The sequence below is a fragment of the Anomalospiza imberbis genome, chromosome 1 (genome assembly GCF_031753505.1).
Source record: "Anomalospiza imberbis isolate Cuckoo-Finch-1a 21T00152 chromosome 1, ASM3175350v1, whole genome shotgun sequence".
In the NCBI taxonomy this organism is placed as follows: Eukaryota; Metazoa; Chordata; class Aves; order Passeriformes; family Viduidae; genus Anomalospiza; species Anomalospiza imberbis.
Window position 1 is genome coordinate 146,115,841 of NC_089681.1, and position 60,298 is coordinate 146,176,138.

At 44.6% G+C, this 60,298-nt stretch overlaps 2 protein-coding genes across 2 annotated transcripts; both read left to right on the plus strand.

Moving 5' to 3' along the window:
- The first annotated feature begins 512 nt into the window (after positions 1–512).
- Positions 513–38,840, plus strand: RHEB (Ras homolog, mTORC1 binding). Its single transcript, XM_068175128.1, has 8 exons — positions 513–765; positions 18,691–18,762; positions 24,993–25,060; positions 28,126–28,208; positions 32,345–32,401; positions 32,502–32,549; positions 33,075–33,156; positions 38,315–38,840. The coding sequence occupies exons 1-8, from the start codon at positions 714–716 to the stop codon at positions 38,405–38,407; spliced, it is 555 nt and encodes a 184-aa protein (XP_068031229.1). The 5' UTR covers positions 513–713; the 3' UTR covers positions 38,408–38,840.
- Positions 38,841–46,508: 7,668 nt separating this feature from the next.
- Positions 46,509–54,312, plus strand: CRYGN (crystallin gamma N; the record flags this gene model as incomplete). Its single annotated transcript, XM_068175064.1, has 3 exons — positions 46,509–46,838; positions 48,606–48,751; positions 54,025–54,312. Coding segments are annotated over 3 exons (612 nt in total), but the record flags the coding sequence as incomplete, so codon positions are not given.
- Between the last annotated feature and the right edge of the window lie 5,986 nt (positions 54,313–60,298).

Genomic DNA, 60,298 nt, shown 5'->3' on the forward strand with positions numbered 1-60,298 from the left:
ACAGGGACAGGGACCGGGACCGGGACAGGGACCGGGACAGGATGACCAAGGTGAGGGAGCCCGGGACAGGGACAGGGACCGGGACAGGATGACCAAGGTGAGGGAGCCCGGGACAGGGACAGGGACAGGGACCGGGACAGGATGACCAAGGTGAGGGAGCCCGGGACAGGGACAGGGACAGGGACCGGGACAGGATGACCAAGGTGAGGGAGCCCGGGGCCGGGGCCGGGCCGCGCGCGCGGGACGCACCAACCGCCGCACGCTGCGCGCGCACGCGCGCGGGGCCTTGGCGCGCGCCTGCCCCCCCCGCTCCCCCCCGTCGTCCCCGCTCGCCCTTGCCCGCCCGGCCCCGCCCCCTCCCCTTCGAACGCGGCCGTTGCCGCCGCCCGGCCAATCCCCGCCCGCCGCCGCCGCCGCGCCGGCCAATCGGCGGGCGGCAGCGGGGGGGCGCGCGCCGGGCGCGGGTGACGCAGGGAGTTTTTTCCTGTGACGCGCAGGTGCGTACGCGGGGCCGGCGCGCGGCGGCGGCGGTCACGTGGTGCGGCCCCGCCGCTGCCAGCGCCGCGCGTCCCGAGCGCGCTCCGGCCGCCGCCGCTCCCCCCGCGCCCCCCGCATGTCGCTGGCGCCGCGCCCCGCGCCCCCGCAGCCGCCCGCCGCCGCCCTCCGCCGCAGCCGCCGCCCTTGATGTGGTTCGGGGCCGGGCGGGGGAGAAGATGCCGCCGTCCAAGTCCCGCAAGATCGCGATCCTGGGCTACCGGAGCGTGGGTGAGCGCGGCGCGGGATTCGCGGCGGGGGTGCGGGCGGGGTGCCCCGGGTGCCGCCGCATCGCCCTCCCCCCCCCCCTCCGCGGCGGCGGCGGCGGCGGCGGCAGGTGCAGCGGAGGCAGCGGCGCTTCCCGCCGCCCCGAGCGCGCAGCCGCGGCCCGAGGGAGGGAGCGAGGGAGGCCCCGCCATGGCGGCGCCGCAGAGCTGCGGGCCGCGGCCGCCGTGCCCTTAATAGGAAGTTTCGCCCCCCTCACTCCCCGAGCGCAGCCCGGGAAAGCGGGAACGGGGGAGCTGCGGAGAAGGTTCCTTCCCCGCCGGCTTAGCTGTGCTGAGGTCCAGCTCCATCCAGCGCTCCGTATGGAGCGAGCCCGGAGAAGGGCAGGGAGCTGGGGAAGGGTCTGGAGCGCGTGTCCGGTGAGGAGCTCAGCCCCCCGGAGGAAAGGAGGCTCAGGAGAGGCCTCGTCGCTCTCCGCAAGTCCCTGACAGGAGGGTGCAGCCAGGTGCGAGTCGGGCTCTGCTCCCAGGCATCCAGCGATAGGACATGAGGCCGTGGTCTTCGGCTGTGCCGGGGGAGGTTTGGGCTGGACGCCAGGAAGGATTTATTCTCAGAAAGAGTGATCGGACACTGGAATGGGCAGCCCAGGGAGGTGGTGGAGCCGCCGTCCCTGGAGCCGTTGAAGCAAAGGCTGGACACGGCACTCAGTGCCGTGGTTGACACGGTGATGTTGGGTCCCTGCTCGACCTCAGAGCGCTTTTCGAGCCTCGGTGGTTTTGTGATTTAGAGCCAGTCTGAAGTGCTGGGGAGGCCAGGCGGGTCTGTCGCCCGTGCCTGGCCTGTTTCTGCCCCCGTGGAGCTGCGGGTGCGGCAGCAGCAGCGCAGCCGCCGTTCCCGAGGGGCCGCCTCGGCTCCGGGCTGTTCCCAGCACGGGCTCATCCGCTGGGACGAACTTCCTGGAAGCGTCCAGCACGAGTCTATAGCAGCTGATAGATGGAGGGGTTTGTTCATATAAAAAGGTGTGATCCTTTCTTCTGCATTCACGGGCTTTGATGGAGAAGGATGTCTGATTCGGATTCAGCATTCGGGTTCTTGAAGCGGAGGGGGGGGGAACAAGCTGTAGTACAGCCGGTGCTAATCGATCAAACTTAAAAGCATAGATCAATGTGGATGATAATGTGTGGTTGGGGAAAAAAAAGATGTTACCGAGAGATACTACTCTGATGTAAATGAGGTTTTTACACTGAAAGCAGTGGCTATATCAGTAATTTGTCTTACATGGCACACAGCATAAAAAACCCTTTAAAAAAGCTCTTTTAATATAAAAAAGGGCTAAATAAGGAGGGCTTTTTCTTGCATTTTGTGCATAGCTGCAGCCAGGTTGGTGTTAAAAGGATTGATGAATTTGTCCAGTCCATAAGCAGAGCAGTGAGGAGTAGATTGATCAGTTTGCACAGTCTGTATGACTTCTCTTGTTGCAGTGTGTTCATTGTCTTGTGTGTTTTCTTCTTTGAGCACTGGTGGGAGCAAAGCAATGGGCAGTGTAAGTGGGAAGGGGGAATGCTTGAAATTCTGTCCTTTGGAAGGCTGTGGTGGGGACTGGGGGTACTGTTGAGCTTTGGTCCTTCATCTGTTGACGTTGACAAGCAGCAGTCAGGAAATCAGGTATTAGTAGGGTGTAGGACCAGCTGAGGAGAAACAGAGAAGCAGTATAATGTCAGTTTGGTTGGTGATGTGAGCAATAGTACTCCTGGCAAGGATGGCCAAAATGTTATCTAATTGTTAAAGCCTACTGCTGAACTTCTTTAAATTTTCTGGGACTAGTGTGGAATTGGGCTTGACAGGACAAGACCAATTTTATTAGGAGAGCTACAAGTTGTGGGAACATAGAATTAAGAGTGGGGGGAAAAATCTGGTTTACTAGAATTTTCCTTTCATTGTCAATAATTTCATAGCAAATACTTAGGTAGAAGTTCAAGCAGTAGGAATGGGCCATTGAGGTCCTACTTCCATCTTGTAAAGCTGTTAGAAAAGGAGGAAGGTTAACCTGTGAGATTTAAACTGTCCTCTGCTTCCCCAAATATGCCTCCTAAAGTGTAGTAGGATGGGGACTGAGTTTGGCTTCAGGGAAACTTTTGATTAAGTCTTGCTTTGTATTATTATGGCAAGAATATAACTTGAACCCTGGGTAAGAAAGGATATAATCTCATTTTAGGAGAAGTGTTTGGGTGGTAGAAAAGGAAGCACGTTTCTTTTGGAGGAAATGCTGCATTGTATAGAGGTAATGCTCATTAAAGTGGGGAATAATTCCAGAATCTGAAGGACTGGAAGGAAATGCTTTCTACATTTCCTTTTGTAATTAGAGAATGGCATTGTTTTGCTATTAGCGTTAATCTTGACCCTGGAATTAGGGAGGTTAACTTTGTTGAGTTGTAAAATGCTTACAATTTCATAGGTTGGCCCTAAGTGCTTAGGTGACCTGCTCTGGGGAACTGGATGCTCCCCCTGTAACTACAGTGTTTGAGATGAAGGTGTTGTAAAATGAGGAGCTCTTTTTCCCATGTCTCTCTCAGTCAGGTGCTGAAATGACCAGGTTTTGATGATGTATGTCAGGCAGTGAGCTTTTCCCTGCAGCTGTTGATTCAACAGTGCTGTGGGTCTCTCAGGTTACAAGTGTGTATGTACAGTGAAGGGTGGGCACACCCTCCCTGGGGATTTGTGAAACAGAGTCTGAAAATACTACTGCATTCGTGCTAAGGTCTTGTTTATTTTACTTACATTAAATTTTAATCTTATCCCTGTGCTGTTGTCAGGTAAACTAGATGTTGGGAGTGGTATTCTGGTATAATAGTTCTCAGAACAGAAAATTCAGGAGCCTGCTTGTTTGAATACACTCCCTCTATCTTTCAACACCACCATCGAGCCTTTGCTATGAGAAACTCTTATTCTTTGCTGATGGGAGAGATCACAGTGGAAGCCTCATGAATTCCCAGGTAGTCATACTTTCTGAGATGCAGAGAGAGTATTTGCCAGGAGCTTCAGGAGTTGTTTTTTGGTGAAGAAGACTATCTGTGGATACAGCGTGCAGGTCATGGCACGACATGAGACAAAATCATGCAAGAATGTCTCTGTTGGGTTTTGTTCAGGCTTAAATTGGTCTAAGAAAGTTAAATTCCATTATGTAAGTGTGCTTGTCTCAGCAAGGTTCTGAGTCAAAATCAGATGGATTTCATCCCAAGATCTGAGTTTCACAGCAGAGGAACTTGACGTCCATTACTGTTAGTTGGGAAGTGACCAGAGTGGATCAGCTATTGGAGATTTGATTCTGGAAGAAATCTGTCTTGTGCATGATGAAGCATAAAATTTTATAAAGTTACTGCCTTTGCTAAAAAGAATCATCATAATTGTATTTTGGTCATAACTTAATATCCCAAATATAATTGGAAATAATGGATTTGCTTGGAAATAAATCAAGCAGGACTGAAGATTTTCTGAATATTTTTAGAGTAACAGTCTCTCTAAAAAGCAGGGTAGAGTTGCTAAAAATGCTTTGTGCTCAGTTTCATTCTCTTTCTGCTTATAGAACAGATGTGCAAATTCAGACCACAAATGCCTGTAGGAAAGAAGTAGTTTCTTAGATCATCTTGTAAAGTACCTTATTACTGGGATTCTCTGTATTATATTGAACGGATGGATTTAAGATAAGCAGGAAGGTATTGTTTGGATCAGCTGCTTCAGTTGTAGGTCTTTATCTCATCCTGATTGCTTTCCTGCCGTTTGTATAAGTTGTGCTGCTGGTTTTACAGAGGTACTTGCAGAAACAGGAATTCTCTTTCTGAATTTTACTTGTTTGGACTGGTCATCTGAAAATGCTGTCCTGGGCAGTTTATGGCTCTGAGGGGAAAATCCAGTTAATAACAGGGAACTTACCTCTTTTCTTCCCTGGACAAATAAATCAACTTATTTTGTGTGCGTAGGTGTAGAGCAGACCATGCTGCAGGCAGAAGTAGTTACGGTCTGACTGCGGCATGCAGGTATCAAAAAAAACCTGTGATGGAACAAAATGACCAGCCAGGGTTAGATTTGTATGGAAAGGCTTCCAGGTGATTGTATGCAGCTAAAAAAAAATGCCTCTGCCCCTTCCACTTTGCTTGAAAAGCAAGAAGGGCAGAAAAAGCAGTAACTTCAATATGGACATGGAAATAGTAAAGAGAATTGTTATGGCAGAACGTAGTCTGAAAACACGAGTTGTTTGACTGTTAGGAGGTTTGCACTGTAAAATGGAGCTGAGGCTTTGCTGTTCGTGTCTGAAAGATGGCATCTGCTCACACAGCAGCGTTCCGCCCCGAGCAGGGATCCCTCTGGGATTGGACGGGGGAAGTGGTAATTTTAGCAGGCGATAAATTGCCCGTGTAAATGTCAACAGAGGAGGAATGGAGAAATTACCGCTGTCGTGTGCTGTAATTTGGTTTACACAATCGGCTGTGTCCGCAACATGGGAAAGCCTGAGGTTTAACAGGAAAATTGAGCGGTTCTGGAGCCAGCTGATACGGAAGGTTAGCATTTTGCTGTCCCTTGTAAAGTGCCAAGATGACTTCCCCAGCCCCTCCCTCGCCAGGGCCGCAGTTGGCTGTGCCAGGGTGCGGCAATGCTGCGAGGAGGAAAGGTTGCAGCTCCCAGGGAAGCGGGATGAGGCTGGAAATGCCAGCTTTAATTGCATTTCGGTGTTGTAAGTGACTGCGATAGTGGCTACAGCAGGGAACGTTTGATAGCAGTAGCTGGAAGCACTAGAGGCAGCATGTTCAGCTGTAATATCAAGCCACCGTAGGGTTATTTGAGGACACTGCTCGAGGATTAACTCTTAAATTGCCTACTCGGATCTGCCAGTGGTAACACTTGCACGTTTTGCTTGTATGTATGGGGGCGTTTTGGTGTTTGATTACACAACTTGAAGTTAACGTCGACTGGAAAAGCCAAATGAAATGTAGGTCCTGTAATTTATAAGCTATATAAAGTTGGAGCTCTTCATTTAGATATACTACACTGCCTGAAGTGTAGGTTCTGGCTCAGGCAGCCACCTCTGCGGTACAGGCTGCTGCGGAAACTTGGCGTGACCACGCAGCTGGGATTAGAAGAGCAGGCTAAAAAGTGATAAATGCCATTATGATTAATTTCCTGTAGCTCTCCTGAAGGTGACATCCAAGGGTGTGCTTTAAAAACTGCTTAACTTAATTGTGTATTCCATCCAAAATCGAAACAGCTTCTCTGTGGGATGTTCATAATGCACTCAGGCTCTGCGAATCCTGCATGAGTCAATTGGCTGGTGTCATCTCCAATTTTCCTAAATCAGAAGCTGCAGACATGAAGCGTGGTGCGTAAAAACACGAAGTGGCCCTTGTCAGTCATTAGTTGATCTCCTTAAGGATTTGAGAGGTTCCCTTTTGTTTTCCAAGGTCTGTATTTGAAGTGAATGGTAGATTTGTTGTGAATTTGATAATGTGAGAAAACGAAATCTTCTTCCTGAGTTTGGGGGAGAGTTGTTCCTTAAAGTTTCTCTCTTCCAGCCCTGGTCAGGACATTGGCATTACACTATGGTTCCTGCGCGTTGAGGGCAGCTCTCCTGTAAATGAGGGTATAAGGGATGGGGGAAAAGGGAAGTGTGGACAAAATCCACATTTTATGTTGCCTAGCAGACCTTTTAACAAGATTTCAGATTATTAAGTTTACTAAAAACATATTAATATGGACCATTACAGGTTGCATTTCCTTTTGGAGAAATACAAAGTATGGTGGATGCTGAATTGGGTTTTTTGTGGGGTAAAGTTGCTTGTATTGAGCATGTCACAAGGAAGTAAACTGAGGCAATTTTTGAACAAAGTGCTGAAATGGGCTTTCAGGTGCAACTTTTCTCAAGAAACATCCAAGTCACTTTATTTTTTAATTGCCACATAAGGAAGGCAGATGCAAATGAACTCTGTAGGGTGGGGCACCTCTTGGCCCAAGCTGAGCTGGTCCTGCACTGTGGCTGGAAGTTGTACCTTGTTACCCCCACCCAGGTGCTGGCCCTGGTGTCATGGAAGGCTGTCCACCAGCTCAGGGGGTTGATTTATTTAAAAAGTAAAGCAACCAGAAAGGAAAGTTGTATCTTTCAGCTGGTCAGCTCAGTGATTGCAGCCCTGACTGGGAGAATGGGGTCAGGAGCACAGGCTTTTGGGGAGGGGTGGTGTAGGCTCTTTGTGGCTGTGCAGACTTTTCTTCAGTCAGATTTGTTATGGAACCACATCTCTTAGGTGTTTTCCTCCACCACCTGAGATAGGTGGTCAACGTTCAGCACTGGAACTTCTGAACTGGACCTGTTCTTTTGATGGAAAAAGATGGCCTTGTGCAGGTGGTGTGTGTGCTAGGGAACCATGGAGAAATTGAGTTCTTCAAGGTTTGTGTTTAAATAAACTTCTGTAGTCAAATCTAATCAATTCAAGCAGAATTGAGGAAAAAAATGTTTGACCTGGGGTAAACCTAAACCTTGTTCCAAAAGTCTTTAAATTCAGATGATGCCTCAAGTGATACAATCTGGAATTTTCTGGAAACACGTGCTAGTAAAGATGTTGCAATGGAGCAAAGCCAAAGCTTCAGGAAAAGACCTCTAAGAACATGGGATCCAACCCTTAACCCAGCACTGCCAGGTCTACCCCTAAACCATATCCACATACTTTTTAAATACCTCCAGGGCTGTTGACTCAACTGGGTCCCTGGACAGGCTGTTCCAATGCTTGACAACACTTTCTGTGAAGAAATGTTTCCTGTCATCTAATCTAAACCTCTCCTGGCACAACTGTTTTCTCTTGTCCTATTGATTGTTATTTGGGAGATGAGGCTGACTTCCCACTTGTCTACAACCTGTTCAAGGAAGTGAAAGGCATTCAAAGTCACTGATTTCCTTCCTAGGTGGAAAGCCAGTGGAAACGAATCTAAACTGTGTTGCTTTTCAGCATGGTGGTCTGTCTTTGGTAGGATACCTTTCAAAGTATCTGTTTCTTGCAAATGCTGGTTGACCTCTCAACCAGGCTGACTCCTCCTTTGGTTGTGTTTATCACACTTGGAGCCTAGGGATGAATCGCAGCTACTTCATTGTTGAAGTGCTCTGGTTCTTCCTCAGTTTACCATACACACATTGTTTGTTGGGCACATACATTTTAAGAATAGCTGTATGAAGGACGTATGGATGAGACAGTGGTGAATGAAGCATTGCTGCAAACAGGTGACACAGGTTCTGAAAATGCAGATTTTGGATTATGAAGCACAATATTCCACAAGATGATGTTAGGACAAGCAAAACACCAGCTTGAGCCTTGGGGCCTCCTGCAAAAGGGAAGTCCGCTAGAATTTCTTATGGGACTTCTTATGTGAATTAGAGAACTTGAGGCTAGAACAAAAGGAGGAAATGTACAGCAGCTTGATTCGGGTGGAATCATCAGGAGTTTGTGGGTGATGGCCAAAGGTTATGAGACGTAAGACTAAGTGCATGATTTCTGAAGGGCTTTTAAGGAATAAAAGATCCTGTGTGACACTTGGAGGATTAGTTCCGAAAAGTTGTGGTCTATGTTAAATAGGTATCAGCTGCAAAATCACAATTCCCTGATGGCTTGTACTTTAAACAGCAATTTTTTTCTTTCAACACTATTTTAAAATATGACACTAAAATCTCAAAGATTGAGGAGTCAGTATTTCTGGGATGGTTGCTGGGTGTTTTAGATTACAGGAACCAGAACGTGATGTGTGCCAAACCTAGTTATTTGTGTTTTGTGGGGTATAGAGTTAAATTAATTTTAATTTGGATAAAGATGGAATATATAAGTGGTCCTCAATGTGTGGATGTAAACATGTGCAAGTGTAATGCAAAATTAGGATATGAAAGTGTCTCTTGACAACGTTGTCTCCAGAGTTAGTGGGATACATCTGTCTAGCTTCAACAGCTTGTCAGATTGTATTGCCAAAACTTCATTCAATATGTATGACCTCCTTTAAAGGTACTCTTGCTGTATGCAAAAGAGCTGGGATGCATAATATGTAGGAAAACTCCATTAAATCTGCCCTACAAACTGTCAAAACAATCAAGCACTTGACATTAATGCAGTAAAGTGTATTTTGCTTCAAGGCTTGTTATTCCATCAATAACAAATTTTTGGTCTTCTGAAATCTGTCTCAAAATTAGCATTTTTTAATTAGAACTGGAAGTTTCTGCTTTGAGATGTGCATATAAACAAGCACCATGTTTTTTAGTGTGCTGAAGTACCTTGTTCTTCATTGCTTTTTTGGAAATGGTGTTTGCTTCTTTTGTATGGTTTGACCCTGGTGAATAAATTCTAAAGGAAGGTGTTGGTTGTGGTGTTTCAACCTTCATATTTTGAGAAAAAACATCAAAACTCTTCATAACCGTTTTGAGGTTGCTAAACTTAAGTATAAAAATGGTTCAGTTGGAAGGCAATGCAAGTTTTTCTGAGCAGTGAAGGTAGGAAGGATAAGTTGTCGGAATGTTTCAAAATCTTGTTCCTTATACAGAGTGTATAGGAGTCTTAGGGCACCTAAACCTTTTTTCTGCTTGTTGTTCTACAACTCCACATTTTTATCACTTTTATCCCCAGGTGTGGTAGTAGGACAGAGGAGGAGCTAACGTGAATCTTGCAGAGCTGATGGATTGATGTGCAGACAGACAAATAGAATGTTCTCCAGTGTCTCCTGAAGCCTGTCCTGACTTTAGGTTGTCTTAAGCTGTAGTTCAATACTCAGCTGCTTGTCCAAGCTGTGTGGTTGTGCTAGTGGAGCACTGGAAAGTGAAGTATCCAGCTTGTATTTGCAAGGGCTTCCTCAGGTGCTGGAGCAGGACTGGCTGGAAGATGCTTGACTTGTGAAAAAATGGAAAAATATTTGATTTTCAAGTTGCAGGTGTCATCCTCATTTATCCTCCTGGGATACTTTCAGGGGGGTTGAGGGAGGGTGGGAGTGAGGTGCCGGTGGTGAGGTTTTTTTGATTTGTTCTGTGTTTTTCTTCTTCCCTGCGAGGTCAGAATTTTGTATTGTGACCTTTTAGTACTACATAATATGAAAACTGAGAATGGGAAAGTATGATTCTTATCCAAAACCTCTTAATTTGAAGTACCCATTGAGCCAACAGATGGATATGTGCTGGTTAGGAAGGTAAGAAAGCCAGCTGGCTGTCATGGCAGGCAAGAACTTGATAGTAAGATACAGCAAACAAGGGTTACCTAGTCTATCTTCTCTGCCCTGTGGCAAAATCAGCTATGTCATGTCATATCTGCCAGATCTTTGGCTTAAATTCCTGTAGCATTTCCCAAGGTTGGGGGCTCCAATGATTCTTCTGGTATTCTGCATGGTGTTATTCTTACCCTGGAGTCTTCTTTTTGCCCTGCTGTTTTACCCATGGGTGTCAGGCAGAGATTTTGGTATATTATTACTTTAAACTTCCCTTACTGTTGATGGATTGTCCTCTGTATTCAGCAGCTACTCTTGGGTAGATGGGTGTGTAAATGCAGGAGGCTTGCAGCCAGTGTTGGTGGGGAGGGGTTGATGACTAACTCCAGCTGGGTAAAGTGCAAGGCTGTGAAGATGGCATTTAACAGATTGTGGCTTTCTTCAACCCTGATAAATAGTGGGGAAGAGCTTCCTGTGATTAGCAGAAGTAACATGGAAGGTGCCTATGCTGTTAATTCAGAGCAGATCTAGAGCTGAAATGGAGAAGAGACAACAGTGACAACAAAAAGCCATCAGAACCTGGTGGTGGGAGAGAGGTGTGTAGAGGAAGGAACAGTTCAGGCACACGCTGGTTTTTATGTTGGTGTGGTTATGTATAGAGCCACTGGGTTAGCACACAAGAAATAGTCAAGGCTCAACAATATGAGCATGAATCAAAACTCTGTGTCCACCAGTTGTGGACAGAGATGTGATGGAGTTGACCATGTCTTGCTCTGCTGGAGGAAGAAGGAGTCAACACAACTCTTCGTCAGTATCCCCAGAGACCACCTTCCCTGTTCTGTGCTAAGAGATTTTGGTATTGCAGGGTTGGTACTGCGGTGCCTGATGCTTCATGCAGCCTTGGGGACTTCCCCCGTGTAGGAATAGCAGATGAATGGTGCTGTCTGCTGATGCTGGGTGCTGATAGCAGCTGTCCATGAGTGTCAGGGTTTATTGGCCACGTGCACTGCTGGCATTGGGTTTGTCAGACCTTAGACCATCAGCAGTGACACAAAGAGCCTGAAACGTTGACTGACCACATAGCAGTTACACACTGCTGCAGAGTGGAGCTGTCTGTTGTTGCCGAGATCTTCTAGTGGTTATTACGCAGTTTGATTTTTGTATTATAATATGTTGTGCAAGTAGCCTGCCCTTGGGGGTACAAATCAGTTGAACCTTCCAGCTTCTGCTACAGTTGGTGGAGAGCTCTGTGACCATCCCTTCAGAGTAAGGCTGAAACTTCTTAGCAGTAGTTACAGAATGTGCATCACATGATTTGATTGGATAATGTTACCAAGAGAGGGAATATTGCCACTACTGTCTTGTCAGGATTTTGTCAGGTATTTGTCTTCTGCCATCTCATAACAAGGAAAAGAGAAATACATCTCTTACTATTGTTCTTGCAATTCCAGGAAGATCCTGAGGCCCTCTGGTCATATGCATTTCAGTAGTACTGCCAAGATGGTCTATTCCTCACCCATTTCAGCTGCTTTTGGTGCTACTTGGTGTTACAGTATGCTCAGGGTCATGTTCCTAGACTTGTGTTTTTAAATGATGTCAGGAAAGGTTTAGTGATGTTTTCAAAGACTTGGCCCTCTGCTTGGTGGTGGCTGTAAGCAGTGATTGATGTATCACTTGGTGGCCACAGTGTTGGCAGCTGTGAATCCTATGGCTCCAGTCCTCAAGGCTCTTTATAGGGAAGACCTGCATGTCAGTGGAACTGAGGTCTTTCATCTTGGTAAGGCTTCTCTTTCTCTCTTACTGGTTTGAAAATACAAGTGAGATTTGTGGAAGGAAGGGTTCATCCTGTTTCCTAATAGAACTTTGAAGTTTAACATGCAGTGTCTGTGCAGAGGATGGAGAGCTGGTGCTGTGACTGCAGCTGGAAGGATCCACTTGAAGAAAGAACAGCAGTTTAGGTTGTACATCCCAGAAATCTTTAGCCACAAGAAAGAAGTGACTGGAATTTGAGAGTTTGATCCCTTGTGTGGAAACTAAAACCTTGAACTTAGAAAAGGGGAATGCATGGAATGCATTAAAGCAAGAGAGATGTGTTATTTCTAATGACATAGCATTTAAAACTGATTTAATGATGAAACAATGGCAGTTCCTGAAAGGATCTTTCAAAGACATTTCATTTTATGTTGTATATACCTGAAGATCCAAGGAAAGGTCAAGTTTATTCAAACACCTAATGAGCTCCTTGAGGTGTGTGTATAGGGAGAAAGGACTTGGATTCTGCTCAGCAGTAGAAGTTGAATTTTGCCCCTTTGGAGAGGAAGTCAGTACAAATTTCAGGCTCTTTACATTTAGGCGTGTCATAAACTGGAATGTTAGGGTCTGATCTTTAAGCTTAATAAACTTCCCTTTAGACATTGTTAGGGCTTAACTCATTGGTCAGCCGAACACCACACAGCCATTCGTTCAACTCCCAGAGTGGGGCTGGGGACACAGTTGGGGGAAAAGATAAACTGTCTTTATCCCAATTCCATTTTAATAGGACAGAAAAGGAAAGGTAAATGATAGTAATGGTAAAAAAAAATATACAAGTGATGCACAACGCAGTTGCTCACCGCCCACCTACCAATGCCATTGAATTTCTGCTGCCACCTGAAATATTTTAAGCCTTGTGCTGTGGGTAGGTGCTGCAGAGATGCACAGTTTCTGCAGGAAGTCTGAAGGGAATACAGAGGATGGTATTTATCTGAGAAATACAGGTTGACTGTCTGGGGTGGGAAAGTCTGAATTTCCTTTGCAGTTAAAGAACACCAGGATGCAGTTCCCCTGACCTGTTTAAAGCATCTTCAATGCAGCCAGGTATGCATGCATTCCATGGCCTGGTGAGGTATCTGCCACAGAGGTGGTTGTTTTGGGGTTTTTTTGGAAGTTTTGTAACACCTTTTCCTGTCTTTGACAACTGACAGTAAACACATGGAATTAAAATTCTTTTAACTTATTAAAAGGGAAACAGGAGGAAAGCTGCAGCCTGCTGCTTTTCTGCCAGCAAGGGTAACAAGCAGAGGTAACTGGACTGTGTGCTAAAATAACTAAAAGATTTCTTTTGACAATCCTTTGCTGTGGTTACTGACTTTATTGGAGACAAAATGGACTGCCTGGAAGTAGAAGCCATTGCAGGAATGCAATGGAATTTTTCTCTACATACTTGCTTGGACATGTAATACATTGCAACACAGTTTAAGTGAGCATTGAGAGATGAGCACTGCTGTAGGATGGAACAAGCCTGCTGCTAAATATCAGGGAATAAAGCACGTGCTCTATTCTTGCTTTCTTTACAGGAAATATGATCTAGATAGCATTAGGACTCTTGGCTTGTGTTCAGAAGGCTCATTGCTGCCGACCTAGCAAGGGCCTGGAACTACTCCTGTGAGTGTGACCGATTGCTTTGAAATCTGAAGAAAATAAAGGAAGCCATGTGGCTTTGTTTCTAAATGACTGCTCTCAGATTTCCTCTGGCTTGCAGAGGAATACCTTTGATAAACCTCAAGAAGATTGTGCAATGCAGATGGAAGGGAAACCAGCTTCTACTATCAGGCTCATGCTCTTAGGTGTTACAGACCATCATGGGAAACTCCTCCTTTACAGCAGAAGTAGTACTTGCTACAAAACCTTGCCTTAAACTTCAAATGTATTTTCTTATATGCTAATTTAAAAAAATAGAGCAGGAGAAGGCAGGCAACAGTTGTAGAAATGAGACAGCGTGCCAAAGAAGTTAAAGAAGAACTTTTGTTGTCCTGAAAAGCTGATCTGCTCTTTGGTTTGCCATAAAGGGTTCTGCGGTGTTTGAAGCTCCTTGCCATGTTACAAGATATGTCATCGAGGTCCTCCAGCTTTCACTGCCTTTAGTCTGTCCTGCAGAAAGCTCTGAGCGTTTGAGAGAGGAGTGCCACCACTCTGTGTTGCAAATCAAGCACGAGTATCATGAGCAAATGCAGGAATTGAGGGAGAGTTCTGTCTCTAAGCATCAGAAAATATTTATTTTAATCCTGCTACTGTAGTGCTGACATTACAAGGAAATCACTACAAAAACATATAGAACTACAGCTCAATGTAGATATTTATAGAATTCCTCACAATTAAAAGTCTAGTAGTAGAATTAAGTTGCATCTGAGTAAAACAGAAACTACTCATTGTATTGCTGTGTCCAGAGATTTGGAAATAGAATTTTTTATTGACCCCGATGTATCATATTTATAGTCATTAGACTAATTCACCAAATACAAAGCAATGATCAGCAAAATGGGAACTACACAGCCGTAATTAGTAGCTGGGGGGGTATCTTAATTAACTATAGGAAGTTGCTAACAATGTGGCCTGAGATGAATGATGAGCTAGTGATGGGTTCTGAGATAGTCTGCAATTTTGTGAGACTATCTTTGTCAAAGAGGGATGCTGTAATCCTCTTTGCTACCCAGTCAACCTCCATTGGCTCCAGGAAGTCGTTCAGTCCCACTCTGCTCTGAGGATGGATAATCTGCACTATGGAAATGCCAGTGTCTCTATTTTTTGCCTATTGGTATTGTGAATTAAAGAATATAAAGATCCCAACATTCAAGTTAAATCAAGTGTATCTTTTGGTATGAAAACTTCATCTCTGGGCAGTGTAGTGAGTGGAGTGTGCAGCCAGACTTACCTAATTTGATGTGACTGACAACGTTTCATTATGAAACTTGTTGAGTGCTTTTTGTGACAAAGCCTAAAGTAGTTTGTTCTGTAGGCAAGACTGGGTAGACCTAAGGAGAGTCTAAGGAGACTAACTAGGTAAGTCTAGTTACTAAGTTGGTCTAGAGACTAGCTTAGGTAAGGTGCTAGGCTTGTGGTAGGAGTAGATGAGATGCTGCCTGCTGTTAAATATTTAAGGATTATGCAAACTACATAACTGTGCATTTTAATAGCAAAAGATGGGTTAAAGAAACTGCATCTACACTGCCAACAGAACTGCAGCTCTTCAGTAGCTGTTGTTCTTGAGCAGGACAAACTGTTTACTGATGACTTGTGTGGGCAGTTGTAGGATTGAGAAACCCTTCCTGTTGAGATAAGCTGCACTGTGCTGCCCGTGGCCGTGCCACGTCCGAGGGCAGCTGTGCAGCCCCGCTTGCACAATGCCCTGCTTGTGGAGCTGTTGTTTGACTTACTCGCTGCCTGGTTGCATCATTTTTGTCTCCTGGGTTTGGGGAGAAGTTGGCTGCTGATGAGAGTTTAATCTGGGCTTTCCCTGTGCCTGCTGCAAGGAGAACAGGGTGTGAGATGGGGACAGCAGGCAGGTGGTGGTGCACAGAAGAGGGGCATGACCTCTTTGGGGAGGCCAGCTGTCCCCAAGCCCACCCAGGCTGTTACTCATCTGCTTGGTAAACTGCCTAGTGTTGTGAAGCTTGAATTTTAAGGCTAGATTATAAATACCACAGCTCTTGTCCAAGTAGTAAAAGGATGAGTAAAACGCAATTTGGCAATTGTTTTGCCTTGACAATTGCAATGGCATTTGAAACTGATGTGCTATGATTGCACTAGTCAGAGTGTTTATGGGATTTTCTGCTTTATGGTGCAAGTGGTCTAGTGTATAAGCAGAAACACGACAGCTTTAGTTTTTGAACTGGCTTTCTGTCTGAAAGTCTGCTCCTTTTCTGTTTTGACAGTGGAAAACTCTTTTCTTTACCACTCTCAAGTAATACCTTAAATAATGAATTGTGTATGCAAATACATTTTGGGTACTTCTGGGCAACTTGAGCTAAGTTTTCAGTTACCTAGGACTTGTAATCTAAACACTCATGAAACCCATTTCTTGCAGCCCTTCCCTTCTGCCCCGTTCCTTCAGGGAGAGGGTGAGACAGTAAACTTAGAGGATTTTGCTTACAACTCTGCCATGGAGTATCTGGTGCCTTGAGTTACCGTAGCAAGGTTCTGCGCCCAGCTTCCAGCCTTGCTTCAACTCCTATCACTTCTCCTTTTGGTCTCAGTGGATGCTTATTTTCCTAAAACTCGAATACAGTGCATATGTTGAATTTACCAGCATGGAGGATGCTACAAGGAGAATCTTAGCAAACTGCAAAAATGCGTGGCTGCATTCCAAACGAGAGTACATTAGAGCTGAGCCTCTTTGAGGTGTGCACCCTTGAGTAATCAGCTAATCAAGCCTTTGCTGCTGGTGTCAGACTCCCTGGTGCTGCTGAGGCTGCAGTGTGCCCGTGGTGCCTGCACATGCAGACAGCCGTGTCTTCCCTGCTGTGCTCCGAGATGGAGCTGGCACATCGGCAGGCGCGGTTGCGTGGGGTCCCTTGGCCTCACGGACGTTGTGTTTGTGTTGCAATCCTTGCTGAAATCTGCCTTGCCTGATCTTTCTGGGGCAAGAGCAGATAGGAGCTGAATTGTCAGCTTGATTTTCCACTCTGTCCACGAGCATAGGTCAAAGACCTGGAATAAAACCTGTGGGACAAAGTTCAAGCCAAGCTGTTGGTCACAGGGTTCTGCCTGCTGCTTGCTCATGGGCTGAGACACGTGGGCAGCAGGGTGTTAATGCCTCAGGGTTTGGATTTCTCATGTCCATGGAAGCCTTGATTTAGTGGGATACAGTTGCCTGCACTTCCCCAAGAGGGTGGGTGCTGAATCCCAGACTGGAGAGTTTCCCCGTGCCTCCTGGAAGAAAGCAGGCTTGCTCTCGCAAGCACAAGCACATCATTACTGGAAGGCTTGTTATAAAGCTTGGAGGAATTTAGGAGGAGAGTGTTGGAACATTGGTTTTATCTGTTTCCTCTTCTTTCACTGTTAGGAGGAAAGCAGTAATTAATACAGCTGGGTGTGAAATGCAGCATTTTCTGTTGGCTCCGGCTTCTTTCTGCTATTCAGTTTCCAGGCTTAGCAGAGACAGACAGCAGCAGTCAAGTCTTTCAGTTAGTTCAGAATCCTTCTTAGGAGGAAAAAAGTTCAGTTAGGATCTTTACTGAACTTAGCTCCCTTACCTTGGAGATCTAACAGCCTAATATAGGGGTAGTTAACCTTCTTTTTAAATGGAGTGCTTAATGTGCTGGTATTGGCAAAGAATCTGGGAGCATGAACTCTGGGTAGCAACTTCATAAGTTTATAGCTAAAGGAGAAATAGCTTGAAAGTTTGCTCACTTTCTAAATGGTGTCCAAAATACACAGTTTCAGAAAGTTCCTGGGAGGCACAGTTTCAGTCCTTAATCTGACTTTATTAGGATGATTTGGCGGTGGGGTGTATGTGCCTTGCTGGAGCAGCTGTTTAAAGTGAAATGTCTTCTGTCCAGTCATGCATTGTGAGCATGACACCTTCATGCTTGAAGATAAGACCAGGAAATGGTATCTTAAGATCTTGATTTTAGAAAAAGCAACTTGATAAAATCTTGGTGATATTTGGTCTTTGTGGGGTTTGTCTGGAAGTTTTTTAGCATTGTTTCTTGAATAAACTGTCATGATTGATAGGAGACAGCAAAGGGGTAAGCACGGCAGAGAATGAAACGGAAGACTTTTTTTTTTAATATCTCCTGAAGGAATGCTTAGGAAAGAACATTTTCTGAGTTCTGGAAGTAGGCAGATTTTTACCCAAAGTAATTTATTCTTGTAAACAATGATACTGTATATTTCCACCACAATGTTGGTTACTTAAGAGGTCGTTGAGAGGTTTCCACTGAGTCAGGTGGTTTTGAGTCAAAATTTTAACTTGAGGTTGTATTTTATTTGTGCTTCTTGACGATGAAAAGAGTATAAAGGATCGTGAAGAATGTGCTCATGTCCAAAAGCAGCTAATGCACTTGGCAATCTTTGTAAGAGGGTATTTGTCCAGTAAACATAATGTAATAGGATCTAGGAGATTCCCAAATGTAGATGATGTGCTGTAATGGAAATTGTGTTAAGGCTTCAGTAATGCTTTGAGAAGTCTTCAGCTGCAGAGCTTTAAAGGTGCTTTTTATGGTCAATGTATGTGATTCACCATCTTATAATATATTTCAAGATAAACGAGTTCTCAGTTTTTTGCTCTGATACTAAGTTCAGTGCTTTGCATTACTCTTTAAGTAAAATGGGGAATGTTGTCTTCTAAAGTAGCAGTTAAATTATTCTAAAGAAAAACCCAATTGTGCCACTTCAGTCACTGCTTAAAATGCAGCATCCACTGGCCTGTTGTGATGTGGCAGTAGGAGGATTAGTAGGAGAGTATATTGGTCTCAAGAATTTTGAGATCATCCTTTTGTCATGGGAAATCTGTCCAGTCTCCTAGCAAAACCAAATTTGGCTAATTCTATCCAAGTTTTCTCTGTGGTTACTGAAAACTATTTTGAATTTTACTTGCTTCTTGTCAGAAAAACGTTCCAAGTATATCAGTTTGTTAAATTTAATTCTATGAGGACTGTGCATTGCTGCTTTTAGATTTGTTTTAAACTGGAGGAGCCATTTAAATTGTGCCCTGTTAAAACAAAAGCAGAACACATGCCGAGTAGCTTTTGCACTGCTTTTTATATGTTCAGGAGACCCAGTTACTAGAAATAGACACTTAAATTAAAAATAGGTCAGTTGTCATGTATAGATAGTTTAAATGAACCACATGGAGCTCATATTGGATAGATAGAAAATTGGTGTATCTACTAGTAAGCAGTGAAGTGATAACAACCAGAAGACTTTGTTTCATTCTGGATTTTTCTTTCCTTTGCTTTACAGGAAAATCTTCACTGACGATCCAGTTTGTGGAAGGACAGTTTGTTGATTCATATGATCCAACCATAGAGAACAGTAAGTAAATAACTGCCAAGCTCCTCTTCTGTACCAAACAAACTTGATTGCTCCAGCATGGAAATCATTGTGTGCCTATTTCTCCAAACAGCTGAACTTTTAACATTAAATGAAGAGATACCTAATGAATCTGGCCAAAATGCACCTCCTTGTATTTTATGTGTGTTTTTGGGCATCTGCTTCCCCTAATGTACTTGTGGCACTTTAAATTCCTTACATCATGCTATATGAAAACGTGCCACCAAATACAAGTATGCCAGAGTCTCACATAAGGTCAGTATATCCAGATGAACAGGAAGTCAGCAATATCCATCAGGATTAAACCATTTAGAAGGTAGGCTATGTGGCTATGACAGCATGATAATCTTTTAAATTACTCCTTTCCAGCAGCTGGATAACAAGGCTGCCACACAATCAGCTTGCTACAAATACTGGGTATTTGACTTCTCAAGTGTTTTTTTTTTCCCTCTTAGCAGTTCTTTTAAAAATAATTTTAGCACCTTTGTGAGTAGCTGGCATAGCACGTGAGTAAAGACACTAATGTTAAAAGTGCTGCGAAGAGGAAAAAGTCATTTCAGAGGTTACCTGGCATTCATTACAATCCAGCCACCTCTTTCGGAGCTAGCAGTGGCCATAAAGTACTTAAGCAACTGCAGTGCTGGGCTGAGTAACTTGATCATGTTGGCTTACTTTAGTCATGTGGCAAATAAAAGTGGTTTCATGATCGTAGCCCTGGGGTTCTTGTATTTCAATGACTTCTGCAGTGGTGTAGCACATGTTTTTAGTGTTTTGAACTTTGCAGTAGCATGTTAAGCCTGTGCGATACTCCTGAAGCTTGAATGAAGCAATCAGCAAAACAAGTTTTTTTTTTTTTTAATATATATATGGTATATAATTATAAATCAGTAGCTATCAGGATATTTTACTTGGGATCTTTTTATTGCTTAGAACTAAAATTCAAATCCTACTTTTTGAGAAATTCTAAATTTGCTTTAGCAAGTCAGAGTGGATAATTTGGCCCTTGGTCTTAATGTTAGCTCTTATACAGATATTAATACTAACACTTTCCATCATCCTTTTTTACTTTGTTTGAATTATAAGTCAGGTATGTCTTGAATTAAAGCTGCTAGCAAAATACTGGGGTTTAAGTTTCTGTGTTTATAATCTTAATTCAGTTGGGGCAGGTTATTTTTCACTGTCTGTGCCATATAAATGCAAATTATTTAAAGTAATCTTTTAGTTTTATGCAGCTGCATGTGAATGAATAAAGACTGAGAGACACGGAGTCAAAGTCTCTACAAAATACTGAATTTGTCTTGTTTTAGGATTTTGACACATTGGTACAAGATTTGTCTTGTTTCATCCTTTTCCTGTTGTCTGTAGCTGCTGTTTGTAACTCTGTAGATGTGTGTCTCACAACTTCAGCATCTCTGAACCATACAAAAATACACTGTAGATGAATTTTGCTCTTATTTGACTCTCTTTAGTCTGCACTGTTTACTTGATCTGAATTCTAAGCATTGAGCACGTCCTGGCCATGAAGACTTGTTGGGAGAGGGCATCTTGAAAAGCCTTAACTTTTCACTTGATTGCTTTCTTGTTTGGAAAATAAACATTATTCATTTGGTGTAAGTCTTGTGATCCGGTGGCATGGCTGGAGGAATTTGCTTTCTGAAAGGTAGAGAATTGAAGGGTACTTCTGACATCAGAAAACATTACTGGGAAGTAAAGGTTGAAAAGATAAGAGTTATGCCCTGGGGCTCAAAACAGTGGGAAATCTGTCCCATCTTTAAGCCCCAGAAGGCCTGATAGATATAATGTCTTAAAAATACTTCTGTGAAGAACAGACAAGAGAACACATTATAATTTAACACTAAACTTTAAGACTCGCTGAAATTTTTTTAAGACATATATGAAACTGGTTTTGATGGTCTAAGTAAAAAATCATTCTTTTGACTTAAGAATGTAATACATTAATTTTTTTTTCCTAAATAGAAATCTTTGTTCAGTGAAGTCTTTGGACCCTCCCAGCTGTGTTTCTGATTCTGTGTAGGGTCATAAGATGCAAAATACATGAGCAATTCTTAGACCTTTCCTAGCTCGTGATTTCACATTTGGTGGACAGTGTAGGCAAAAAAGGTTGAAAAGTCCAGGTTCTTATACTAGGGACAGTTTTGGAGAATGTTGGGTTTTTCCAGGGCATTATAATAAGTTGTAAAACCTTGTCAGTTTCATCTGGTGCTTGGGTCTACTCATGTAACAGAACTTGGACATGAAGTTATACATGGGAAAGGATAGTCTGGCCTATGTGATTTCTGTTTTGTCTCCAGAAAATTGTTGTTAATAATTTGTTACAGTATTCTACCAGCAGTGAAGAAAGACTAGAAAGCTGCAGTACTGCTGGTAATGCAGTCTTTATAATTTTTGTCCTCAAATAATAAAACTTGCACAAAATGTTGACTGCAAAACGAAATTGTATGTAAGGCAAGCTGTAATCAAGCTCTTACAGGCACAAGTTGTGTAGTTTATAAGCCTTGAGCAATAGGAGTAAGACCTAATATTGTAGAAATTTCAGGTTTTAAGTATGAAAATCTCTGCCTTTGGAAGTGATAAAGGGAAAATAAGATGCATCAGATTTTGCTTATTGTTTATGAAGGTTAGGACAGCTTCACTGCTACGTTTTCTTTTGCTTATATTACATTAGCACCAAAAAAGTTTATTTTTTTCAGTTAAGGAGCATGTTGAATTCAGTTGCTTGTACCAAACTTCTGTGTCAGGAAGAGTACCTTGTATCCTTTTGTGGCAGCAGTGGAGGTGAGAGGTAATTGCTTCAGGAAGAGACTTTCCCTTTCTGAATGTCCCAACAGGAGTGATATCTTAGTGGATGGCTATTCTTGAGACAGCCACGTTGAGAAATGAGTGCAACTGCTACTTTGAAGGAACGTTGGAAAGAGAAGAAAGATCCTTGGAGAGCGGGAGTTTGTGCAGAGGGTCTTTGTGGACACTGGGCTGGATGGGGCTCTGCAGGCAGATCAGCTCACATGAACTAAGACCCAGTGCAAATTAAAATGCAACAATTTTACAGGAATGAAAAGTAGAACCTGAATTTGAAACTCAAATAGGTCAGAAGGAACGCGTAATGAAGATGTGCACTTAACTCCACCCACACCATCTTTGCAGGGATGTCTTGTGTTGCAAGTAAGATGACTGCCCAGGTCTCAAGTGTGTTCTCCAAAGCCTGCCTGGCTGCTTTTTGATTTTTGATGCAGTTTTAGAGGGCCTTCTTGCACTGTTTCACAGCTCTGTGGTCTTCCTTTCTCCCCTAAATGGCCTCACTAGCTCCCTAAGGAAAGAAACATCTTGCCCCATGCTTCCTACCTCCATTCCATGTTTTTTAATACAAATGTGAGTAGAAGTGTATTAGAAAGAGACAGAGGGCTGGAGGACCCCTACTAATAGTGGAGGGGGCACCTGTAGGTTTAGATGAGTCTGACAGGGAATCTTCAAGGCTAAACTTCTACACATGCCTTGGCAACTGCATTGGAAGGGTGAACTCTGCTTCTCTGGAGCTGCTGGTGAGCAGCCTTCGAAGGGGTGCAAGTGAGGCTTCTGAGGAAAACTAAAAATAGCTCTCTTGCATTGCACATCTCAGTGTTGTGAAAGGAGTCCTGGTAAATTAGTGGCAGGCATTGACTTTGGAATGGAGGCAAGTGGAAAGAGATGCAGAAGGTGGTAACCAAGGAAAGCTTGTGAGGTGATTGTGTTCAGCTACCCGTCATATTATGGCAATGATGTTGCAGCACTCTTGTACCTTTCTTCAGTATCACTGTTGATCTAAAGGCCTGCATATCATTGTCTGTTACTGTTTGGGATTTTGATTTTTTGGAATAATGGCTTGTTTCCACATCAGCTGTCATTGAGTTGCACATGCAAATAATTTCATTCATGCTGGTCTAATTGCAATGTACTTGATCTTCAGGTAGCGATGACCACTGGAGTTAAGTGTTGCAAGGTGTAAGAATGTCCTGCTCTAAAATCCTTATTCTAGTTGATGAGCAGTGTTTTGGAGATGCTCACATTATGATTTAATGTCAGGTCAGGTCTGCTGAAAAGTGTCCTTGGCCTACCAAGAAGTGCCAAATTGTGCTGGGATTGTACTGTTGTTTATCTTGTGCACAAGCACAGCAGAAGTCCTAGGATGATAGGTGATGGAATTGGAAGTGAACACTTCAGCTGGATCAAGGGGACCAGGTTTTTCACCAAATTAAATTCTTAACTAGGAATGGTTTTAAAAAGCTTCAGCAAAGAAATGGAAGTCATTAGTTGTGACTTCATTGAAGCAGATTTGTCTTCACACCGTGGGCTGTGCTTAGTGCTGCAAGGCTCTGCACTGTACTAACAGCTCTCCTCACCAGGCTGTGCTGACTCCTTCACGGTTTTCCTTCTCCTGTCTCTGTCACACTCTGCTTTCAGTAATGACAATGATGACATCATTGCTGTGTCTCTTCTAGGCTTCTAGAATAGTCTGAAAAAACTGCCGTCTGTCCCTTTTTAAATATTAACTTCATGATGCCCTTGAAGTTACTTTGACTGCAGATGCTTTGATGTGTATGTGAAGTGTCAAGAGACTGCAGAGGCTGTTACTTGCACACCTGTAAATGCAGTGTGTCTCCAGAGGAGTCTGTTTTCCCTCTGACTCCAAGCAGTGATATTGTATATAGCAATGCTGCCTGCTAATATCTGTTCAAACAGCTTGTCCCCATCACAGCATTCATCCAAGGCAAAGAGCCATTGTGGATCTGTGTTTCATAACCTAAAACTTTTAGCTATTTGCAGCAATAACAACAGCATCCAGACTGATTTGAGGCAGCACAAGTGCTAAAGGAACTTTCTTAGGGAATAACCAGGGTAAGGCAGGAGCTCTCTTTGAGGCTCCATTTCAAATGTCATTTGCTGATTTTGTAATGGAAACTGTAGGTACACTATACACTGTTGATTTAGACACTGTTAGGTTGGCTTTGCTGTTTGAATTGCTTCATTTTTCAGGGATTGGATTTATGAGGTGGGTTGAAACCTCCAGTTTCAGCTATTTCAGCCCACTTATTCAAGATAATGCTCACATTGTGGGGACTTGACAGAGCAACGAGCTTTGGCTGGGAGGAGGAAAGTTGGCCAAGTCCATCTACTTCAGGCGTAGGCAGGGACTGCCCAGCGGGGTCAGGAACGTTCAGCTCTGCAGCTTTGGGAAGCTGTTGGCCAACTCAGCTCACCTAAGTGACCTGTTCATCTGACTCTGTTTCCGTGCTCATCGCTGCAGTGGCAGATGAGGTTTGTGAGGACTGTTACTAGCTGGGAAAACCACCCCAACTAGAGGATAATGCAGACTTTACTCAGTGTATCAGTACTGTCCAACAATTGTCTCTGGAGAGTGTCTCGAAGGCCACATGAGACTTCCAGAGCCAGGTTTGTGTGCTCTGGTTGGGACACTATTCCTGCAGGAGCTGTGGCACTGTTTGCTTTCGCAGTTGCATAACACAAACACTGGGTAAGATTCCTCAGCTCACAGCGCGTTGGCATTTCATGAATCCAGGGAAGAGCAGTGATTCTCATCACTTTTAGGGACTGAATGTACTTTGTGGCTGGGAGCTGCATAGGCTGGTAGCTACAGCAAATGTGAAAGCAACATAGTGAACTTGGCTAATTGTCATTATTTGGGTTTAATATAATCATAAGTTCTGTGTGTTTTAGCCCCCAAAGATTTTTCCTTTTTTCAATCTAGATCACTTACTTCATGGTATTTACATTTAGGAAATTGATCTTGCTAAACTGTCTGGAAACCAAGAAGACTCTATAATAAGTTCAAGCTTGGCTTTGATGCCAGTTGAATTTAAGTGTCTTGTGTTACCATAAATTACAATTGTCTGAATCTTGTAGAAATGCATGTAAATCCCCCTTTTTATTCCTCTTATTCCCTCATTTACTTAAGAGAGCAAAGAATATGCTGCTGCATCCAGTGTGAGAATCATCTGAAATCTTAAATTCAATTTCTGAGTTTTGCTACCTGCAATAGACTAGTTATAAATGCAGTATCTGATTAGCCTTTTATTGCTCCTTAAAAACCTGTAACTAGAGTCTTTTCTTCGTGCCTTGGCTGATGACAGCACAGATGAGTGACTTCTGATCTCTTCCTTGTGTGTAATTCTGACCTGTTTATGTATTTCTTGTTCTAGCTTTTACAAAACTGATCACAGTAAATGGCCAAGAATATCATCTTCAGCTGGTTGACACTGCTGGCCAGGTAAGTTATCTTTCTTTGAATCTTTCTTCTATGTTATGACAACAGGTACTGATATTCCTGTTGAGCTAAGTTCGTAGTGACCGTGCATTCAGAGGTTAAAGTTAACTTAAAAATGATCCTGACTTGTTATTTAGTCACTAAAGAACTTTTTCTGTGTTTATTTAAAGGTTTTGGTTTTTGTTTTGTTACTGGGGTTTTTTTTCCTATCTATTGAATGAGTACCTAAAAAAGGGAAGAGGAAACTACCTTAATTCTGATGTTCCAAAAGCTCATCAGTAGCTTGTGTACTATTTACAGAGTAAATGAGCAGTCTTGCTTTAGATGAAAAATGGTGCTTCAGTAAACCATGGGGAATTTTTTTGTGGCTTTTTTGTATTTGTCTGCTCCAGCTACACCACCATGACTTGCATCCATGGAGCAGTCATGGGGAGCAGACAGGTTCATGTAGGTGGCACTTACTGAGTTAGCAATAAACTGCTGCAGTTTGCCTGCATTTTAATGTGATGGTTCACGTGTGCATCCGAGCTCCACGTAATGATAGGGAGTACATGTCCTGCAGCATGCTGGGGAGCTCTGGGGAGTGCAGGTGTTCATCATTTACAGGTACAGAGGTTCATCACACACTGCTGCTTGGCTGAACCCATGCACGAGAGTCCTGTGTCTTTTGAGAGACTCTATATGAGGGGGAAAAACTCATCAGGGAGCACTAATTAGACCCCTGTATTTTTGTCCTTTTTTTTGTTGTTGTTGTTGTTGTTCACATGCTCTTGCCTTCCATGATCTCATACTATGCCTTTGGGTTTTTCCAAACTATGAGTAGTGTTAAAAATGTTAGTCTTGTAAAATATGCTGCCCGTAGTTAAGACTTTAGAGCTGCAGGATACCTGCTCATGGCTGGGAGACTGTTCAGATGGGTTTTAACTTTCTAGGTATGTTTGATTGCTTTCCTGGAAGAGAGCTGTGTGACTGGGGAATAGCCATGCTGTATTTATGTGGTGTCAGCCCTTGGTGCTCATCAGCAACATGTGTAATCACTCAGAGGTGTCTGAGCACAACACTGGCCACAGGATTGCTGGATGGGGAATGCTCTACAGAGGAGAGGGTGAGAGAGGGGCAGGCTGAGGAGTGTGAGCAGCAGAATGAGCTCCGTAGGTGTCACTCAGTGCCGTTGTAAGTGCACATGCATTACAGCTCCGATTGTGTAGCGTAGTGATAAGAGAAAAATTCCTCTTTGAGGAGGAAACTGCCTTCTGGGAAGGCAGTGTGACACACCACTAACATGCCTCTATTGCTGAGGATTGATTTAATGTTATACAGTATTGTGGAACCTAAATAGCTTCTTTCCCAGCCTGTGGTTATTTTCAGATTTAATTCTTCATGGAACCACTTGAACTTTGATTTCTGGCACACAGGGTTAGAGGGGAGAGATGATGTTGGGTTATGGAAGGTGTGGCTTGGACAGATTTCTTTCTCAAGTCTGTCTTGCTTAATGACCCATCGGGAGTCCTCATGTGTATACAGCAAGAATTGTATTGCAGATTTGTTAAATACTTTTGAAAACCTAGCTGTGGCTTGAAAAGTTGTAGCAACATTGTTTTATCACTTGACAGTTTTCTTATTTTGACCCATAAGTTGCAGTGAGCATAGCAGCTTTCCTTCCATGTCCTAAGAAGCTAAAAATAAAGTCATTAATTAGGAACAGTTGAGATTATGGCACTTACTCTTCTTGGTGTTCATCCTCTATCCTGTGCCTCTTTACTTTCCTGGTTATTTACTGAGCTTTGTGCAATTCAGGCCAGCAGGGGTCTTGATACAGAGTCACAAAAGAGGGGTGTAAAAGGAAATCTTACCTAACACCAAATTCCAGCTGGGGCAGTCCTGGGAATTTCCAGGTAAAGTCAAGCCACTACAGAGTTGCACTTTCACCTTTTTTACACAGACTTAGCTCAGATCCCTTCTGAGTATTGACTTTGGGATTTCACATCCAACTGGAGTGGCACTTTGGCATTTCAGAGAAGATGGGGGAGGGCTGCCCTCAGTGTGTAGCAATAAAGGCAAATAAGGGCAGCTTTTGCCAAGTGTTATTCTTTCAAACTTTTTTTGGCTGGATCTGTGAAGTTGATTTATAAAGAGTTTTTCCTCTTCTGCCAGTGAGGGAAGTTTGATTCCTTTTGGGTGTCTTAGATTTAAGCTATGTGATTGCACTGCTCCATCTGTTCAGCCATGACAATAACAGAGAGGTTATTTGATCTTCAGCTAAAATTAACATCTTCACAAGCATAGGTTTAACAATTTGAGAACTCATGCATTAGGAAGTATGGCTCTTGTCAAAATGGAAATATTTCCTGGGAAAATCTGTTGGAAAAGGTTTTTGACATTGGATTCATAGTATTTGTGTTGCGTTACCTGCAATATATCAGTCTGTTTTGTTTGCCCCTTTTCTAGAGGGGTAATAAATTCACTGACTAAGTTTCTGGTGGTTTTGTCTGGTTTTCTATTTATGTAAACTCTTGTCCTATAATGTAAATTTACAGTTGTCATAAAGCAACTAATAACTGTATTTTTTGCATTTGGTAAGCATAAGTTAGTAAGCCACAATTATTCACTTCCTACCAGATTCCTTAGGTAATTTAGATGTGATCAGTGTCATTTGAAATTACAAACTGTTAGATCCTGTTGTCAGCTGTTGAAATTAAGATTCTGAAATGTATCACCAGCAAGATAAGAGGCATAATTGCTAATTAGTGGTGGGACAGAGTGGATGTTTTGTACTAATACAAACAGATAATTAAGCAGGATAAGAGGATTGGGAAGAGCTTCAGCTCATCCACAGTCTTAGAGGGAATAAACCATAAAAGCTGTAGATTAAATTGTAGAGTGTACAGATGGACTTTTAGCCATCACTAGATTTGGTAAAGATGCTGCTTGTGACATTATGATGAAGAAAATTCTGAAAGTACTAACTACACAGAATGTCTTAGAGATATGACCAACTTACCCGATGGTGATCTAATGGCATCTGAACTGTGGCACCTTTAATTTTAAATGCAATATTCCTTCCACAGGATGAATACTCCATATTTCCTCAGACATACTCCATAGACATCAATGGCTACATTCTTGTTTATTCAGTCACGTCAATAAAAAGGTAATAAAATCTGTTTGTGTTCTTCTCTTTAAATATTTTCTGGGTTTAGCTCCTGCCTCTGCTGTATTTTGTGTGATTGTTTTAATTAATCTCTCCTTTAGAAGTATAGTAGGAGTGAATATTAAGGTGGTGTTTTTCAGAAATGTCCCCTCAGACCCAAATGTCACAGACACTTTGCAGAGTAATGTGCAAGGTACCATGTAAGAAATGAGACTGTTAAACTGCACTGTTTTGAGGTGTAAGAAGTAGTACAAAGGTTCGTTTCAGAAATGAGCTCATTGCTCTTGTATCAGATAGAAAGGCAGCCATAAATACAAAGCTGAAGGGCACTGTACATTTATGTGAAGTACCCAGTTAGTTGCTAGATCATTCCTTCAGCCTTGTAGCATTTTACAGTACTGAAATTCCTTTGACTTCTTGTTTTGAACTGTCCTGATTAACCATAGAAATACTCGTGTAAACAGCAATAGATGGCTTTTGGACTGTAAACCCTCTCTTGGCATGCTGCAGCAAATAATCCTCCCTGGAGGTTGTTCCAGAGTGTCCCTCTTGTTCTTGCTGTTCCCTATCCAGAGTCCATCATACCTGGAGTCACGTGAGACACACAAAGCTTTGTGTGACTTTGTCATCTTCTGTTATTTCCTCCCTTCCTCTGGTCATCTTGCTTTGTTTAAATTCTGCTTATCCTTGAGTGGGTGTTGATTTTCTAATGTTGTACAACATCTTTATTAGGTCAGCTGAAATTTTTGTTTGAAAAAAGTGATTAAGACCTTAGACCTTTCAGTCTCATCAAGTACAAGAGAAGTTGATGCTTCCCTTCTATTTCAAGGCAGTTGATGAGCTTTTTACAAGTGAAGTGTTTCATATATTTTCCTCTGAATCAAACGAAACTGGTCATTTCAAGCTCTTTGACAGACTGTCATAAAATACAGGTAAAGCAGCTTGCCTGTTGGCTCTTTTTCCTTCTCAAAGGAAGGATATAGTTGGGTTATAAACTTCTGCTGTTTGCAAGGTCTTTAATATTGAACAGATTTCACAGTTCCTTATTCTTGGTTTTCATCTTCAGTAGTGAAGTAGAGAAGGGCAAGCACATATTAGGCTTTTATGTGTGTCTAGAGATGCTAAACTACCCAACTCTCTCTGGGTCTGGGTTTTTTTGTGAGAGGTTCAGTAGTTGCTGCTGGGTAACTCGTGTGAAATAGGAGTCGGTATTCTCTGCCTAAGTAGACAATGCTCCACTCCTAAAGCAAATACAAAAAAGTTCACTAATAAATGGGTGCTGTGAGGACAGAAGTGCCTTTGACTGAAACCAGTGTACATCATTCAGGGGATCCTGCAACCTGTGCTGTTCCCTGTTTGGCAGCTAAAGGATGTGTTCTCTCTCAGCCACTTCGGTTGTTCCTCATGATGTCTTGAGCTCACCAGGTGAAGAAATGTGAAGAACGTTTTTTCTGTGGTAGCATTCAATGAGTTAAACCAAGTTATGGTAAAAATACAAGACAGACTAGGTTAAGGCTGTAGGTCAGATGTCTTTTCATCAGTTTTTAATCTTGATGAATTTATTCCAAGTTTTTATTGTTGGTGATTCTTCCTTAAAATTTCAAAGTGTCCACGATCCTGTCTTGTTCAGTTCCTTATGTTCTTTATCAAGACTGTTTAGGTGATAGGAAAGGTCTTCCACAGTACTCTGGTAGCTGCTATGACTTGCCCAGACAATGAGATCAGTCATCATCTGTCCTGACTTCTGTCAAACTGTGTATATTGATCCAAATATTGATCCAGCTGGGTAAGAGCTTTGACAGCAGACTTAATAGAAATGCTCTTTTTAAAGTTATCAGCTTCCCTGCTAACCTCCAGTGGAAAGTTTAAATAGGACTTGAATGAAAGCTAATGCCCTACATTTTTCATATGCCCAGACTCTCAGCAGCAAGGTTACTGGGAGGCTTTTGCTCTAGTTCAGCTTAATTAAATTCCAATTTTGTATCTTGCTAAGTTCCATGATTTTGTGTAACACATTTATCTGACAGCTAGTAATGGGATTTTTTTTTTTTGTATTTCACACATTGAGCTGTTTTCTGTAACCCATTTGCTTGACAGAACTGGAAGGGACCTCTTACAGTCTCCAAATCTCACAGTTTCACAGCTTGATGTGATGGTGCTATTTTTGGATTGGTCAGTCCTTGTTCCTTTTTGTCCTTGCTCATTTCAACATTATTAATTTGGAAAGCTTTCTAGAACATTAATTGGTCAAGTTTCATTCCTGGAAGTTCTTAGCAACTTGTTTCTGTGTCAGAATGGTGTTGGAGTTTAAATAGCACTTCTCCTGTGGTTTCTACCTTGGTCTGTTAACAAGGATCAGCTTTTTATTTGTAGTATTTTCACTAAAAAAAGGAAGGTTGTGAACAATCTCAGACAAGCAGATGGGTAACCGAAGTGGGGCAATGGAGAGCCCAGGTTCAAGAGCACCTGGCAGCATTGTGCAGGGGAGCCTCAGGCAAGGACTCGCCAGGGTGCTGTGCTGATTTTCTGGCTTAGCTGGAAACAACGCACCTAAAAGGGGAAAGGAAACAGTGATTGTACTGTTCTAGGGGTTCAGTTAGCCTGTGGGTAGTGTGCTAAGATTTTACTCGTTGCTTCAGATTGAGAAACAGTTTTGTGGTCTGTAGCAGATGGGTTTTTTGGTAGCATTTTTATTCTTTCAGTTTGCAGAGTCACATAGTTCTGTGGGTAGTGATGCCTCTCGACTCTGTTACAGCCAAGCTCCATTTAACTCTTATTTTCTTAATAATTATGAACATCCAAGATGAGTTCTCAAGACTAGAATTGCCTTAATACTCTTTCAGCATAAGCTCCTTATGTCCCTAAAGTCCTTTCATTGATTTCACATTTTTCATTGATTCCACGTTTTCCACAGTGTAATCTGTAGTATCCTTCTTGAGTTACCAGTAGCAATTCGTGCCAGACTAACTCATGCTTCTGTTTACAAAGAACTCATTTTCTTCATAGGATACACTGAAACTACTAGCTGAGCATGGAGAAGCATTGTGTTCCACACAGTCTCAAATATTATTGCTGGAGTCAGACAAATTGACCTGCTTGACAGAAAATCCATCTTAAATGTGGCGGAGTTTATTGTTCGAGAAGGGAGAGGTTTTATTGCTTTGAATGGTGTTTTTAGGCACCAGGTCTTTGATTGCTCTGAGGTGGAAGTGTGTTTGAGTGCTGCTCTATTTTTAAGAGTTTAGATTCTAATTGAAATGCAGCGCAAGTCAAGACACTGCCTGCAGCTAGCAACCTTGGAAACTGAAAAAGTTTTGGTCCCTTTTCTGTTGTCTAGCTGTGTGTCTCATCCCTGACCCTAGGTCTCTCTTAAATCCAAGTTATGCACTTCATGTACCAGCATTTTTTCCATAGTGTAACCAGAGGAGTGCAACATCTGCTCTTCAACCCCGTTTATAGCTTGTTCTCAAAAGTACTGAATATCAAATGCAGTCGATTTTGTTAGTGAGGTTTTTGACTTGATATTCTATAGTACTGCTTCTTACCTCCTGTCATCCAAACCTCACCTATGTGGTAGGGGAACAGACAAGGAATATTTGAATAATCACTGTTTTATTGCCATCTTGCAGATCAGTTTACTCACTTTCCACAGGAAATTAGAATTTTGGCTCCTTTTGGCTTTTACATAAATAAAACTTAATATATTAACTAAATGTTTGTTAAAAACAATGATGGAGCTTGCCTGACTAATTACTTTTTCTTCCAATTTGCTTTAATTTGACATACTCATCCAGCATTGTTGGACTGCAGCAGTTAAATTTCTCACTGCATATACAAACCAGATGAGAGGTGGGAGGGACTTGGGGTGATTCTGGGTTAGATGCATCAGTCCTGGGTAATGTTATTTATTTCTGCAAATACCATAACTGGGGAGGCTGTAAGGGTAGGCTCAGGCTGGTCTCTGCTGCTGCTGGGACCAGTTTGCTGTTGTTACACAAACGGGTAAGACTTTCAGCATCTGTGCATACATAGAGTAAGTTTTAAACACAACCTACATATGCATTTAATTGCTTGTGTATTGGGTATTGAGGATAAACATCAGAGTGCATGTGTGACTTCATCCCTTTATTTTGCAGTTTTGAAGTGATAAAAGTTATCCATGGCAAGTTATTGGATATGGTGGGAAAAGTCCAGTAAGTAGTGACACTTTCATCTCATTTCATTGCAGGCATGTTGCTAGTGCTTTGTTCAGTATACTGTAACTGTTCTGAAGTTCTGAACTTTCTTTCACAGAATACCCATTATGCTGGTTGGAAATAAAAAAGACCTGCATATGGAACGGTATGTGAACTCCAGAATGTGAGAAATGCAAGGCAGCAGCCCGCATTCCTGTGGCTGCAACGCGCTGGGTTTGTTCTTGGCTTTCCAGAGCTAAAATCAAATTGGAGGTTAAAATGAGTTACTGGCAAGGGACTTGTGTCCAGAATGTGAACTACAAACCATGAACTTCTGTTGTAATGTTGCTTTTTGCTGTGAGGTTCCAGGGACAGTCATTTAACGCTCTGGGTTTTTTTCAAAGTAAGTAACAGAAGTGTATTTGTCACAGCAGCAATACCAGATGATATTACAGATTATGAAAACAAAGCAATACTTTGGGACAACTGCTCCTCTGGGTCACAGAGCAGTTTTACCTGGCCCAGAAGTGCATTTGACAGCAGCCAAAAGCAAATGCTTTGGACCAGACTTCATAAGACATTCCTATTACAATGCACTTAAGTGCTTTGGTACTCCTGAGGTATTTCTTGACATATCAGATTCCAATTCTTCTGCAAGTTACAAGAAACATATTTTTCTTTCTCTGATCAGGGTGATCAGCTATGAAGAAGGGAAAGCTTTAGCAGAATCCTGGAACGCAGCTTTCTTGGAATCTTCTGCTAAAGAAAATCAGGTAATGGATTCAAGAGTCCCTTTATTCAAATAGCAATGTAATGGATGACTCAGAGTTTCACTCAGTAAAGGAAGCTAAAATATTTGCATGCACTGTACAGATATTTTGTGTAGATGGAAGCAGAACGGCTGTCTGCACTCAGGTTTATGTACACAAGTTTTTCCCTGCAACTGTCAATGGGAGGAGGAAGTGAAGAACTGAAAGTTCAGCTTCACTGAACATATCAGAACGCTTAGTGACAAATTAAAACTCACATCCACAGGGTGAGTGGAGCAGGGTCTGTTACCTTAAACAGGAGTCACTGCTGCCGGAGCAGTGAGTTGGTGGGAGAGGATGAACCTCGTGTTTTAAGGTGCAGGGCAGGCTCAGTCTCTCTAATGGTGCAATGGTCATTTTGTCTGATGTTTGTGGTCAACAGTTCTGCGAGTTACTTGAGTAAAGTTGGATTTTTTCCCTGAAAGAAAAACTTGGATTATGTTTTGCACCAGATATGGAACACTTGGAGTTAGTTTATCAGTATTTCTGTTTCTGGCTAAGACTTGCATTAACCTTGTCAAAACTGTCATGATGGAAGCATGAAATTTCTCAATATCTTCTCTGTATGCTAGAGAGCTTCAAATGCATACCAAAGGAAACTAAATTGACAGTGCAAAGAATAAACCTGTTATAAATGTCTGATCTTTTTTTCCACCCCTTTATTTTAAATAAGTTCTGGATCAGGCAAAGCTGTTGCCTGTGCTCTTTTTCGTTTGGCATATGTTCACAATGTGCAGCACTGCAGCAATTCATATCCAGCAGAAGAATATCTTACTGATAACTTTTCTGGAGTTTGTATTGCTCTTGAACCAAGAAGAAAAAAGTCATGTTTATTTATGTAAAGAAGCTACAAGCTTTGTAGGACACTTGGTATGTCCTATGTGTTAGCTTGCTGCTCTGACAAAGTCCCCTGTACTGCCATGTATTTGTGCTCCTGTATTAAGCTGCCAGCTGGAGTTTATATATCAAATGTGGTACCCTTCAGGGAAATCAAAATGGCAATTGTGTGTCAGATTTTCAAAATCCTGTACAAATCCCACCAGGAGAATTCAGAAGTCCTGTGCATTCTTGCTGTCAAACGTCGTCCTTTCTACATGACCTTTCAGAATGGTGATCACAGGTTGCTGTAAATTCCATCCCTCTGATTTACCAGCAGGTTGTTAGAGGCAGGTGCCTGAACACAATTCCTGCTTCATGCCTGCTATATAATACACTGGTAAATTTGTCCATCTTCAGAATTCTGGCAGATCAGATGTCACTTCTGAGATGGATGCCTGCAGCATGTGACCGTCCTTCAGGCTCTCTGGTACAGTTGTTTCCTTTGGAGGTATTGTTTCCTTTGGAGGCTTGGGGATGTGTGGAATAAAGTGTGAAGGAGCCCAACACTGGCACAGCTGCCTGAGTCTTCTCACACATCTCCAGCTCTGAAGAGGTGGAAGATTGAGTTTTGAGAGCCAAGTGTGGAGTCTGGAGCTGTGGGGTGCTGGGGGAAGAGGAGACACCAGGCACTGTAATGTCCCTGCCTGTGAGTCGGACCAGTAGCACTTCTGAGCTCATTTGGGTTTTCTCCTCCAAATCCTAATCTGACAGGATCGAGAGAGCTGGTACATAGACTTCTGTCAGGACAGGACATCTTCTCTTCCTCTGAAACTGTGTCTAGTCTGGGGGCAGGGGAAAGGGTTTGTTTTCAATGTGGTAACAAGCTGTGTTGTCATTTTCCTGGTACTGAGTGTTCACTTTACGTAAGCCAGCATTACTGGAAAAAGAAGTCTGTTGGCACTTTCTGCATTGAGGTTCATCCAAATAATCACCTGTACTGGCTTGGTACTACAAATGTAACTTGACTATCCAGATTAATTCCAAAGTCCTTCCAAAAGTGCTTCAGCCTTTGTTTGCTTAATAGAAAGCTGGTTTATGCTTAAGGAATCAGCTCAACTGGATGAGGGATTTGGAACTTGAGCAGAGAGTTCAAAGCTTCTTGACTGGGCGTATATCTCTTAATTCTCTCTGAAACCAAGCCCATCTGGATTTGGAGCAGAAATGTGACAATTTCTGGTGTGGTGCTCTGAGAATGGTTGTGTACGTGATGTTCTTCACAGTGGTGAGGAGAGGGGGTGTCCCTGATAGCAAAGGCTCTTTTCCCTTGTTTCTACCTTCCTGCTTTGCCTCCCCCAGCCCCCCAAAAAATCCTTTTTGGAGCATCTGTGAGAGTCCAAGGAGCATAACCCAATTATACTGGGCAATTAGAATAGTTCTATAGATTAACTTAAACAAACTATGCCTATTCTGCCAAGAGTTATCAAAAGATAACACGTCCCAGAAGTGGCATGACTTGGAGTAGATGGAAAGTGAGAGAGGCAAAGATTAAAGCTGCAGTGATGATAAATGATAGTGGCTGGCAAGAGTTCTCAAGGTCAGATAGACTTGAGTATGTGCCAGCTCCTCCAGAGCTGGGTGACCTGGTAGGACTTTGGGAGGAGCCTGCATATCACCAACACGTCAGTCATCAAGGGAAATCCCTGGGCCTTGGGAAGGCAATCCTGACACTTAATGGAAAAGACCTCTCTGAGATGACTGCTGGGCTGTTACTGTCATGTCTTCTCAAGCTGCTTAATTATTACCAGACATGCAGTGCTTTGGCTAACTCCAGGAACTTCAAGTCCTTTCTTGTGGAATTCCCTACACAGTGTCACCTAGGCTGTGGTACAGTGCTTCATCTTAATCCCAGTGCAGTAACATCACTCTTGGATCCAAAGTGGTATTAAACCCAGGTGAAGCTGGAAGCCAACTTCTACTTCCCAGGTGAAGCTGGAAGAATTTAGGAAGTAACAAGCAACTAAATGGTGTTCATCCACTTACGCAAAATGCATTAGGTAAATTGCAAAAGGAGCAAGGAAGTAGCAAAAAAATTTGCTTCTTACCAAAATGGAGCTCTCTTAAAAAGCAATTGCTTGGTTGTGCTTTTTTCAAGGGCAGCTTCATCTTGGAGCTCAGAAGATGCTCTGCTGAGTAAATGCTTCATAGTAGTTTGGAATCCAGGGATCTGACACGTTTGAACTGGCAAAGGATGGGGGAAACAACCCTCTTTTACCTGGCTGTTATTCAAATTCCTGTGCCCAGTTCTGTGCTAGGATAAACCAGTAGTGTGAGCAGCTGAGAGTTTCCTCTTTGAAATAATAAAACAGTTGCTAAAGGGTGACTCCCGCACTGCAGGCTGGATTTGGGTGGTTGCACCTTCCTGCTGCCTCCTGGCAGCACATTCCCAACTCCCTACCCGTGCAGGGAATCTGCCTCCTGGGCTGCCTGTCCTGCTCACACCGAGGGCACATCTGCAGCAGCAGCTGAGCCTCTGGTGTCCCCTGCTCACTGCTGGGCTCTGTGGGCAGCAGGTGTTGCCCAGGCTGGCATCTCTTTTGTTTGCTCGGGGAGAAAGGTAGAGGGAAAAGCCAGATGGATTCCTGTGGGCTAGGTGCGACCCACATTCCATAATAGGACCCTATGGGGGCAGATGCATATCAAGTCTGGCTGCATCCTTTGTTCCTTGTCATAAAACATCTTCCTGTGTTGTTTAAGGGCTCAGTCTAAAACTCTTCAGCACATTTGAGCTGAGTTACAAATTCTAAGGCGTTCCCTGTAGGACAGTAATTAAACCTTCCCAGTGAATACGTATTTTCTGTGAAATGAATTAACAAACCCTGAAAACTCCTACATCTTAGTGCTTCAAACAGCTCATCTTAGACAGAGAATGTGCAGCTTTTTGGTTGACAGAGTAGTGTAGGATTTTTAATGTGTGCTGAGAAATGTGGGCAGAAAGATTTTATGTATTAAAATGAAACCATTGAAAATTTCGACTCTAAGGAAATGGTGGTGCAGTATATTTGTAAATCAGTATATTTGTGAATCACCAGGTTTTGATTAAGGGAAGCTCTTCATTAGTAGAAGCAGTTTGATAGCAACTGCAGTCCTGGCCATGGTTCTCCTAAAGTCTTAATTTACCCAGGAAATATGTTGTATCATTACTGAACTAAACGAGCCTCTTCTGTCATGTTCTGTTGGGATTCCAGGAAACTCCATTATATGGAGGAATACCCTGTTTTCCAGCTGGTGAAGTACTTTAAATAGTTCCAGAGATTGTACTGTGCACAAACAAAATAAATGTAGGAGACTTTAACATTAAGTCTAATCTTGTTAAGATTGCTGTGGGGCTTCAGTCAATGAGATTAATTTGGAAGTGATCCAGTTAAGAATTATATCTTGTGGAGGTGGAAAAACATCTGTTAAATCAGCATATGTAGCCATAAATCACAGGGTGCTCTTCAGCCTGCCGATTAAAACCAACAAAACCCCCTTTTTATCCTCTTTCTAGCATGACTGCTTTTATATCATGAATATACTTTCCTGTGCTTGGAATTCCATAAGTGTATGGCCAGAGGTTGGGTCAAATGTCAGTCTGAGATGGTCAGGAGACCATTTCCAAGCTGAAGATTCACACACTGAAGCTCTAGTCATGCAGTTCAGTCTATTTAAAATGTAACCCCTTTTCTCTCAGGAGGACTTTATCAAAGGATATTGCTTAATATTGGTGACAGTTCAGCTTGTGCTTTCTGATAGTGTCCTTGCACCGTGTCTAATACAGATTTTACTCATAGGGACAGTGAGAAAATCAAGAACTGTAAAGTCACCCCTCATACTGAGCTGTGCTGCAAAGTCAGTGTTGAGAGCTGAAAAATCTGCTGCCTTCTGAAATTACTCATTATCTTAAAGATTACTGAGGGCAAACTGATGGGTTTATTCTCCAAAGCAGCACAGCATCCAAACCCTCTGTGCTGTCAGTCGCTCAGGACAGGCTCACCATGCAAAGTAAGGTGATTACAGTTATTAGCTGTGTTGTGAATCTGGCTCAGTTTGTGCCTGCCCTCCCTGATGAGGATTGCTGTGGATGGGGGTTTGCACTTCCCTTTGAAACTCAAATTACCGTGTTTGCCCTCCTCACTTTCAGAATAAGCATTGGATGTGCGTTTATCTGCTGATGTAGTTGGTAAAACTGCTAACGTTTTTAGTTATTCTGTCAGTAAGTGGGCAGTCCCGCCTTCCCTCCTAAATGTGTGCTCTCTCTTTGCAGACTGCCGTTGATGTTTTTAAGAGGATAATTTTGGAGGCAGAAAAAATCGATGGGGCAGCTTCACAAGGGAAGTCTTCATGCTCAGTAATGTAATTCCACTGCAGAACCTGAAAACACTGGGAATACATTCTACCTGAAGAAGCAAAACTGCCCGTTATCTTTAAGGATAAACTATGCTTCTTTTTTTTCTTTTTTTTTTTCAATTTTATTTTTTTTCTTCTGTTAACCTGAAAGATAAACAGTTGGTTTGGAGCCTTTCCCTTCAGATTATGTTAAACTCTGACTCCTGTGCAAATGGCTTCACTTCCATTTTCAAATTTTAAGCAATCATATTTTCAATTTATATATTGTATTTCTTAATATTATGACCAAGAATTTTACTGGCATTAATTTTTCAGTGTAGTTTGTTGGTTAGAATAATCATCAAAATGATGCATATTGTTACACTACTATTAACTAGGCTTGGATATCAGTGTTTCTTTGTGTTAAATGTATACTTGTAAATAAAATAGCTGCAAACCTTAAATGTTCTGTTTATAATTTTTTGTTGATTACTCCATATCAACTTTTTTTTTTTTTTTTTGTGAAAAATGTTCACCTGCTGACCTTAAGAGGAGGCGTGAGATCCTTGGAGCCAATGGATTGTTTGACTATTGCTTGGGAAGTTGTTTGCAAGTGATCCCAAACGTTTTTGCTACTGGAACTCCAGGCTGGCCAAGCAGCTCTGCTTTGCTTTGTGCCCGGTCATGGGAAGGAGAGACAAGTGCCAGCTTTATTTGGAAGGGAAGTCCTGGGTTTCAGTCAGAACCTGCTCTGTGTTTTTCCTCTGTAACCGTTGAGTAAAGGGTGAGCAGAGCCGCCCCGAGTTCCTGCGCTACGGACTGTTCACGCAGACTTGTGACTGGCAGTGCTGTCAGGATGGAGTGGATTTATCCAGGTCACAAGCGTAGACTTGTTAAGAGAACAAAAATGTCATTTAAAATAAATTGCACGTCCTGAACAAATCGGTGTGGGCTGTTTGTCGTGAATTCCTGTGCTCCTGGTAGAGGTGAGCAGCCTCCTGCTGCCTGGCTGTGCAGAGTTCAGGGCTCCTGCACAGCTTTCCCTGACCAGCTCCAGGCTTTTCCTTGGCTTTTGGATCAGAGGCTTAGCAAGCCATAATCTCCCAAGCCTGGAAACAAACTACTTACAACTATACATTTTAAAAATTTGCAATTGACCTTTGTTTTGAAAAGCAGAACAAAACCCAAAACAGTAAAAACAAGCAAGGCTGATTTGGGGAACAGTTAATTAAATGAAGTGTTTTGTCTGCATTTTTGTGTTCATTTGAAAACTTTAATTTCTGGCAGGAGTAGATAGGAAGGGAAAGTTGGAGTGTTTCTGCAGTCAGAATTACCTTTTACCTTCCAGTCTGTGCTAAAAGATACAAATGAAGCATTTTGCTCCTTTATTTTCTTTGTGCAGTTGTTCCCTCATATGATATAAAAATGGTCTGAACCTCTCAACTGTATGTTGGAAAGCTTGGCATTTTCTTTGGTCATCATGAGAGTAACTGGTTAAAAAAAAAAAAACAAAGCCCTTTTTCTTCACTTAGGATATTTCCAGTGTTTCTGAAAACCCATTTTCCATGAATTCTCACACCTTGTGCCAAGCACAGGTTGAGTAGCTGGATGATTGTTACGCATGATGGATTACTGGAGTTCAGCAGAGAGCTTGTTCAGGGAAACGAGTCCATGCTTTGATTTTGGAACCAGACCGAGCCGGGGCTGTTCCCTGCCCAAGAACCTGCAGCTTTGCAGCGAGGGTTGCTTGGCTGGCAGTGGAATGGCCGAGGATGCAGAGCATGGCCTGAGGAGCACAGCACAGGGTCTGTCAGTCGGTGGGATCCTTCAGTGCCTGATCCCCGGGACTGATGAGCTGTTGCATGACCCGAGGCTGTGGCATCATGGACACAGCGTCGTGTTCTGCGTCACAGGGTGGAAATTCTGGAGTAACACAAACCTCAGTGACCACATCTACTCCATTTTTTTGTCAGACTCTGGCTGCAGGTGTATTGACATCAGTCTAACCCCCATAATAGCTGCTGCATTGCTTCTTGAGGCGTGCCAGCTGCTAAGAGTTTTAAAGGAGATGCGTGAGGGCGTGTGCAGTTCAACAGTCTGGGATAACTGAGGTTCTGCTTTGCAGTGGTGAGGCTTTCCAGAAGGGCTTAAAGGCAAGTGCAGATTCTCTGGATGATTTGTGGTGGGAGTTTCTGAGACATGAAAGGGACATTTCACAAAGCCATGTATTGATAGGACGTGGGGCAATGGCTTCAAACTGCAGGACAGTAGGTTTACAATTAATAGGAAGAAATTCTTCAGGGCAGGGATACACTGGAACAGGCTGCCCAGAGTTTACGGATGCTCCACAAAGCCAGGTTGGATGGGGCTCTGAGCAACCTGGTCTAGTGGAAGGTGAGCCTGCCCGTGGCAGGGGGGTTGGAATTAGATGGGCTTTTGGGTCCCTTCCAGCCCAAACAACTCATGCGCTCAGTGCTGAGAGATGTGTACTGCTCTTGAATTTTCCATAATAGTTGAAGAACTGAGCTCATCCACATATGTTATTCCCTTCTTCCTCTTTCTGCCTCGTCCAGTAAAAAATGGAAATTATTCCACTCGTCCAAGCCTTTCTCTGCTAATAAGATCTAAAGACCAGCCATGTGCAATAGTCTTGCACTTCTGCTGAAATGTGTAGTCAAGTGTGATCAGTGAATCCCTCCTCATCCTTGGCTGTACACAGATTTCACTTGGCTTCTCAGGGTGGCACTTCAGCAACTGGAGTCTAACAGAGGCTGGGGCAGCCTTGTGCTTCCTCGTACTGAGCTGGCACAGGTTGGGTTCTTCACCCTGAGAGCCCTGAAAGTGGGGATGGGCAATTGTGGAAGTCCTGTTATGTACAGAAACAAAATACTGCTTTGTAGCAAACGGCTGCTTTCCTGGAGTTGATGAATTTATACAGCCTTGTAAAAGTTATCTGATCCAGGCTAGGAAAAGAATCATGTAGACTTAATAGCCTTTCTCTTAAGGGATGATCATTTGCAAAGGTGAGAGTGCAAAGAGCCTTTTCCTTGAGCACAGTCCACCAGTTTCCCACCTTGCACATACTCAGAAGCCACTTGGACATGGTCCCAAGCAACCAGCTCTGGTGACCCTGCTTCAACAGGGGTTGGGCCAGGTGTCCTCCAGGGGTCCTGGCTGACCCCAGCCATTCTGTGGTTATGTGAAGATCAACTACTCTAAGTCATGTTAAGTTCTCATTGACTTGTGTGGATTTAGAATGCCTGGTTTGGAAGTGACTCCTGCCTTGCTTGTGCCCCTGTCCAGCTCCTCGCTTTGCTGTGTGAATAATCCTGAGACCCAGGGCTGGAGCTGCCCATCTCCCAGCCTGCTGTGCCTGGAAATGCTGAAGATGAGTAAGGAAGAGGGGCAGGTGAGCTCAGCAGGGGGAGGGTGGACTGCAGGTGCTAAATGGAGCCTTCTTTTTCCTGCTGTTTCCGTGCCTAACGAAGTTTGTCCCTGCCTGGTTAACTCCATGACAGGGAGTTTGGGGAGTCACCTCTGGGTCTGTGGGGCCTTCTTTGTAATGCTTCTTCCCAGCTTCTCTAAAGGGTTGGTGAGTCCATGCTGGAGAAGCAAAAAGCTGGAAAAGTGTTTTTGTTGTTCCTGTGTGTCTGCAGTTGCTGTGCTGTCATATCTGGACAAGGTGCAGATGTCCCAGGTGTGTGCCCAGGCTTGCTGGGCTTACCCTGCTAATTAACCCTGCTGAGCCTCTCCAGAAGGAGAAATCAACAGCTTCTAATTAGCCCTTATGTAATCAGGACTGGTCATCTTCAGAGCGTTTTGCTAATACTGGCTAATCCTCACAACTTCATCTAACAAGGTCAAAATTGTTCCCCTTTGACAGCTGGGGAGGGGGAGTGAAAACCTTTGCACAGGTCCCTTCAGCTGTTGTGAGTATGCAGAAATGTGGCTAAACTGGAGTGGGGAATGGGTGTTCTCAGCATCCAACTTTTCCTTGGGTATCCTGTTTCCCTACTGGAACTTTTACTTTTTTTGAAATACAGTGAAAGGATTTCTCCCCCCAGGCTTTCTGATGCTTTCCAAAATGAAGTCCAGGTCCCATCTCAGTCAGATGCTGAGATGTGTGATGATACCTGGACAGAATATTATGAACATGAGACTGAAATTGGCTAGACCTGACCAGCAGGTCCCCTCTCCAAGGTGAGGAGCTGTTTTTCCTAATAGGAACCTGGCCAGATCACCAACAGGTGATGTATTCTGCCAGTGAGGGTGTGGGTTGAATGTTTTGCAGGGATGTTCTGCAGTCAGTGTTCCCAGTCCCCCTGGCAGCTCTGGGAGGCAGCACATGGTGCACTCTGGTACAGGGAGTGGGTAAATCACCAGCAGGAACTGGTACCTTTGGCAGCTGCTCTGAGGTGGGCCAGGTCTTTGACAAGCAACGTGTATTTCACACAGAAACTCTTCCTTTGAGCCATGAGATGGTTTCTCACTCAGGTCTGTTGCTGCTCTGAGGAGTCCCACAGGATGTGCTCATCATTCCCAGCAGCAAGCCAAAATTTTTTTCCGTGGGAAGGAGCAAGACCCATAGTTGTTTCATATTTAATAAGCTCAAAGTATCTCATATTGAGCTATGTGAAAAATCTATGAGCTTTTCAAAGCAAGGTGGTGTTTTGAAAGCTCTGAGCTAGGGATTTTCTGTGCCAGGTCTTACACTGCTTTGCAAATGTTACAGGCTCCTCCAGAAGCTGAAGCGTGGTCCTTTCAGAGGATGTGGAGCAGCTCCTTGGCTGCTGCTCCACTGCTGGTTATTTGTGTGGGGCTGTGCCAGCTGTAGGAGGTACCTGTGAGCTGAATGCTAATCCTGCTAAGCCTCTGACAGGGAATATTCCATTCACATATGTGACGTCACTCCCAAAGACTCACCTCCAAGAGTCACACCCTGCTCAGCTGCCCTGGCTCTGGCCTGGACAATTTGGAGAGCAAATTGTCTCTCACCATTTCACTCCTCAGCCTTGTGGCAGCAAAGGCCAGCATAGACAGCACAGCCTGGAGCTTCCCTTGTGGACATCCAACTCAATTCCTCCCTGTAAACCAAACCCACAAAAGAATCTCAGATTTCTGGGTTGTGGCTGTTGAAGCCAAATACTCAAACTTACAAGTTCATTTCCAATGTTTCATCCTTTAAGCAGCCACAGTGGACAAAGGCTGCCCACAGCCCTTTTGCTGTGGGGCTCATGGTCAGATGGTCCTGGGCACGAGGAGGAGGCGAGGTCAGCCCCAGCATCACTTGCCTGAAATGCTCTTAGTGGCCACAGGCTCCTCAGGCTGCTGTTTTCTCTCTTCCATTGGCAACCTTTCCATCTTTGGCAAGGTGTTAAGGGGCTTTGTCCAGGAATTATCATTTGCTATTCTTCCATATTCTTTTTTCCCTATCAATTTGCTTTTTTATAGAGCTGAGTCCTTTCTTATTTCATATCTTTAATGTGGTTTGTCAGAGAAATGAGGATAAAATTGCCACAACCTCTTTCCATCTCTCTTGAAATAGCTTTTGAACCTGTTGGACAATTTCTAAGAAATCTGACAGCTGGGCACAAGTCTCAGATTCATCAAGCTCTTGCACATTGAATTAAATGCCACACCTTAAGAGAAACAGGAAAATCCCCTCATGAGACCGAGCCAGAGGAAACCAGGCTTTTGTGGTTCCATAAAAATCTCCTGAGGGAGTATTTGCTTTCCTGGGTGCTTTGGGGCAGTTTGCCATGGATGCCACGGGTCTTCCTCTCCAGGCACCCAACAGCTTATGGCCAATGCAAAGAGTGTGTGAGCTACGACCCCAGTGGATGCAGAGTTGGGTCCCAGTGCCAGCAACGGTGCCACCCCATTGTCCTCGTGCTCCCAGCCATGACTCAGAAGAGGGACACTTCTCCTTCCCTCCCCGGGCACTGACTGCAAGGCCACAGGGAATGGCTGGTTTATGGGAACAACATTAATGCCCCCCATCTTGGCTGCAGCTCTTCCAAGTGGGACTTTCTGCATGCTGTTAGTTTTCCCTGCACCATCTGGTGATTAATTTAACACCTTAAAATTAGCACTGGCATTTCAAAGAGGTTTTGGGCAGGGTTGGTTTTTTTAATCAGATGAGGGTTTTTTCATTGTTTCCTCCCTTACAGCACAACACATACGTGAGAGCCGTGTTCCTGTGATGCCAGGGCAGGTTTGCCGGCATCAGCTGGAGGATGTGTTTCCTCTCCCAGCACAAAGTGCCACCTCTCTCCTTCCTCCTCCAGTGCATCCCAGTCAGCGACATCCTCCGGCTCAGCCTACGTGTGTCTGCACATGTGCTTATTAACTTTTACATCTTAATCGAAAGGGTGGTGCACGTTTGAGCCCTAATAATGACATCCTTTCTCCTGAAGGAGTCTTTAATCTCGAGATGAAGCAGTGAGCTGAGGCAGCAGAGTGGGGCTGCCGAGCCAGGCTGCTGGCACGCCTGAGGATGGGAGCAGCCTGCCAAGAAAGGAGGTTTTAGGGTTCGGATTTGAAGAGTATGCCTGATGGTCCAGGGAGGGAGGTGGCAGCAAGGGGAGGTGATGAGGGGCCAGTGTGTGAGGAGGAGTATTCAATGAGCAGGAGCTGTGTGTGAAGTCTCTTCCAGAGCTTTTAAAAAGCATAAAAGCACAAATCTCCTTTTAACGTGGCCCCTTGGTACGTCTCTGCATGCTGGTCCATGGGCCACCCCCATACATCTGCCTTTACCTCTTCCTGACCTGGCTTGTTAGTATGAACTGATGGGGTTTATGGGCTGGGAGCTTCCTTTGCTCTTTGCCCTGGGAATATGACAGCGAAAATCTCTGGATGTTCTTATAACACAAACAAGGACTTTATAGTCCCGTATAGCTGCAATGTAAGTTATTTTAATATGGTAACTTTATGGTCCAAAAGTTCCTCTGATCCTGACTTACGGCTGTGAGTCAGGGCTTCAGTGCTGGAAGATCAAAACCTTCCTGAGAACGATGCTCATCAGTAACATCAGCGGGTTTGTGAGCCCAACCTTTGTGCTTTGGAGGGGATCAGGTCCTTGGCTTTTGGAGATGCCATTTAGAGAGGTTCAAAGGTTGAATGAGAGACCATTGGTTTGACAGATAGAGTGCAATGTTTGTTGGTGAAGAGTCTTCAAGGACACTCTTTCTTGGCTGCCATAATGCAATAGGTGGGAAGAAGCTGGGAAAAAGCAAACCTGACACAGAGAAATTATGTGCTATGCTTAGAGGTGCTGCTGTTTCCTCATTTACTTGTTATCTATTCTGAGGAAAAAGAAAAAGGATGGAAGAAAAATAAAAAAATAGGGGAAAACAGAGGGGGGAAGTAAAGAAATAGAAGAAGAGAAATAGAAATAAAGATGAAAAGAAGTAAAAAAAAAAAAAAAAGAAGTCCTCCAAAAAGGAGCAGTAAATGTGCACTGCTAATCGACCAAAGCCCTGCCAAGCAAATCTTTTGTCAGATCATCTGCCCAAAATCAAAAGCCCGGACTCAGCAGGCCCCGTTACCGGCGGTTCTGCCTACGAAGCAGGAACGGCAAAGCCCCCGGTTCCCGCGGCTTTGTTAAAAAGCCCTGGTGACACCAGCCCCGGCCCGGCCCCCACCCAGCAGCCCCTATATAGTGGGGTGTCCAATGATCTGTCCACCGCGGTTCTGCTCTGGCTCCCGCTCTTGGTCTTGGATAACGGCCAGCAGAAAATGTCTCAGTACTCAGGAAAAGTAAGTAACGACCCAACCGCTTCCCTTTCAGCCTGGGGCTGGAGAGCCCGAGCATCCTCCGGGTGGAAGGAGGTGAGGATAATAGAGCCAGCAGACGTGGTGCGAGTGGTGATCCCGGGAGCACATTTGGTAGCAGGGATGGGGAGGGTGCGGCAGAAGGAGCTGCATTTCGGGAGCCGAATTTCCTGTTTAAACATTCCTGCTGCAAATATGTGTGAGTGAGCACGAGGTGGTGAGAACTGTCATAAATGCGGGATGCTCTGCGTTCCCAGAAAAACAAATACGCTTCTTAGGAAAAAATGCCAGCGATGCCGTGCTCCTTTTGCTGGAAAGCAGCTAAAATAACCCAAACCACCCTGAAATGATGCATCTGCAGGAGATTCCCATCTGCTTGGAATGGGAGTCTGGCCGTGTCCCTGCTCCTCAACGCGGGCCCTTTCTCCTCCTCCCCCCAGATCACTTTCTACGAAGGCAAATGCTTCACAGGCAGGAAGCTGGATGTCTGTGGCAGCTGCAACAGCTTCCAGGACCAAGGTTTCCTCAACCGGGTCAACTCCATCTGCGTCCAGAGCGGAGCTTGGGTCTGCTTCGACCACCCCGACTTCCGAGGGCAGCAGTACATCCTGGAGCACGGCGAGTATCCCGACTTCTACCGCTGGAATGGACGCAGCGACCACCTGGGCTCCTGCCGGCCCATCGGGATGGTGAGTGGGATGCTGCTGGCGTTGGCTCTCCCAGCTGGAGCACCGCTGGGTTTAGTTTATCCTGGTCACAGGAGCCCCACGAATAAGTGCCATAAAAATGTGTGTTCTTTAGAAATAGGGTGTCCCATTGAGCAGGAAGGAGTTTCCTGGGTGGGTTTGTCCCCATTCAGCGCGGTCCGTGCAGGCCACAAGGCTGAGACAGTTTCCTGTGTCCCCAGACAGGAGGAAGATGCATCTTCTTCCTCTCACAGTGAAACACAGTGCCTTTAAGAGGATGAGATATTCCTGTGGTTTTCCAGATGAGATGGCAAAGTCCTGCTGGTACCACGTGCTTTTCCTTTTAATGTAAGCTGCTGTGAGATATTCACGGGGGGATTCAGAAGGAGATTCATTGCCCAAGGCAAGTTTGAGCTGCAGCTGCTCTATCTCCCCACACACCCAAAGGGGGAGAGGGCAGCCCAAGGGCTTTCCAACCAGACCACAGGGCTGCTCCTAGCAAGTTTTAGTTGAATTCTCTGCTGTTGCAAACCCTTCTCTGACTCTGATAATCCTAAACTAAACCCATTATTTTCCCTTCCCCTTATCAAGCTTTTAAAAGCACTGTCCAGAGGAAAGTTTAAATGGGAAGATTAAAAAGTAGCAAAGAAAAATGAGTATGGCTTGGGCCTTTCCATTGATTCTCCCACCACTGACGGCCTCCAGGGCAATAATGAGCCCAGCTGGAGCTGGTGGGATTTCTCACCAGCCCTGAAACACTTTTGGCACAGCAACAGGTCTGTTTCAGGTTTGTAACATTATTCCTAAAGCACCTCCATGACCCATACATGGAGGGATGCTCTGGCCCAGGCCGTGGACCCTGGCCAGCACAAGGATGTGCTCCTCCTTTCCTGGCCCAAGATTTTCCCTGTGAGATGCCAGCGAGGGCTTCGAGGCGTTTGCGCAGCGCAGATTCCCGGAGGAATGTTTGCTCAGGCACGGTGTCCGTGTGGCTGCTGCCGGCAGCTCCCTGCTGTGGGGCTTGGCATGGCAGCCCAGCCTTCTTGCATGCTGACGTTGTTTATTTGAAAAATGCGTTTAGATATTCTTTGAATTTGGCTTTAAAATATCCTTTGAGTCTGCTCTGTCCCACATAGCTCTGCCACAGGCTGCAGAGATCTCCCCCGAGTAACTTGTGACACGTGACCATCAAGGGCTCACGCAGCAAGGATGATGGTGAAAAAGTTTCCTTTTCTCCCCCCTGTTTTTATTTTCCTAAAAGAAAGGCACAGCATCTCTCACCAGGAACAGCAGCTATGCATGAAACTGGAGGCAATACAAATTAGTTTAGGGGACTAGTCCAACATCTTTGTACACTCAGGATATGCTTCTTTTTTTCCTGTTTGGGTGCGCAGAGCGTCGGGGCCGCAGCTGATGCTGCATTTGGGATGGAGGGTTTGTGGGCTGGTGGGGGGGATCTGCAGATGGACGAGGGGCTGTGTGTGCCTGAGCACTGGCACCTCACGGTGTGTTAACATGTGGACAGCAGTGCAGGAAGGTGCAGCCGGGCACAGATTTGAGGGATTTTTGGCTGCTTTCATGGTTGGTGTGCCGGGAGGCAGCATGAGTTTGTGTGTGCTCTGTTGATGCTGGCACCAGCGGTCTTGGATTGCTCTTCACATTCCCCTTCCAAAGCACCCTTCTGTCTCCCTCTTTGTCTTATAAAAGCTGGAGAAATAATTTGTTGTGCTTTTTTGGTGTTGCTGTTGACTCCAATCCCTTTGTCCCCAGCACGGCGAGCATTACAGGATTGAAATATTTGAGGGGAGCCATTTTAGAGGTCCCAGCCTGGAGCTGACAGAAGATTGCTCCTTCCTGCAGGGACAAGGCTGGGACAAGGCCTGCATCAATGCCCTCAAAGTGTACGGAGACGGCGCGTAAGTAATTCCAGGTGTCCTGGGCACTGCAGTGGACAGGGGGCCTCAGACACTCCTCCCTCATAGAAAATCCTGTCAGTGCTGGGGACACTTGGTGAAAGCCCAAAAATGTTTGTTAAGCCTTTGGTTAAAGGTGAATGTTGGTGCCTGCCCACTGTGAGCTGCTTCAAAGGGGGTCTGACCTTTGGAGGGTGGCAGCTAAGCACGAGTTACAAGAACTCTGAGCCACCTTTTTAAGGTGTATGAAATGAGAAGCCTAAAACCATCTCCGTCCTTCCTTCCTGCCTGCCTTCCTGCCTGCCTGCCTGCCTTCTGCCTTCCACACCTCTTTCAATCCATGCTGAAGCTCTCAGGGAGGTTGGATGGATGGCTCCAGGTGATGCATGTCAGGGCTTTTGCTTTGCAAGTGGCTTCACCACACCTTTTCCTATGATGGCAAAACTGAGGCAGCAGCACCTCCTCTTTAGATTAAATCCTGCCTCTGAAAGACAGGGCTGACAGCCGTGGTGATGCCCAGACTGAGGCTCAGCCCCACCCTCCTGCCCCTGCAGATGTTCCTGAAGGCCCGGGCAGGATGTCAGTTTTGCCTTTTCCTTGATGTTTGGTGGCAGTTTGTATTTTGTCAATGGTGTTGATCCTTTTTGTGTTTTTTTTTTTTTTTTTCTCTTATTGTCAGACAGGTTGTTCTCTGTCAGTCTCCCCTTTCCTCTGTCTGACAATTGGGTTTTCACTGCAAGCATGCTGGGAGCTGGGGAATGCCACAACACCTTCCCAGAGCCAGGCAGAGGGTGGCTGGAGGGAGGCCCTGGGGCAGAGGGAAGCCCCTGCAGAGGAGGGAGCACAGATACCTTGTTCTTCACCTGTCCTGGACTGGATGTTGTGCAGCTCATAGACACCTGGTGTGAGATGCTGGACCCTTTGTGTCATTTTTTTTTTTTCCCTAAGAATAGAGAAAGGTTGTTGCCATGCAAGCTCTCAAGACATCCTGACAGCAGCAAGTGTCCTTCAGGAGCCTTTCTGATCCAACCAAGGCCTCTCCTCTTCCAAAAATCCAGGCTTATGATTAGGCAGTGGCAGTTCATTAAGGAGCAGAACTACCCACTCCTCATGGGAAGAAATGGCTGGAGCCCATCAGGGACCCTGTTAGAGCTGAGCATTTGAGTACCAGCACTACAAAGCCAAGAGGGAGCCTGTGAATACTCTGGCAAGAGCTTTAGGGCCAATTTACTGCTTGGGTCTCTGTAGCAGAGCCTGGAGCTTGAGAAATTGGGAAGCTGCCCAGAAACTTTCAAGCACTTGAATTTTTCAGATTGATTTTCCCCCTCACCTACAAAATATATAAAGGGCACAAAGCTTGCTCTCCCTCATATGGTAGTCTGGATTGTTTGTGTTAACATTACAGGACTTCTCGAGGTCTATGAATAGTGAGGAAAAAATGGAAAAAGATAAAGCACGGAGAGGAGCTCCGTGGTGAGGAAACTCACTGAGGTTTGTAGCATTACATTCAGATCCTGGGAAGATCAGTGTTGGACATGCTTGGAAAGGTCTGTAAAGGCAATTAAAGGCAGGACAATGCAGAGGGACCTGCTGTCCCGGGCTGCAGGAGAGAGGGAAGGATGAGATACCACTGCAGAGAGGTGAGAGCAGGGAAAGGGACCCTATAGCACCACTTTTCTCCTTTGGATGGACCTTCTAAACCCAGGTGCCTCCAGAGGTGCTGCACGTGTCGATGGTGCTGGGCATTACCTGGCAAAGCTGTCCCAGAACTCATCCTTGGATGTCTGGGAGCAGAGGAGATGGGGTCAGTGGAGACAAAGGGAGTTTCAGCCACAGTCTCGCTCTGTGATTTTCACCCTCAATTCCCACAACGCGACATCTGTTGGATACAGAAATATTTGTTTCCATTTCAAAATCCATGGATGGTGTCATGTGCTGATAAAAAGTTGCTGCCTGCGCTTTGTGGAGGTGGCAGTGCCCGCGGGAAGTGATGATGGATCATCTGGAAACATGGCAATGGAGACAAACATGGGCCTTTGGCATGGTGCATGGTGAGCCTGAGGGGGTCCAGCACCTTCCCTGCTGCCTTTCTGGGGCGGGCAGTTGCTTTGCCCCAGAGCCAGAAAGGATGATGGTAAAGCTGTTTAAGGCACACTGGCAATGAATTGCTATTTTGGAGCAGTTTTGAGGTGTCACCGCCTCCTCGGAAGCTGTTGCAGGTTTGTGGTGAGTGGCTTCGCCCGTCCCACGGGCAGAGCCAGCTCCAGTATCACATATGGTATCATCTGATTTTAGATGAAGATGTGTAGTTCTTGTCCTCCTTTGTGCCTCAGCCACTCCACAGAGGACAGCCTAGAAATAACCATTTTTAAAAGCTGAATTTGTTTGGCGGCCCAGGAGAGAATACCCCAAAAAGAGCTTTTCTACACTACAGTGGAATAACTTGAAGGAACCAGACCAACCATTTATTCTGGTGAAGCATTCATGAGGGCTTGGTAGCTGTTCTGCAGTCAGGTTGTGAAATACAAAGCAGGACAGGTACCCAAATGCTGCTGCCCAATGAACATCACATATTTCTCAGCAAAGGTGATACCTGCCCGTGGCACTGCTCAAGTCCTACATGGAGAATAAGTGACTTTGAGCTCCACTGAAAGCCTCCTGCTTGGTTCAGGCTGATGCTACAGCATTCCCCTCCTCATTTTTCAGTTTGAGCAGCCAGTGTTGGCTTATAGAGTTTGAGTTGGTTCCATGAGCATTTTATTCCCATGTCCGCTGGGATTATGTGCTAATGAAACACAGCATGGAGATGTTTGAGGGCTGTGTGCTTTGTGCCTGGATCAGCTCTCCCATGCTGGGCTTGAGGACAAGATCATCTCTTCTTTTTTTTTTTTTTTTTTTTTTTCCTGGGCTCCTGACTGACTTGATTTCCCCTCTTGCTGACGGTCTCAGGGAACGTAAATTTTAGGCAATAAAGGAACAGCTAAGTAAGCCATACAAGTCATTCACTCATCACCTTACACTGCCAACACACTTCACTCCCATCTTTTTGCCATTCCTTTTATTCCTTTGGTTTTTGGGTTTTTTCAACCTTCCCCTAAGCAGAGGGACAAGTCAAGTGGGGGTTCTTATCACCACACCAGGTCACTCAGTCTGCTTACATCTAAACCAAAGCCTGTCCCATTCCCTCCACATAATGGTGCAGACACATCAACCATGTGTCTGGAAAGAAATCTTGGTGACTGTGAGGGGCTGCTCTTCCCCCTGCTCTATTCCCCAGGGTCAACCCATTGTTGAAAGATGTCCTAGAGCAGAAGAGCTGAAAAGAAAGAGGAGGAAAACTGTTAAAAATTGTTGTTAATTAAGCTGGGAATGCTTTCTGTCACTGCACACCGGGATATGTGATGGAGGTACACTACACCCACAGGTGAGCAGTGGGCAGCCTTCCCCACGTGCTGCAAAGTGAGCATCAAAGCAAAAGGCTGAGGATGATTTTTGTAATTCCAGTTTGGATATAAACTGGCTGCAACAAGTGCCAGAGAATGAGGTTGGTTGTTTGCAGGAACCACGTGTCAGCGATGCCACGCACAGGGCTCTGATAATACAGGATGCTCTTTCACAAAACCAAGGCACAATATTCCATGCTGGTATCCACATGCTGGTCCTGCTCCTGCACGGGGATCTGGGAGAAGGGACCACCACAGTCCCACCTCATTTCTTCTCAGAAACACAAAACAAACATGTCAAGGAACCTGTGAGGTGCCTTGGATAAATACCCCAAACTTTTCTTGTTTTGTTTTTTAAATAATGCCCGTGGGTGGCTGGTTTTATAAACAATTTTCAGACTGATCTGAGTTCACCAGCTGTTGTCTGACCTTAAGGCCCAGCAGTCTTTGACCCCTCTGGAAGAAGTTCTTGAAGAAGTTTCTCCCTGGAAATCCCACATAAAAGTAGGTCCCAACCCCAATGTCCCAGCTGAATTCCTGCAAAGACAGACCACAGAAACCAAATTATTTGGAGGATTGCATTTCTGCTTTGCTGTCATTGCTGAGCAAATAGATGGGAAAAGCAGCAGAGATCCTCATAAAATCTTAAAAAATGTGGGGATGAGAGGAAAGAGGCAGAGATGAGCAGCTCAGCAATGACAGGGTGGTAACCTGACTGTAAAACTGTCAGAGGAATGGCAAAATTTGGTTAAGAAGCATGGGAGACTCACATAGAGGACAGGGTTGACACTTGTGGCCACAGTAAGATCATGTGAAGTGAAGGGAGAGAAAAGCAGCAAAACTGTCCTTCTTGACCATCAGAATTGCTCCTGACTTGATCTTCAAATGGAGAAATACATGTCACAGCCAGGGCGATGGAGAACAATGTAGCCAAGCCAGGTGAAGAAGTCAGGCATGCCAAAGTCACCAAGGTTATTGAATGTTGTATCCATTTTACTGCATTACAAGGGAAAGTTGTCATTAACTCTGGATGTAGAGATAAAGTAAAGATAACCAAACCAAGCCCTGCTCTCTGTTGGAAAGCATAAAAAGGCCATTAGGAATTATTAACAAAGAGAGAAATTACTAAATATGGTTCCCATCATAGCTAATTAATCAGTTCAAAAGAGGCAAAACATCCATCAAGCATTGCATGTTTCTCCTCACAGTCCCTAAAAAAGGGGTTTATGCAGGGGCTGAGGGGACTCATATCCTTCTTTAGCATTATCAAATGCTATTAAATTGTTTCTGTTGCACATGGTGAAGCTCAGACACATCCATTCCTACAGTAATGTGAAGCAGGGAGCCTTGGGCCTAGGTTTTACTGCTGGTGTAACCCAAAACATCTTCCAAGGCCAAGGTCCAATTTGGCTTTGGGTATTTGCCAGGCCACACTGTGGGTGAGCGGGGGGAAGCGCCCACAGTGAACTCCACCAGGAGCACTTCCATGTGTGGGGTGGGACTGGGAATCAGGCCCTGGTGGTTTGCAGTACAGTACTGCCTAAATGCAGCCACTCAGAGCGACTACTTTGCATGACCACGGTGCTGGGGCCCAGGTGACCCTCCCTTTGTGCCACAGTGCTGGGGCACAGGTGACCCTCACTTTGTGCCACAGTGCTGGGGCACAGGTGACCCTCCCTTTGTGCCACGGTGCTGGGGCACAGGTGACCCCCGCTTTGTGCCACGGTGCTGGGGCACAGGTGACCCTCCCTTTGTGCCACGGTGCTGGGGCACAGGTGACCCTCACTTTGTGCCACAGTGCTGGGGCACAGGTGACCCCCGCTTTGTGCCCAGGTGGGTGCTGTACGAGGAGCCCAACTACCGAGGCCGCATGTACGTGGTGGAGCGCGGCGAGTTCAGCAGCTTCAACGAGTGGCAGGCGCGCAGCGCCAGCGTGCAGTCCATCAGGAGAGTCGTCAACTACTTCTAGCTGAGCCTTCACCCTGCCAGCCATGGCCCGCTGAGACTGAGCATCACCCTCCTCCCCACTCACTGACCCCTGGAATAAATTGTTAAACACCAGCTGTTGGCTCCAAGCACTTTTTTTTTAATATAACTAAACATGAGTTCATGAGAGAAGAGGCTCGTAATCTTTCTAAGCTTGGTTTAAATGCTGTGAGTTTGCTTTCTTATTCTGCAGTGGTTTATAAGGACGCCATGGGAGGATGGGCCAGAACTGGTGGTGACACACAGATGTAGGAACATGCCTGCCATTGTGGTTGTGGTCTGACACATGTTCCCTCTGCCCCAACCAGGGCCACCATGTGATGGCCCCAGCTGACTCCTAGTGCCTGGAGGGGGTCATCTGGATGCACACATGGGTGGGGAGCACACATGCAGAACCATTGGAGCCATGTGAGGACACATGTGAGGGTCACAGCAACTTGTGGGGTCTGTCTGAGCATGACATGATGGTCTTGATAAAAAGGTGAAAGCAACCATTCATCCTGAGTTACTTTAATTTTAGATCAGTACACATTAAAAATATATATTAAAAACCTCCAAGCCCGAAGGCACAAAACCTGAGCAGCCTTCTCTTTGCTCCCAGCCCTTCATGACAACAACATTTTGAGGGATCAGCAGCAAGGGAAAACAGCCACTGCACTGCCATTTATTTCACAGCCCTCTTCCCATCTTTCTGCCGTGTCCTGGCTTGTAAGATAAGCATGTATTCTATTTGCCATCTGTTGGAGGTGGGCAGTTTTCTTATCTCTTCCAAGAACAATGCCTCCTTCTGGGGAGATATCTTCTGTTAATGGGCCATTGAATGACTCACTGCGTGACTGATGGGATTGCATCATCCCATTGTGAGATGCTCCACCCAGAGGGAAGAGCCAAGCATCCCCACCTGCATAAAATCAGCATTTTTTGAGACATGAACTCAGCCTCTTCGCTGGATTCCCAAAGGAGCAGCTTCTTCTGCGCTGGATTCCCAGAGGAAGACCAGGCCCATCTACTCTATTACCAGACCTTCAGAGAAAACTACACCCTTCTACAGGACCACCGCTTCAGCAGCATTTCATCTGCCACTCTAGGAGGAGCAGCCACCACTTAACTGGACTATCAACAACACTCTCACTCCTCAGGGTGTCAGGTTTCTGACTCCATAAGTAGTTTTGCTTGTACTAATTACATATTATTATTATTATTATTATTATTATTATTATTATTATTATTATTTAGTTTTTCTTCCTAGTAAAGAACTGTTATTCCCATTCCCATATCTTTGCCTGAGAGCCTTTTTATTTTGACATTGTGGTAATTCGGAGGGAGGGGGGTTTACCTTTTCCATTTCATGGGAGACTCTAGCCTTCCTTCACAGACTCCTGTCTTTTCAAACCAAGACATGCCGCTTCAGCGTTCCTGGTCCATCCCAGTTGTTTTGGTGCCCTGAACCCCATTCCATGGTTGGCAATTGGGATGGGAACACTCTACCCCTTCACTTATGGATTGTCCACTGCAGCCTGGGCACCTCCCCTGGCATGCAGCCCCCGATAGTGCAGCAGCCTCCCTTTTGTAAAATCACAAGCTGTGTTCAGCATTAGCTAGGGTGTTTCTGGCTATTTCAGAAAGGGGTAATTTTATTCTCTTCACTCTGTTACTCTATTAGCTGCTAAGCCTTGGCTGTCTGATAGATCCTGACAGGCGCAGGCATGGTGCCGGCAGAGCTGCAAAGCTCTCTGTTAATCCAGTGGGAAGGCTGCTGATCTAACCCCAGTCCCAGACCTCGGAAGGGATGTGAGTGAGGCTGACAGGTCCCCAGCAGCTGGAGCGTGAGGCATGTGTGCCCCCGGGGCTGCTCTGCTTTGCAGGTCTGCCATGGGAATCTGCCCTTCCCAGAGCGATGGGGAGGAGCAGGACTGTGCTCTGTGCCAGGGGCTGGTTGGTCCCGTGCTGCATCCCAGTCTGACACTGGATCCGCCTGCCATTCCACCAGCTCACACTCATCCACTTGGACCTTGGCTCCCTGTGGCTCACTACCACAGGACTGGGGTACCACGGTACCAGGACTGGGGTAACTGGTAACAACTGGGCCGGTGTGAGGACGTGTGCTGTTCCCGTGATGAAGTGACACCGTTGGTAGAGTTGCATCAATCGAGATTTGCCCCAGCTGCACATATGCTGTATATGTGTTATGAGGGGGTATGGAAATGCAAAAAAAATTCCACCTTGTGAATTTAACAGGAGTTTGGGTGATGTCTGCCTTAGCAGTGATACAGACAATCACGTCCTCTTGTAGACAGCCTGTTGTCTGGATGTATCCTCCATGCAAATCATCACAGCAGCACTTACACCAGCTCAGCTCTGGACTTCAGTGGCCATGTCCTGCGTGGCTTGTGGTGACATGGTCCATTAGAGCTGTAAAAATATTTAAGATCTTTAATGGGTTGCAAGGTATTTCTGTGTCAGAGAAGGCAGGGAAATGATTCATTCATTGAGTGGGATGCACAAATGTACGACTCGTGCATCAACCCTTGCGTATTTCATTCTCTTTTAATTAGATGCAGCTTATGAAAGATTTTAGGAGTCCTTCCAGGATTAGCATTGCTCTTGCCTCATGAAGGCTGTAATCGGCTCCTGAGAAAAATGCACTCTATTAAAAGTTAATATTCAGTCATATGCAGTGCTCTCTGTTGTGACCTCCTGGACATTAATCTGTTAAAAAAACCCCAAAGTGGTCCCAGAGAAAGACAAGCATCGAATTGTGATGAGCTTTAATGGAGGCTTTTCATTCATTTGAAACACATTCAATGTCACAGTGAAGCATGAAGGATAAAGAAACAAAGGCCTTAAAATATACAATAACTGGAGTCCTAGATGCTCCAAGTATTTGGGGGACAAAAGAAAAGAAAACAGAGAACAACCACCCACTCGCATTCTGCTGGGAACAACAGCATAAGCCCAGACACCCCCACATCTGGGTTTCTCAGCACTCAGTGCACACAGCCAGGAGAGGTGACTGTCCCACTGATGTTGGGGTCAGAGCTGTGACATCACAGATACTCTGCTGTATGGCTTCCAGTGGTCAGTGGTTCAACTCCCCTGCATGCAGAGCAGCATTAGAGGGACCCACTGACATCCCTGCCCATCCTCGGTGGAAGCGTGGGACTGTGCACGTACACACAGCTGTACAGGCTGACTCCAGCACTGCGTGCAAGCCCACTTCATCTACACACTTCAAACTAATTATTTGTTTATATCCCCTAGTAGATTAATATTTGCTACTTAAATTGTGGAAGTATACTTAGGATCCCAGTCCTGGACTGCGCCATGCCTTGCGCTAGGAGTTAAAAGCACAAAAAACACAATCTGGTTAATCTGTGCTGTTGTGTGGAACCCTGTTTGTAACCAGCGAGTGTTGAGCTACCTATAGCACATTTTACACAAGTCTGCAATATGCCTACAGAGTAAACACTCATCATTTATTGACATCTGAGATCCCATTTATGAGCACACTCCCAATGCAAAGAGCTGGTCCCATGTGAAGGCTATTTAAACAATTCCTCTGTGTGCACAAGCATAATCTCACTAAAAACTGGCAGCAGGGAATTGAATTCTATCTATTTTTTGCTTATTTGAAACCTAAGTAGGGTGGCCATGGGCCTAATCCAAACAGTGATGCTGCAGGAACATGCATTGCGTTGGCAGTGGGGGAACGTGGCTCTCGTTCTCTTCCTTTTCCCTCCCCCTCCTTGCTAAATCTGCACTTGTTCAAAGGACAGAACGTACAGATCCCATATGCTTGCTAGTGGCTCGTTGGTGGTGTTTTCCCCTAAAAAAAAAAAAAAAAAAAAAGAAAAGATATTATTGACATTGCTCTAGTATGAAATGGTATGATTTGTGAGTTTATAGCGTATAAAAGATAAATGACAGAAATGCCAGCTTGATGTGAAGTGGATGTGAGATTGTGCAGCAGAGGTTTGAGCTGCACATCGTTAAACTGTATGGCTGAATGAGCTCTGCTACATGAACCGAGGAGGCATGCCATGGATTAAGGAAATTGGAAACTGTTCCACAAAATGCTGAAGATGAAACAAAGATTCAAAATGAACAAAAGGGACAAATTATTAATTACAAGAGAGAGAACTAAATGAAATCAGCTCCATCTGGAAAACCAGGAAAACCCTAATAATCAGCGTTACTGTGCTTGGCTAAGCTGCTGCAGTGTAATATTCAGAATAACTTTGAATCACATCTGGCCCTAAAGCAAATAGCTCCTGCCAGAATGCCTGCACACATGAACGTCCTTTCTTTGTAGCTGGATAATGTGCAAATGTGATGGGATATCTCTTTCAAATGAATCCTTGGAAGATATCTGAGGAACTGCAGTGCTTTTGCCTTGCTATACTACTTGGTACATGAACATATAGTGAAGGTAAGGAGGAAACTGCCTACTGATCCACTGTTGGCATGTGTGATGTTGCCATGTTCAAATGAATCTCTCCTCACTGCTTACAGAGGTGAAAGGGCTGCACAGCCACCTCCCTTTCCTGCAGAATGGAAGAGGTGTTATCCTGCTATCGAGGCTGCCCCACGCTCACACCTTCCTGTGCTTTTTTCTCTCCTCCTCCAGAGACACCTCTCTGGACCTGGTAGAAATGAATTCACTCCTTGGTGTCTGTTAGAGCTGTTTTATTACTTCTTTAAGTAGAAAGTCTGGCTCAACAGTGACCTCTTTGACTGAGTGCAGAAAGGAAATTAAGAGCTTCAAAAGGTCTCTGCAAAGTCTGGCATCAGGAGGAGACCTCTGGTCATTGTTAAAGCCTAAGCAATGGCAGGGTAAAAATGTAGAGAGAACACAGTGACTGGGCTCTGGAAGAGGTTGCCCAGAGAGGTTGTGGAGGCTCCTTCCCTGGAGATATTCAAAAGCTCTTTGGACACAATCCTGAATAATGTGTGCCAGAGGACCCTGCTTGAGCAAGAAGGTTGGACCAGATGACCTCCAGGGATTCCTTCCAACTTCACCCATTCTGGGATTCTATGATATTAAGGACTATTGACAGATCTTCTGGCTCCCAAGCTTCATCTAGTTTGGTTTTCACTTTCTTTTCTTTACACATTTTCTTCAATGTTGTATTGAAGTCAAAGGAAAATCACTTGGGTGAAAACACATTTGGCCTTGAAATTTTTACTATCCATGGGCTCAAACCCTTGTCCAGGAGTAAATCTACTATAGTTAACAAGACCTGAATCAGATAATATCTGTGTAATGTGATCAGCATCATCAACATTGCAAATGGTGATTTTTTTTTGGGGTTTAAATTTCAAATAATCTGGTTTATTGCAGAGGTTAAACTCAGTTGAATCAACCTTCAATGGCTGAAGCTCATGTAGCTTGGTGTCCTTTTTTTCTTCCAAAAGTCACCCTTCAATCAGCAGAGGAGGTGCAATAACATCCCACATAATTTGAGCTGTTCCCACATTTACTGGTGGCTGTGACAGAAACCAAACACACATGGAAAAGAATGGAAAATGATGGAAATAAAACAAATATTAATTTTCCATGGAGCAATGGGAGCACTGAAGAAAGAGCAAGTGGTGTACCAGGTTTTCCATGGGCAGCTGACCATCTTTACATGATTCAGAATGAGACAGTTTGTAATCAAATCAAGCTGTCCTGGTTTAAGCATGTGAACATATGGAGGAATGTACCAGTGTATTCAGTCAAATTGTCCGTGAAGTAAACATGAAATCATACAGAAATTGTTAATGTAAATTCCTGCTTTGAATATGATGATCTCTAGTGGATCGCAGTAAATCCACATGTCCTGTAGGCATTCACACCTGCACTCACACAGTCCAAAAAGCACTGAATGCTCCCTCCCAGTCAGAACGGTTTCATGTGCTCCTGCTAGGGAGTTTGGGATGGTGAAGGATCAGCCCCTGCTATTCCATGGAAAAAAATGCAATTTTAAAAACATTTGGTTAACTCATTGCAGCAGTTCTGGTATGCTGCCACTCAGTCTGTTTAGCCTGATATAAACTAAGCTCTTTTCTCATGTAAGTATTTACTGGTGGCCACCAGTGCTGCTCATCATCTGTGATGGGGTAAGCAAGCAGTGCAACT

Excerpts from the sequence above, each read along its gene's own strand:
- RHEB (XM_068175128.1), top strand. The coding sequence starts at position 714 with ATGCCGCCGTCCAAGTCCCGCAAGATCGCGATCCTGGGCTACCGGAGC. Across the intron at positions 766-18,690 it reads CCTGGGCTACCGGAGCGTGG|GAAAATCTTCACTGACGATC; the intron begins GTGAGCGCGGCG and ends TTTGCTTTACAG. Across the intron at positions 28,209-32,344 it reads TCAGTCACGTCAATAAAAAG|TTTTGAAGTGATAAAAGTTA; the intron begins GTAATAAAATCT and ends TTTATTTTGCAG.